General features: G+C 47.8%; 1 protein-coding gene across 2 annotated transcripts; it reads right to left on the bottom strand.

The window, feature by feature from the left end:
• Positions 1 to 26,572: 26,572 nt before the first annotated feature.
• LOC138498094 (zinc finger protein 84-like) lies at positions 26,573 to 61,837 on the bottom strand. 2 transcript variants are annotated; one of them, XM_069621943.1, is made up of 3 exons: positions 61,617 to 61,837; positions 57,629 to 57,689; positions 26,573 to 31,925 (listed from the first exon to the last, which is right to left on the bottom strand). In XM_069621943.1, exon 3 carries the CDS (start codon positions 31,541 to 31,543, stop codon positions 30,122 to 30,124), a length of 1,422 nt encoding a protein of 473 aa, XP_069478044.1. In that variant the 5' UTR covers positions 31,544 to 31,925; positions 57,629 to 57,689; positions 61,617 to 61,837; the 3' UTR covers positions 26,573 to 30,121. The 2 variants fall into 2 exon arrangements, with proteins under 2 accessions (XP_069478044.1, XP_069478043.1); XM_069621942.1 differs by having other exon boundaries at positions 61,718 to 61,837.
• Positions 61,838 to 72,089: the final 10,252 nt, after the last annotated feature.

The following is a 72,089-nucleotide window of genomic DNA, read 5'->3' as shown; positions in this document are numbered from 1 at the left end:
GGGGCCGTGGAGGGTGTGTACAGGGAACACCTGGGAGGGCCCACACTGCCAAATCACGTGTAGGACTCCCCGGCACCCCCGAAATACACGTACCCTGCTCAATCGCGTGTAAAACTTCCCGCGCACCCCTGAAATACACGCACACGCTATTTTTCACACAGCGGGTGTCCGTGTTTGTCGCATACCCCTTTGCACGTCATTTGTCCTAGAGGGCCACAGTATGGGACATTCATCAGAGCTGTATATACATGCTTTTTGTTAGCGCACATTTTGGCACACATTTTTTCCATGCACAGGGACGCTACCGCCTGCCTTCTTGTGGCGGACGTGTTTGGGCCTGTGCGCCTCTTTGCCTGTGTGCTGGTTTGCCCTATTCCATTCCATGAATACCTGTTGTAGGCGAGCTTGTGGGCGTTCCGCGCACTTGCCTCCTGTACTTCCCCCGTGACGCCCACATTTTCACGCGTTGTTCCCCATTCCGAGTGTTACGCCCAGTGTTCCGCCTACTTTTCTTATGTGCGCCGCGCTATGTGCGCTTTCGCTGTGGCCATAGCGCACGCCGTTAGATGACCTGTGCGCCGGCATGCGCCGCGCACTTTTTCATCGCACATCACACATTTTACTAGCGCAGGGACTTCCATGAATTGATGTGCACTGGTTTCCCTGCGATTTTCGCACTTGCACTGCGATTTTCGCACTTGCACTGCGAATCGCACGTTTTCGCACGCTTGCGCCAAAATTTTCAGCGCACATTAATTCCATGAATCGGCCTGTAAGTCTGTTTATTAAAAGCGGCAAGTGGGGCGCAGGGGACACATGGGATTGAAGTACATTAAAAACACAAATATAAATCTAGTGGGGGAAGGTACGGTCGAACCTACGATGCCTTGTGAATATTCAGAACGTGCAAGTGCAGGAAGGAAGAGGGCAGTGGAGTAGGTGCTGGGTTGTCAATGCTCGTGGGTGTCTGTATGGAGGTAATGCAGACTCCCGTGCAAAAAACAAATGAGGAATCACAATTCCATGCAAAAAGCATTGGTTATGTGATTAATCTGATGGTATCATCACTCCTTTACCAGGGATGACCTCCTCCCATGAGGCCAGGGGACGGCTGTCGCTACCTGACCCTGGGGGCGGTTATATGAGGGAGGATCACATGGGGGGAAGATGGCCACCAGGAGAGGGTTATGGTGTCATCGGGCGAGACATGGTATCCCCTTTCCTTTCTGAAGATACACCTCCAATTCCCCATAGCCTATTGTAACATCTTCCCTCTTTCCCCCATGGAGAGTAGTACAAATCTTGTTACACCCCGAAGGCCAACTCTCAAAATCTAAAACTACAAAACATTTTTTCCAACTCCACCTACTCTTCTTCCAAACCTAGTTTGCCTTTAAAACCCATTGCAAACATTCAAACAGTGTATTCAGGAAGGCACCACTATTAGCACAACACTGGGATGAGGAAGAGGAGCGGAGTAATGCAGAGCACAGGTATCCACAAGCACAGGCAGCGCTCTAGTGGCAGCAAGCGCACACCTGTGTCCCGTAAGGAAGGCATGGCATCAAAGTAAGGCAGCCACATGTGATCACAGTTCAAGGGTGTTTATTAAACTGTAAAAATTAGACAGGGGTACTCAGGGGCAATGCGCTCGTCTTGAAAGCAAGACAACGCGGAGCAACACAGGTTAAATCCCCGGGTCTGCGCTTACAAACCTCTGGGTATTGAGAAAGTTATAAATAACCAATTACAAAGATAGATTTAGATTTAGATTAGGCATTTAAAATGGGAGCAAGCTACAACCATCAAACAATAATAATACAGTCCTAGTGGAGTCTAGTTAAATAAAAAGAGCCTATACTAAAAAAAAAAAAAAATAACTATTGCCAATCCTTACCACTATGCTAAAGTCAGGATGCTAAGGCTGGGGGTCTCCCATTCCCATTTTTTTAGCACAGGTCAAGGCGGGACTCTTGAGCACAGCACACTTTAGGCTTTCTCCGACACAAGCTTACAGTTCCTTTCCACAATATCAGGGCCTTCTATACCCAAGTCTCGCTCATGCAAAGTCTCTTGCTTCAGAGAGCCTGATAGTTATAGACACAAAACAAAAGTTCCTTCTGTTCTTCACGTCGGGCGATTATTCTTCACCCTTGGATCCCCTTCAGCTGGGTTCCGATCCTTTTCTCAACGTTAGCCTCCCTCAATCGGGCTCAGACGATCAACTCACTGTGGACATCCCTCAGTCGGGATCATTCTTGTCATCACAATGTTCACGGGTATCTTACTATTTACCCCAATTCACAGGCATCCCTCAGTCAGGTTCACGTTTGGCAATTATAACAGTTCACTTCGTTTTCATAACGACCTCGTTTTCATAACGTGTAAAAGACTTTTGACTATACGAGGGATTTGGCTTGACCCTCGTATGACCACTTTGACACTTCATGCTGGCCCACCCCCAGGCCACCAACCAAAAAGTTCTTCGTTCAATACTTTCTCTTTCTTTCAGGAGAGGGTTACCAGCTTGAGTTTTTCAAATGAGCACCCAAATGGCATTGGATCTATTGTTGGTACCAATTTACTCACAAGAGACCTCTGTCTATTATCTTCTTTCTTCACATACAATGTTGCCACTGCAACCTTGAGCCGAACACAGTCTGGTCTACCAGCTTCTTCCGCCTCACCAGCTGTGCTGAACTCGTTGGTGTTCCCTTCGCCGCTGGAGTCAAGGACAGTACCACGATGGCAACCAATTCTCCCCGCCCTGTCAGGGTCGGACTGGGACAAGAAATAGGCCCGGTCACCCAAAAAAAAGTGGCCCACCCCTCGCCTCAAGAAAGTGGCCCACCCCTCGCCTCACAACCCTTGACCTCTGATGGCATCACCAGAAGTGATGTCATTTGACCCCACCCCAAAGTGACATCCCAGGAAGCAATGAAACACAACCTTTCACCCCTTGACAAAACAGGAAGTGACATCAAATTGCATTGTCCCTAAGTACACTAAATTACTTTGATGTTATTGTATAGCACTTACGCTCTTTTTTATAGGACAAATAAGCATACAATATAACCCAACTCATTTACTGACCTAAGAAGGATGAAAGGCTTTTTGAAAAGAAAAAAAAAAAGTGGAAAAAACAAATATTTTCTTTTCAAATTTTTTTTCTTCCAAACCAGCCCAGGCATGGCCAGAAACCGGCCCCCACTCCCCAGGGACGATTTCGCCCTGTCAATCAGTGAGGGGTTGTGGGGGTTCCACGTACTGCAGACATCTGACACACCACTCACCAGCTGAGATTCACAGTCTGATCTTTCCTTTCACTGAGGCTTCGCAGGTCCGGGCTGGCAAGGGAAATTCCCTCCTGATCGTCCTTTCAGATCTCTCAGCCTTTCTCCTCCGTTTTAACTGCCGTCCCAGAATGGCTGCTTCCTTGTGCATTTGGCCGTGCTCAAGTGTGCTTCGCCTTTTATCCCAGTGGGGAAGGGAAAGGGCAGTCAGGTGTGTGTAGTTATCAGCAATTGCCCGACTCTGACGGACCCTTGTGTTGGGACATGTCAGGTAAACAGCTCTGGTGTTAGTCCGTTGTCTTTCACAGTGTGAGAAAGTGTTTGTTAGGGAGAATTCTCATAAACGTGCTAATTTCCCTTACCTTTTGAGACCCCCCGCCCCAGCAGCGTTGCTGGATTTTGACTTGATTTTTTACCTGAAAAGAGTTTGAGCCTTTTTCCCACTCTTTCATGTATTTTGATGTGTGCTTTAATTTTGTGTTCGTTGAATATGGAGTTTTAGACAACTCCATAGACATCATTGTTTCTTCTGTCACACAGCACCCTCAGTGCAGTGGCACAGGGATGTATTTCAGACTTCCCAAAAGGTTTAAATACCTTCTCTGGGACAGACTACTGTCTCCCAGAGAATGTAAAGTTAAATTGACATTACTAGTCTTTTTAAATTGCTAGACCCAGCACACTCTGCCTTACAGCAGAGTGCTGGAGGGAATACCTAGTATTCCCTATGTCTAGAAAACTAATGTAGCACTCAAATGCTACCCTTTCCTCTCAGAGTGGCTGGTAGCAGTGGTATTACCATAATTTCCCCGACCGCGACCCGTTTAAACGCTCCAGTAGCTGAAATCCACCAGAGCAATGTTTTTCAAGATGGTGCATGAGCCCCCTCTGTAAAAACAGGTTCTGATCGACTTTTTTCACCATTTCTTTTTGGAAAGGTCCTTCTTGTGTTTGTCTCTGCAAGCCAAACCAGGTTCGTGTGCATTTGACGGGACGTACTGAAGACCGCCTCTGGCGCCTGAGTGTCTGGGGTGGACAGGAAGTGAGGGAGATGCCCAAAACTCCCTGCGCTTAGTCTCCTAGGAGACCTGAATGCACTCTGGCGTGATTGGCTGGCTGACTGTCCGGCAAGGACAGCCACCCTGCTGGGTGAGTGATAGCTAGGCTGGAAATAATGGGAGCAAACTGTTTAAAAGCAGGTCTCTGGGACTTGGAAGGCAGAGTCGACCACTGGAATGAAAGAACCAAAGCCAAGCTGAAGGAAGACGACTGCTGCAACTCCTGGACCGTTGGTTTGCCTGGTGAAGCCCTGCTGCAGGTCTAAATAGCCTGAAACTCCCTCGACAGAGAAGCCCCTTCAAGGACAACTTCTTCCCTTGAGCTAGTGGGAACAACCAACTCGCAAGCCACCTGGACACCGTCTCTATACTGGTCAAATTTTCTTCAGAGTGCTGTAGAAAGCCGGATAGCCAGTGAGAAGGAAATCAGCTTGTGGACTTTAAGGCACTTCCACCTTAAACCGACGAATTGCCAAACTTGTGGATTCTATCCCCGTGCAGGGCAGAAGCCTCCCAACGTCCTCCCTCTTGTCCCCATGACTGAGGTACAGGAACAGCGAGATCTGCAGGAACAACAGCCTATGCTACAGCTTCTTCATTGCAAAGGTACTGTGGAAACGCAGTTGAGAAATCCTCTCTGCCGCGGTGAAAGTTCGTGAAACTTTCCCAACTTTGGAGTCTAATCCGCTCCTAATCCAACATCTAACTCTTTTTCGTGCAAACTACTTCCGAGAACTTTGGCAAAGACTTAACCGTTTACTACCAGAACTGTGCTTTCCTATCCAAGATTTTGGTCCATTGACTTTGGCCCAGGCCTATTGAATTGAACTTCCTCTAATAGTGAACTGAAATTATTTGCCCTACCTAAGAAACTATTTGTGCTTTATTCTCTTAACTTGTACCTTTTACTTCTATTTTGAAAGTTACTGAAGTGCCATTTTGCTCTCACATCTAGGGAGCCTAACTTGTTCAGAAACATATTGGTCTAGCAGTGGCAGGCCTCCAGATAAGGTGGGTATTAGGCCTTTTACGCATGAAAATCTTGTAAATACGACAGCTTTATTATTTTCCTGGGTACATTTACACACAGGTTTAGAGCAGAGGGCAGTGTAAAAGTCAGGTTACTTGACAAAAACCAGGCGGCTTCTTTTGATGTTTATCTACATGGATATAATTGCAAGCCACCTCTGAAACAGAATGTATTTCTCTGAAGCCTTTCAAAAAAAATAAACTGCACACTGTGATAAAAGGAATGGTTTCTTTCCATTCAGCTTCAGAAGCACTGTGCATATTTTCCTAGAATTTTAGGATTATATAACTTATAAGATGAAAAACTAAGTTGCAATTGAGAATTCATATTTTTTTAACAAGTTATGCTTTTTTTCCAGTGAAAGCAAACCAGTATTGCACAATTGTATTTTTCAAAGTTCCGGTGCTGTGTGCATAATCATGCAGAGGCAGATCATTTTTACACTTATAATTTACACTCTAATTATAAAAACAGTGTGTAAAATGAGGACTATGCACAGTCTAGTTTACATCCATTCAACCTTGCAGTCAATGGGGTACATTACTATAAATGGTCAGTGGCAGCAGAGTCTTTGCTCAAGGGTGAGTGATTGTCATTACACTGATCACAGGCGTTCTAGCCTCTCAAATCTTCAAGACTAGAATTAAAACATCCAAAACCTGACTCTCAAGGAAGTGCAAGCTGTTCATAAACAAACAAATGAAAGTTACATTGGTAATTGAAATAGCAACTCAGCAAAACCGGTCCCTGTGATAATCCAGATAGGTATTTTTTATGTAGCGCTTCATGAATGGCTCGTCATACATCTAGGTACTGTGATTATTATGCCTCAGTCGATATTCAGTTAACCAACCTCTGAAGGATGTTAGCCAATAAGATAGCTCAGTCGGTTGAGCACTTGTTGCTGCAATCTGTGCATGATCTGTAGGTTGCAGGTTCGAACCCCACCAAGTCCAACTCAGTCTTTCTTCCTTTCGAGGTTGATTAAGGAGTATGGTTTGGTCGTAATTGTGATAAATATGTTCTATGCACATCGCTTTGCAAAAAGAGCTATATAAATAAACATTTGACCACTAGATTAGATATTGAATTTAGCATGGAGTCCTTGCCTCTCTGCACTGTTGTATCATAACACTGGCATACCATTAGGTAGTAATAGCTCCAGGAAATTAGGACTTTCATTAAACATCAAAAGACAATTCTGCTATCGAATCTCAATACAATTCATGTTTGCTTTACTATATACTTGGCTAGGTTTTTGTGATTTCAACATTTAAATATATACAGGATAGATCAAATGGCTAGAAATAATGAAAGGTGTATTCTGTCACAATGCAGAAAGCTGCCGCATAGTAATGATTTCCATACAGTTTTTGCACACGTCGGCTGGATGCTGCATACATTTTACTCTCTTGCAAAGGAGAAAAGTCATTTGTACTCTCTTAAAATCACATTTACTCTCAAAGTTTAAAAATAGAGAGTAAAATGCTCCCACCTCTAAAATCTTATCTGGTGCACCGAGTACTGGAGTGTAGTGTGATATTGAACTGCTTATTCTAGTGTAATATTTTCGAAATGATTGTGTAAATAAATGGTGTTTTACCAAGAAACCTTAAGTAAGTGTTTGTTTGAACCACTGTGATTGAAAGTCCTTTGTGTTAACATCTTGTACTGCTCACATCCCTCTTGAGATAAGCCTGGCTGCTCAGCCCTGCTACCACAAACTGTGTAGTACAGACTTATACCAAAGGTGAGATTGTGCTTACACCTGTAGTCTTAATTGTGTGTAGTGTTCCCAAAGGGTACTGCATGTAATTCTGCCTAAGTGTTCATGTTGGAAAAGGGGGAGGGGGTGGATCTTCTACATATCCTACAGGGTAGGATGGGGAAAAGGTGTTGTAAGGCAGGGGATACCGCATCACACCTTTCAGTGTCCCACTTCCACTCCCCGAAGACCCCCCCCATCGCATCCAGATGATCCTCCCGCACTGGTCCACCCCCAGGAACTGGATCCAATAGCAACGGCCCTGCACTTGGCACTAGCTGCTGCAATCTCTCTGTGTGCCCATAATTCAATAGTTTAGCCTATGTTGTCCAAGGGCCCCAGGCCCTCTTCCAGTGCATCTCCCTCTGCTTCTCCACCCCGCTCCCACTTACTGATTCGGATAACGCCCGCCCACCCCATCCGTGATTGGCTCATTCTGCCCACACTGTAGGCCTAGTGAATCGCGTGCACCGTAGGCCCACATTTAGTTCCTGTGCTCCGGTGAGTGTTTCTTAGCTGCTGCAATCTCTCTGTGTGCCCATATTCAATAGTTTAGCCCATGTTGTCCAAGGCCCCAGGCCCTCTTCCAGTGCATCACCCTCTGCTTCCCCACCCCGCTCCCACTTCCTGATTCAGATCCCGCCCACCTCCCAGCCTGCCCACGATTGGCTGATCCCACTGGTCTTAACTGATCCTCCCAGGGCAGCCCTCTGCCCGTGCAGCCCCCATCGGCTAAGGACCAGAGGCAAAGGACGGATCCTACAGAGATGGCTCCAGGTCGTATCCGCAGGAGAAGCAAGAAGCCAACAATAAGTAAGTGTGGCAAGGGTGGGGACAGAATCAATTACTTCTCGCCATACTACCCTACCACTCAACCCTGGAAGTTAAACTGTTGTAAACTCTTCCATCTGTGGTGTAGTTGCATTTAGAAAGTCCACCTAATAGCATATCTGTGGTGTAGTTGCATTTAGAAAATCTGCCTAATAGCATATCTGTGGTGTAGTTGCATTTAGAAAGTCCACCTAATAGCATATCTGTGGTGTAGTTGCATTTAGAAAATCTGCCTAATAGCATATCTGTGGTGTAGTTGCATTTAGAAAGTGTGCCGAATAGCATATCTGTGGTCTAGTTTCCCTTTAGAAAGTCCACCTAATAGCATATCTGTGGTGTAGTTGCATTTAGAAAATCTGCCTAATAGCATATCTGTGCTATAATTGCATTTAGAAAATCTGCCCAATAGTATATCTGTGGTGTAGTTGCATTTAGAAAGTCCACCTAATAGCATATCTGTGGTGTAGTTGCATTTAGAAAATCTGCCCAATAGCATATCTGTGGTGTAGTTGCATTTAGAAAGTCCACCTAATAGCATATCTGTGGTCTAGTTTCCATTTAGAAAGTCCACCTAATAGCATATCTGTGGTGTAGTTGCATTCAGAAAGTGTGCCTAATAGCAGATCTGTGGTCTAGTTTCCATTTAGAAAGTCCGCCTAATAGCATACCTGTGGTGTAGTTTCCATTTAGAAAATCTGCCTAATAGCAGATCTGTGGTGTAGTTGCATTTAGAAAATCTGCCTAATAGCATACCTGTGGTGTAGTTTCCATTTAGAAAATCTGCCTAATAGCAGATCTGTGGTGTAGTTGCATTTAGAAAATCTGCCTAATAGCATATCTGTGCTATAATAGCATTTAGAAAGTGTGCCGAATAGCATATCTGCAGTGTAATAGCATTTAGAAAGTGTGCCTAATACCGTATCTGTGGTCTAGTTTCCATTTAGAAAGTCCACCTAATAGCATATCTGTGGTCTAGTTGCAATTAGAAAGTCCACCTAATAGCATATCTGTGATGTAATTTGCATTAGAGAGTGCCGAATAGCATATCTGTGGTCTAGTTCCCATTTAGAAAGTGTGCCGAATAGCATATCTGTGGTGTAGTTGCATTTAGAAAGTCCACCTAATAGCATATCTGTGGTCTAGTTTGCATTTAGAAAATCTGCCTAATAGCATATCTGTGGTCTAGTTGCAAGTAGAAAGTCTGCCTAATAGCATATCGTAGTCTAGTTGCACGTAGAAAGTCTGCCTAATAATCTGTGGTCTAGTTTGCATTTAGAAAATCTGCCTAATAGCATATCTGTGGTATAGTTGCAATTAGAAAGTGTGCCGAATAGCATATCTGTGGTCTAGTTTCCATTTAGAAAGTCCATCTAATAGCACATCTGTGTTTTAGTTGCACTCAGGAAATCTGCCTAATAGCATATCTGTGGTCTAGTCTGCATTTAGAAAGTCCACCTAATAGCATATCTGTGCTATAGTTGCATTTAGAAAGTGTGCCGTTTAGCATATCTGTGGTGTAGTTTAGAAAGTGTGCCTAATAGCAAATCTGTAGTGTAATAGCATTTAGAAAGTGTGCCTAATACCATACCTGTGGTCTGGTTGCATTTTTGAAGTCTGCTAATAGCATATCTGTGGTTTAGTTGCACTCAGAAAATCTGTCTAATAGCACATCTGTGGTTTAGTTGCTTCTGAAAGTCTAAATAGAAACTGTGACATAGTTGAATTTACAAACTGTGAATAATCTGACCCTGTAGTATAGTTGAATTTAGAAACTGTGAATACTCTCACCCTGTGGTATAGTTGAATTTAGAAACTGTGAATACTCTCACCCGGTGGTATAGTTGAATTTAGAAACTGTGAATACTCTCACCCGGTGGTATAGTTGAACTTAGAAAGGCGATGGTACAGCCATAGTACAGTTAATCATAGAGAGTGTGTACAATTAACATCCAGTGGTATAGTTGAAGTGGGAAGGTGTGAATAAAATCATCCAACGCCAACTATAACACAGTACAAACTAATCCAAACCACGAGTCCACCCAACCCACCTAGGTCCGCCGAAAATGATCCCCTCGCGCCCGCCTCCCTGCCCGCCCGCCCTCCCATCTCCACCTTCCCCAAACCATCCTGCACTCCACCACATCCCTTACCCATCCCCTATCCAAACACCAAGCCAGAGGGGCACGATGGCGAGCCAACCATCCTAAGACCACTGCTCCTCCCATCCCCTCCACCCACCCGCCCGCCTGCCTACTATCATCATCATACCAGATCCCCCGACTAACGGGCCAGCTAGCCTCCCAAGCAGACCCAGCCCGCAACCATCGACCCCTCATCAACTCCCACCATCAACCCCCTCCGACACCACTCCTTCCCCCTCCCTAAAAATTGCACGCCTCGCCCTGGCAAGAACAGTAGCCGCTTCCCTTTCCCCCTCCGACCCCCCTACCCTCTCTCACACACCAGCCGCAACAAAAACACTGAAGAGAAAAGGTACTTGGTCACCCTCAATCTCTCAGTACTCCTCACCACTCCTGTCTCGACCCATCCCCTCATCCTCCCAATCTCAATCATCACCACCCCCCCCCGCCTCAACCTATCTGAAACCCCTCTCCCTCAAATTCTCACCGACCACAACTGACACTCCTAACCCGTCACACCAGTTCCAACCCCCCCCCCCAACTCGACTGCCCGCCTACTCTTCCCATCAACCACCCCCCCCTCCATCGTCCACCCCCACCACTGCATCTCCCACATCATCTTCCTGCACCGATTTAAATTGCATCCTTTTTAATGCCCGATCTGTAGCAAAAAAACAGACACAGCATCTTTGACCTCCTCGCCTCTGACAAACCGGACATGGTCTTTATCACAGAAACCTGGTTCTTTGACGACTTCGTCCCTATCGCCAATGAAGCCTCCTCCCCCCCCCCCCCCAGACTACTCCCTCATCCCACTGAACCGCCCATCTAGAGGAGGAGGAGGAGGAATAGCAATCGCCTTCAAGTCTCACTTCTACCCCTCAATCATCAACAAACAGCCATCCATTCCTTCCTGCGAATCACTTCTCGTAAAACTATCCCTCCCCCCCCTTCGTTTTCCCACAGCTTCCTAATCATCTGCAGACCCCCCTGGCTACGATAGACAATTCTCAAACAACCTCTGCAACTCTATCGCCACCCTCCAACTAAACCATCCCAACCTCACCCTTCTAGGAGATTTCAACATATGGCTCGACATCCCCACCAACCCTATGACCCCACTCTCTGGTCGACGGCCTAGACGCGATTAACCTCCGTACCCACATAAACGGGCCGACTCACTATAAAGGACACACTTGATGCCATCGTCAGCTCCCACAACCTGATACATCTAAAACCCCCCCCCCCCCCCCCACCCCGATCCTGGTCATTGTTTCTTTCGCCATTCGCTCACCCAACCCGCTCCCCTTACCCAAACCAGAATGCTGGAAGAAACTAAAAATCCTTCCCGACCTAGCCGATGCTCTCCTTCAGTCTCCTCCCCCTACCCGCCTACCCAATGAACACCTAACCGACACCTTTGAGTCATGGCTCAACACCTCACTAATCCCACTCACCCCTTCTTGCAAACCATCAGCTCGCCATGGCCTTTTTACCAGATGGTTCACACCAGAACTGAAGACCACTAAACAACTATACAAGTCGCTAGAACGCACATAGCGGAAAGGAAAACAGCCCTGAGTAGATCCATCTTGGCCAAGCACCATCGCCACTTCAAGGCCGAAATCCAGAAAGCTAAAAAAGCCCATTACAAATCCTAAACTGTAAAAACCCCAGCAAAGAACTTCACAAAATCATCGCCAAATTCACCAAACCATCATGTACCACCACCCCTCCCAATCACTGTGCGACTCACTCTCTCTACACTTTTACACCACAGCTCTCGAAAGAACAAACTCTCTAGCCAACTAACTAGCTCTTTCTCGCCCACCACGCATTCCACCCACCCGACCTGCCATCCCACCGCCTGCGACCGCTACCCAACCGACCTTCGACTCCTTAACTCCAATATCAACTGACCAATTTCTCAAACTTCTCTCTGCCCGCAAACCATCCGGCTCCCCGCTGGACCCCTGCCCGGCCACAACCCTCAAAGAGATTTTCGCATCTACCTGTGCAGGAGAACACGCAAGAACCATCATAAACGACCCTCTCCTCGGGAATTTTTCCCCCAACGTGTTCAAAACTGTTCATGTCAAGCCTCTTCTAAAAAAAAAACTCCCTCGACCCTCTGGAGCTCAAAAACTACCGCCCCATCTTAAACACCAGGTTCCTTGCCAAACTCATTGACCAAACTGCCTACTCCCAACTAATTGACTTTGTTGAAGCCAACAATCTCCTAGACCATGCTCAATCGGGCTTCAGAGCCCGACACGGAACCAAAACCACCCCAACCTCAATCTGGGATGACCTTAAAAACTCTGCCGATTCTGCGGGATGCGATGCGCTAATACTTCTTGACCTATCCGCCGCCTTCGACACAATCAATCACTCAATCCTCCTTGACCGCCTCCACTCCCTGGGAATCCGTGGAAACGCTCTCAAATGGATAGCATCCTTCCTCGACAATAGGAACCAAATAACCCTACTCTCCACCTATGCTTCCCACGCCCGACCAGTCAACACTGGAGTTCCACAAGGAGCATGCCTATCAGCCCTCCTGTTTAACCTCTATGTCCACCCTCCCACGGATAATCCGCTCACATAACATCCTGTGCTACAACTACGCCGATGACACAAAACTAATCCTAAAACTCCTGAATTCAAAACCCAACTGCCAACCCAACCTCGCTTCATGCCTGCTCGACATAGATCACTGGATGACCACAAACCACCTCTTGCTAAACCCCTCCAAAACTGAAATCATGATATGTGGCAACACCAAACTTCTCCCGCACCCATTACCCTGGCCATCTGCTATGGGCAACTCCCCGACACCCTCAAATTCAGTAAAAAAAAAAAAAACCTTGGTTGCACCCTAGACTCAGACCTAACCCTCTTGCTCCAAGTCAACAACGTCTCCAAGTCCTGCCACTACCACCTTAAAACTCTTAGGCGCATTTTTCCATACCTCTCCTTTGCCAACAGACTATCCGCAGTCCAATCAATTGTTATGCTACGATTGGACTATGCTAACCCCCTCTACCTCGGAATCCACGCATACCAACTGACTAAACTACAAAGAGCTCAAAACACAGCAGCCAAACTACTACTAGCACTTGGCCCAAGAGACCACATCTCCCCAGCCCTCAAAATTCTGCACTGGCTTCCGGTTGCCTGAAGGGTGACCTTCAAAATCTTATGCATCTCTCACCGAGCAATGCATAAAACCGGACCTCAATATCTTCAAGACAAACTAAAACCCTACCATCCTCCACGCACTCTAAGATCAAGCTCTGCCGGCCTCCTAGTCATACCATAAACCAACTCAGTCAGGTTAGGTGGATCATCATTCTCAGCCCTGGCCCCCACTCTGTGGAACGCACTTCCACCCCACATCTGACTCACCGAGGACCTCATGTCTTTTCCGCAAATTACTGAAACCATGGCTCTTCCTCTAAAATTGACTCTCAACTCAAACTGGATAACAGCAATCAATGACCTTAGCCCAAAGCTGCTTTATCATAAATAACAATCCAGCATCACGATCCTAACAAGAAAACGAATAACCGCTAATGTAAATTAAAATGGATAAACTGAATAGAACGAGTGAAGTGGATGAAAGTAGTGAAGTGGATGAAAGTAGTGAAGTGGATGAAAGCAGTGAAGTGGATGAAAGCAGTGAAGTGGATGAAATAGACGAGAACAAAGTGGATGAGAGGAATAAAGTGGACGAGAAGATGGAAAGGATGAATACATGACACGGATGGAGTGCACAGAATAGATAGAGTGCATCGAACGGATAGATGGCAGGAGCAGTGCTGCCCCCACGCCAGGTGAGGCCAGGGAATTTCTACATGGCAGGACCGCCATTCACCACCTTTCCCCCCCCTGCGCGACGAGCAGATTCAAAGTCTGCACTATTCTTCCCTAATCAAGGAAAGCTGCCCGATTAGTGCTCCGTGCAGCACTGTGCCGTGGATGCTGCACTAAGGCGTTTATTTTGTACTGGCCGCCATTAGCCTCCTCGAGGCTACTACCTAGTCAAAGATGGCGGCCCCCCAGCATTCGCCAGGTCACACAGCCTACCTCAGTGTGAACCCGGCCTGATTGGCTCCCTTCCCGCATTTCAGCCAATCCCATCGCCGGCAGGCATCAAGCCGGCACACCCACTAAGGCCACACACAAAGGTTGCCTGTCCAGAGGCGTCCTAGGCCTGGGCCCGGCACCCTGGCTAAATTTCGGTAAGCCTATCCCTATCCTAGAGCGCACCATCTCTGTCCCTTGCATTTATGCCACATGCGCAATGGTCGGTATCGCCGCTCGCCCATATTCTATGCCCGCTGCATACACCACAACTATCGCTTGAACTCGCTGGATGATTCAGCCTGCACACGCCGACGCCGATCCACACCGCAGAGGCGGCCACCTACCTGCCACAGTAAGACTATTTTCAACATAGACTACTCTTTACACTCAATCAATACCTGACAGGATCGTTGCATTTCCTGATATTGTGCACAATGCCCGTTTAATGCCTCCTACTAGCCGCAATAGTGCTGGACATACACCATCTGCCTAGCCCTCATGGGTTCAGCTAACTATCACTTTGCAGTATATAGAGTTGTCTCCATGGCCCAACTGCATTACGCAATTCTAGGTGTCCGACAGTGTATGCGTTTCTGAAACTCTGCTCCATGGCCCTAATGCAATATTCGATCACAGGTCACTACAAACCACTATACAACTGGGTAGTGCCCAATGGTCACTAGAGACTACTGAACTATTGTGTTGTGCCCAATGGTCACTAGAGACCACTGAACTATTGTGTTCTGCCCTATGGTCACTAGAGACCACTGAACTATTGTGCTGTGGCCTATAGTCGCTAGAGACCACTGAACTATTGTGCTGTGGCCTATGGTCACTAGAGACCACTGAACTATTGTGTTCTGCCCTATGGTCGCTAGAGACCACTGAACTATTGGGCTGTGCCCTATGGTCACTAGAGACCACTGAACTATTGGGCTGTGCCCTATGGTCACTAGAGACCACTGAACTATTGTGCTGTGGCCTATAGTCGCTAGAGACCACTGAACTATTGTGCTGTGGCCTATGGTCACTAGAGACCACTGAACTATTGTGTTCTGCCCTATGGTCGCTAGAGACCACTGAACTATTGGGCTGTGCCCTATGGTCACTAGAGACCACTGAACTATTGGGCTGTGCCCTATGGTCACTAGAGACCACTGAACTATTGTGTTCTGCCCTATGGTCGCTAGAGACCACTGAACTATTGTGTTGTGCCCTATGGTCGCTAGAGACCACTGAACTATTGTGCTGTGGCCTATGGTCGCTAGAGACCACTGAACTATTGTGCTGTGGCCTATGGTCACTAGAGACCACTGATCTACTATGTTGTGCCTCATGGTCGTTAGTGACCACTGAACTACTGTGTTGTGCCTCATGGTCGATAGTGACCACTGAACTATTGTGCTAGCTAACCTATATGGCATCCCAGCTCTCTCCGTCCTATCCCAATATGTACACCACCCACACACCATACATCCTCTTAGGTTTAGTCTACATCTTACTTACTAGTAGTATTGCTTACCTCGTGCCCCCAGGGCAACCCAACAGCCATATCATGGAGCTTAGGCACTCCACCACACACACTACTCCCCCCCCCCCCCCCCCAAAATGCCAGAGATCTTACTCGGGCAGCACAGACTCAGAACACGTACATTCCCCTTAGCATTCCCCTCCACACCCATGCAGGTAACGCCTAGTATCGCGCACCCATGCTAAGACCTTCTGCCCGCCAAACACCATTACCCACAAGCCCCTGAACAAGGCTCCGACACTCGCTCCTCCTAGACCTCACATGACCAATAAGCCCACTCATACTACCAAAAAGCTCATTCCAACTACCGACCTCAAGCCACCACAATCAATAAAGCTCCAACACTTGAGATGCGCCCTATTAAATGTTCGCTCACTCAACGCCCACGCATTAGAAGACAATGATATTATTACCCGCCAAGACCTAGATATGTTAGCCCTAACAGAAACTTGCTAGCACTCTGCATCTGGCCCTACTATCAGCCTAGCTGTACCGCCAGGATACTCAATCATAAGACAGGACCGATCAGCTAAAACGGGAGGTGGGGGTCGCACTAATTTTTAAAGATTCCCTAGCCTTAAGACAGACTCCCACCACCGGGGAAGACACTACCGACATCCTCTCAGCCAAACTCACCCTCTCTCCTAAAGATACAGTAAACATTCATGTCAAATACAGACCTCCAGGCCCTGTCAATAACTTCACAGGCGTAGTCAACCACCTCCTTGGAAAAAACATCAAACTAACCTCCAAAATATTGCTTCTAGGAGACCTAAACCTTGGATACAATGATAAACTTGACAAAGGAGCTACCTCTCTCGCTAGAAACCTCACAGACCTAGGATTCACACAGATAGTTACTGCCCGACCCATAATAAAGGCCGTATCTTAGATTGGGTGGTAGATCACAACTGTGGCTCCACCATCAACTCCAACACAGCCCTCCCATGGTCTGATCACAACTGCCTTCAATTCTGCATCCCCATATCCTCATACTCCAAACCACTTATACCCACACCAGCCAAACTAGCCAGAAGTGCCAAAAAACTTACAGCAGACAATATACGTCCTTTTCTCAACAACCCGTGCCTAGCACCCTCTTTCTCCTCTGACCCCAACATTCTAGCAGAGATCTTCAAAGATACACTCACCCATGCCATCAACACCGCAGCTCCTCTTGAAAGCAAAAGAGGAAAAATAAAAATCGGTTCACTCCAACTCATGGTTCAGAGGACCTATTAAACCTACGCCAATGCAAGCGCCAAGCCCTCAAAACTTGGCAGGCCAATCCCTGTGATGCCACCAAAGTAGACTTTCTTCATATTTCTAAAAAATACAAAAGTGCTATATTTCAGGCTAAGTCTGAAACATACAATAAGCGTATCCTGGAAGCCAACTCCCACTCAAAAGAGCTTTTCACCATCTTTAAAGAGCTCACCGTCCCCCCAATCTGCACAGATGAGATTGTTAAGGACGAAGCCTGGTGCAATAGCATTCAAACAGCGATGTTAAATAAAATAGACCACCTTCAAAATAAAATAGCAGAACATTTCAAGGCTCTGCACCACCAACAACAGACCCCCGCCGCCAATACCGCTAACGACCAACACGCCTCCAAATTTAATTTTTCTCCAATCACTGAAGCAGATGCTCTCCAAATCCTCAAACAGCTCAAACCATCTCAATGCAAAGGCGATATATGCCCCCCCCAACATCATTAAAGAGTGTGCAGCACCCCTCACACCGATCAACACAGCATTTATCAACGCCTCATTCAAGACGGGCATAGTCCTTGACAGTCTTAAAGAAGCCTGGGTGCGTCCACTTAAAGAAACCAACTCTGGATCCTGCCCAACCAAACAACTACCGACCCATCACAACGGTCCCATTTCTTCTGAAAATCCTAGATAAAGCGGCACATAGCAGATACAGTCCTACCTGGAAAACAACTCTGTCCTAGGTAAAAGGCAGTCCGGATTTCGCAAAGGTCACGGCACTGAAACCGCTCTACTAGATCTGAAGAACCAAATCACCATAATACTAGACAAAGGCAAACCAGCCCTTCTGCTCCTCCTAGACCTTTCGGCGGCATTTGATTTAGTCGATCATGCCATCCTCACAAACCATCTCACCCAGGCCGCAAATTTCTCCAAACAAGCCACAAACTGGATCACCTCCTTCCTCGAAGGAAGAGTAATGAAAGTGTTCTCCAATATAGCTAATGCAGAGCCTACCACCATCAGGTATGGAGTCCCTCAAGGCTCATGCACGGCACCTACACTTTATAACCTGTTTACCAAACCTCTCTTTGATAAGCTGGATGCATTTGGGATCACATACACAAATTACGCCGATGATACCCAAGTACTCCTCCCGCTCACAGGACTCTACCATCAGGACGCAGCCACCCTCCAGAACATATACGCCACCATCCAAGCCTGGATGGCCACAACAAACGGCCTATGTCTTAACGGATGCAAGACCAAAATTCTCATCCTTGGTCAAAAATCCACCCTCACGAACCTCGACCCACTCTACACCAACTTCTCCATAGACAACTGCATTATCCCAGTTCTACCTTCTGTAAAAACACTAGGAGTCCACATTGACGCCACACTCTCTATGGACAAACAAGTCAATTCCATTGTCTCTGCCTCCGCTTTGAGCACTAAGCTCATTAATGCCATCAAACCTTTCCTAACCAAAGATAATTGCCTTTCTATTGCCAGAGCCACCATTGAGCCAAACTAGATTATTGTAATGTGCTACTGGCTGGCACCTCCAACTCCAAACAACACAGAATAATGCTCTAAGAGCAGCTCTCAATATACCTAAAAGGGACCACATTGCACAAGCCAGAAAGGCAGCACACTGGCTACCTGTCAAAGATCACATTACATTCAAAATACTTACCACTGCGCACAAATGTATCAACCTATCTGCACCCTCATACCTGTCTGACACTCTAGTCAGATCTCTCTCCGCCAGACCAACTAGGCAATGCCACTCCAACCAGCTTAGGGTCCCACACATCATATGAGCTAGAGCAGGTGGAATAAGTTTCCCTTACATTGCCCCAAAGCTATGGAATGCTCTACCCAGCACGCTCAGAGCAGAAACCTCTCTCACTGCCTTCCGAAAACAGCTGCAAACCAGCTGAAAACCACCTTGTTTAACTAATTGCTCTTCCTTCAGTTTGTCACGCTCTCCTCATCCTATCCTCTCCTCCCTTCCTCTCCTGTAGCTACTTCTCTTGCAACTAAGTAATGACTTCAATGTATGCACAACAAATCATATCTGTAACAAGCGCCACGATGCCCCATGGGCTGCATGTGCCCTAAACAAATGCGAATAAATAAATGGTATGAGAGTGCATGGAATGAATGGAACGAATGGAATAGATGAATCAAGTGCATGGGACGGATGGAGCGCATGGGACAGATGGCGTGGGTGGAGCGGAAGAAGAGTGCAGAGCGGATGAAGAGTGTAGGAAAAAAAAATTGCTGTGTGTGGAAAGGATAAAGTGGGTAGAAGGATGAAATGTGTGGAAAGGAAGAAGTGGGTAGAATGGATGAAGTACGATGAAGTGGGTAGAATGGATGAAGTGGGTGGAACAGATCAGAAGGCATGCATGAACTGATTGAACAGATGGAATGGACATTGTGCAAGAACGGTTGGAGTGCATGGAGCATGAAGGCGCTCGATCTCAAGCACCTACTGAAAACCACCATGCTTACTCTCTTCTATACACCACCACTCAACTAGAACACAGCGATACTATGACACATTCGGTATAGCTGTTCTCATACCAACACCTGCCACATACTCCCCATCATCCTAACTAAACACAGCTGGTTGCACACCCGCCAGCCTAGGCGTTCTTCCCAGGCCTAACGCAACCAGAATATATATATATATATTTTCTCTCTCTCTCTCTAAACTTAAAACCAAGAAAGAGAAAAAACAGGTTCTAAAACCAGAGAAAGACTGAAAGAGCAGTTTTCTAAGCGGAGATATTCTCAAGTTTGTCAATGCATGCTGCAAGCATATAATAGACAAAGACCATATACAAGAAACCAATAATATTAGCCAAGGAGGCTAACAAGCAGAACCATCAAAGGTGGGAGAGTGGGCAGGAGTTCACATATGAAAAGCCCTGGCAGGAGAGTATACCAGGTATCCAAATCACACATGAAAAGGAAAACCAGTTTGAAGAGAACTTTGGTTGTTGACCCAAAGGAACGCCAACAGCTGAACGGTCTGACCAATCAGAAATCCCCTTTCCCGGGCAAGATTCTGCCCGCCACCATTATAAGTACTAGGTCCCTTTTCAGATGACAGCAGCCATTTTTGAACATATTTTCAATGGCTGCCATTATCTGAAAAAGGACCATCCAAAAAATAAAATGAGGGGGGAAAAAAAGTTATCCATAGCCTCGTTTAATGCCCCACAGCTCAGGCTGGTGGGCCATTAAACGTCATGTCCGCCTATATTTGTATCCCAAAAAAGTGATGAAGAATCCAGGGGAAGGAAAGAACCCTGTGGAGCAAGGATGCCCATACTGGAAAGACTTCCTTTTTGTGGGAGTTACACATTTTTCTTTTGAACATTTATAAAACACTCAAGGCCAAAGACATTATCCTTTTCACCGTAGAATTCATTTGTTTATAGTAGGAGGGTCAGAATAGTACTTTGGACACAGGATGGTTTTGTTTTGGACTTCTGACACCGACAGATCCTTAGTTTCGAGTTTAGCTAGAGAAACTCTGCTAATGCAGGGACAGCAGGGCTTTTTCCCAACCCAGATGGGGTTATAACAAAAGTCTTCAGCCAAAATCATGTCTAACTTGTGTCCCAGTATCATTCCCGACTCCTCAGTGATCACACTCTTATGCAAAAGAAAGATGGCAGGTCATGCTAGCAAAGGTTTATACAAAGACAGGAAATGTGGGTTGTATCAATCCATTGATTTGGGAACACATCTTAATTTACTCCATTTTTTTCTTTAATGCCATATCTCATTTAGCTGTGGGTTAAGGAATGGAAGGGCACACCCTGCAGATTTGAACAGCAGCACCTCCTTCTCTTTACCCCACCTCCTCCACCACCACCACTACCCACTCCCTCCATGGTCATGACAAGAAAGTTTAAAAAAAGTGGACAATAACATTAATTCCAGCAAAAAAACTGGAATAGAGGTGGTCACCCCACTAATTAAAACAAATGCATCGCCTCTTAAGAGATTCATAAAAGAGGCGGGGATCCAAGATGGCCGGCGGAGAGCGACACGCACTCTCATGAGCTCCCGGCCAGGCCCATAAAGAAGGGAAAAAAGCATTTTAATTGAGCCCTTAAGGCTATCAGAAATGAAGACACTGCATCAGAGACTTTGCTGTAGTAGGGGGAACCCATGGAGAGAGGAACAGCCAGCTAACCAGCCAGCAGCTGTGGCTCGACGGCCCGCACCGTGAGCCCTGCGAGTGGGTGGGAGAGAGCTGAGGAGGCAGCGTGAGTGCTGGAGCTGCAGTGGCAAACATGGAGCCGATTGAGAGGCACCGCGGGTGAGGGGGAAGCGAATGCAAGCCGCCCCCCCCCCCTGAGCTGAAACACCAGAGGAGCTCAGGCCGGCGGGGAGTAGCTGCAGCTGGCAGAGAACACCATGCAGCTTTGGAGCAGGAGTACCCGGAGCGGACACCCTCCCCCCGCCGGCGCACAGCTCTGCAAGCGGAAAGAGGTGAGAGCCGCATGCAGGGGGCAGACAGCTGGGGACACGAACTGCACTGCATTTTACAGGGGTTGGGGGGGGGGGGGATCAGGGGGGTGCTCAACCACCTTCTACACCATACACGGCACCCCATGCTGGGCGAGGCCCCCCCAGCATTTATAACAAAGCAGTAGGTGCACTGGTGGAGCGCAGAGGGTAGACCCCACGAGTGGGAAGGGAACAAAGCAAGCAGACCAGTTTAGGACTGGAGAGAGCGTGGCACCATCGGGGCTCCTCCTCCTCCAAGAACTTTCTGCCACAGCCTCATTACTGCAGGGAGGAGTTTTGGGGGGGGGGGGGGCACTGCCCCCAGAAGAAAAGGAGAGGATTTGGGAGCCAGGGGTGAGCCCCATTGTGAAAGAGACATATACTGGTACTGGCAGAGCATCGCTGTCAACCCATGAGCAGGGCTAAGAAAGTTACCAAAGCTAAAAGGGAGCTATACAGCGCAGAGGGAAAGCAGATGCCCAGGAGTGAAGGAAAGCAAACTCCAGCAGGAAAGGAAGAAGAATTCGAGGAGGGGCCAGCTGGAGAAGTGCTGGCAAAAGCTCTCTGGGGATGCAGAGGTTGGCGCCCTGAGCAGACAGCAAGGAGGGAAGCACTCCCCTGCTCCACGCAAGAAGAAATGGCCCTTAGCAAGGACGATCTACTAACCTGCCTGAAAGGGATGGAAGAGAGGCTCACCACATCCCATCAGGAAAAAATTGCCAATCTGAAGGAATGTATAAAGAGTTCATGGAGGATGGTCAGGGAAGGCATCAACTCCCTGGGAAACAGTAGATGTGAAGGAACAAGGCCTGTCAAAGTTGGATAATGAGGTACCGCAGAACTCAGAACTCCTGGAACAGATCGTGACGGCCACGCATAACTTGGAAATCCACACAGAAGACCTAAAAAATCGTTCCAGACGCTCTAACATCAGAATAAAAGGCCTGGCAGAGTCAACCTCCGATGCAGACCTGAAAACAGAAGTTCAGCAATGCTTTGCAGAACTCGTGGCAGTCGCCCTGGAGGAGATCCGAATCAATAGAATCCACAGAGTTGGCCCTAAGAGGAGCAGCGAGGGAACCAGACCCAGGGACGTGTTGGCAGCTTTAGCCTCATACGAAGTTAAGGAGAAGGTTCTCCAGACAACCACGGGTCAATCCAGGATAACGATCAATGGCTCCCTTGCAGGTGAGCCCATTTCAGGACCTGGCCGCCACCACGCTTCAGAAAAGAAGGGCGATGGGCACGGTAACAAGCTTCTCGTAGGGGAGCCACATAAGCTGAGTTCGATACTACCAGAGGGGAAGGATCTGATAAAGGGCCCCAAGACGCAGGAGAAGAAACCAAATGAATAAAAACACTTAATCTGATCACATAACATTAGGGGATTGAACAACCCAGGAAAAAGGTGTCGCAACAAATAAAAAGGAGCGGACATAATAATGCTACAGGAAACACATTAAGGGGATGGCCATAAGCTATATATACACCAATTCTCCCAGCTCTACCATACGAACACGTGGAATAAGACGGTGGAGGTACTAGTGGGATTGAAGGATTCACTGGGGGGCAAAAGTGCTGAAAACTGTAGTGGACCGAATGGCAGATTTATATTCCTGCATGTCCTGATGGAGAGGAAAGTGCTTAAGATAGGCACCATGTACGCCCCTAACTCGGGCCAGGACATGTTCTTACTCCATGCCCTAGGGAAACTAGACCGATGGGGAGGTAATTCTCACAGGGGATTTCAACATAGCTTGGGAGCCGGAAGGGAATAGGAGCAGATGGGGCGCAAATAAAGGGCAGCACCCATCTAAAGCGGTAAGAGACCGATTGGCAGGTATGGCACTGAGAGACCTTTGGGGGGAGAAAAAGGGGCCTGAATGGAGGTACACTTGCTACTCCCATGTACACCGAACATTTTCCAGTATAGATTACGCATGGGGCTCCCCAGGAATTCTAGGAGCTCTGGTCGATATCAAGGTCGACCCGATTGCCCTATCCAATGACGCATCTATGCTGATCTTTCTTGGGGGACTCAAACCAAATAACCCATTATGGTCCTGGAGATGCCCAAACGAAATGCTCAGAATAGGGTACTACAGGAAGCAGTGACGGACACAATTACAGACTATTTAAGGCTAAACGACGCGCAGGGGATACCCCCGGGGACAGTTTGGGACGCCTTTAAGGCTGTACTACGGGGGGGTGGGGGGGATGGGGAGCGGATCTCTAGGTGCAGCTAGACAGAAAGAGAAGGACAGGTTGGAAAAGGACCTGGAGGTAGAATTGAGGGAGGCCCCGAACGATTTAGCAGAGGATAGGGACAGGGAGAAGGCCAGCAGAGTGAAAGAAGCACAGAGACCGCTTAACATGTTCAGGTCCATCAAAGCAGAGAGAGCCCTGTTGAACCTTAAGCAGCTCCACTATATCGGGGCTAACAAAGCAGATAGGATGCTTGCAAGGCTGTTAAAACAGAAGGGGCAGCGCCATTTAAGGGGGGGGGATAAAATCAGGTAGCCAGATGGATCCATAACCACTGTATCTGAGGAGATAGTACAAGCTTTCGCCACAAACTACAAACAACTCTACTCCTCGGAACACCTGAACTAAGCTAGGACAAAGACCTTCTTAGATAGGGTGAAGCTAACCAAAATAACAAAGGAGAGCAGGAGGTATCTGGACAGGGAAATCACAGAAGAGGAGGTAGAAAGGACAACAAAGAACCTCCCCACCCAATAAAGCACCAGGCCCAGACGGCTACTGGGAATTTCTATAAAACATACTGCAATGAGTTAAAAAACTTGGCTTCACAATCCATTCCGGGAGGGAGAAGGGGTGACCCACACGATGACCGAAGCAAAGGTAGTACTCTTCGAAAAACCAAACAAGGATCCCACTAACTGCGGATCCTACAGGCCCATAGCATTATTCAACAGACGTGAAAATGTACACAGGGATTCCAGCAGAAAGAGTTAAAGGAGTACTGCCTGGAGTCATTGGGCTAGATCAATCAGGCATTATCCCTGGGAGAACGTGGGACAATACGAGAAGGGCGAGCCACCTCAGAGAAGATAGAAAAGATCCGACTCCCAGCCACCCTGATCTCTCTCGACGCTGAAAAAGCGGTTGATCGGGTGGAGTGGCCCTACCTATTCCAAGCAATGGTAAGGATGGGTTTCGGCCCGGAATATATACGAATGGTGGAAGCAAATTATAGAAACCCCTCGATAAGGCTGGCAGTGAACACACAATTGTCCGATACTTTAAGAGTAGAGTGAGGAACCAGACAGGGATGCCCCAGAATTCAGTCCCCTTACGATAGGGGAGAAGCTGTGTGGCCTCGTAGGGCTGGAGCACCAGGACTCCCCAAAGCCACAGACGAGAGCCCTGATGACATTGCTTATGTTAGGTTATTTGGCATTTATATAGTGCTCTATATATCATTGGTATGACCTCAAAGCGCTGGTAGGTTGAACGCCCTCAGGGACTGCAGTCCAGGTCAGTAGAGCAAGTAGAGAGATATAGTGTTGTAGGGTGCGTGGGTGCACCAGTTGTGTGCAGCTGGTGTAATTGTCTGATAGTAGCTGCATTAGTTGAGGTGGTGGAGATATCAGTTGAATGTGTGCAGTCTGGTGGGTGGACATCCAGACCGGGTTCTGACAGAGTTAGGCCTGTAGGAGGCTTATATGAGCCGCCAGGCCAGTTTGTCATGGGATATAGCTGCGTTTTATTAGAGTGATGAGGTGTTCGTGGGGCAGTGTTCGTATGTGAGCAGGTAGGACAAATTTATCGAGGGGTATAGCTGTACTCTAATTGAGTGATGGTGTAGAGAGTAAGCGTAGTGATATGATGGTTCATGCGTAAAGCGCCTAAGCATAATGCGCTTCGAAGCAAGTGGTGGGGTACGGACAGTAGGGACATGCCAGGAACGGTACACGAGGGCTGGGTACACATCACGGGGAGCCGTGGTAGGGACAAACAGCAAGCATGCATGGGCCCAGGGTACAGAGGGACATTACGGGGCCAGAGGTCTGGGTATACTAAGACAGGAGGGACAGGCAGTCACTACATGGGACACAAGAGGGGCATGGGTGTACAGAGATATCATAGGGGACCAGGAGGATGGGCATATTGTGTCACCGCAGGGAGGCAGGGCTGTGCACATAGTTGGGTCCAGAGGGATACATAGCGACTGGAAGGATGGATTTACAGAAACAGGGCGGGGTGGCCAAGAAGGCAGGGTACTGTGGGCATAGAGCAACGTCACGGGGACTCGAGGCAGTGGGATACTACAGAGGGAATTATAGCAATATCACGGGAGCAGGAGGGCAGGGGATCACAGCGACACATCGGTGGAGGGCTACGGGTGGGGTCAGGGGGATATATAGCGACATCATGGGGAACGGAAAGGCAGGGTGCACAGCGACACACAGGCACAGTGGGATCATGGGGACTAGGGGGCAGGCGATGCAGAGTGATATATAGCACAAAGGGGTGCACAGAGACAGAGGGCTGGGCTCACAGTGACAGGACGGAAGGGCTAGAGGGATACATAACGACATGGGGAAATGGGGTTGCACAGTGACACACGGGCGCAGTGGGGCATACAGCGACATGACGGGGACTAGTGGGGAGGGTAATACAGAGGGATACATAGCGGCCTAGGAGGTCATTGCAAAACAGTGGATGCAAAAGGACCCACCCTCGCAGATTAGCTGGCTACGGAAAGTTTGGGACGTTCTGGCCCTAGAATGGGTCACATATGATTCAAGGGGACTCAGGAAAATTTCATAAAGACTGGGAGAAGTGCTCTCCTTTTTGAAAAGCGATTACGTACAACAGTGGTGCCCACAGTACATTCAGGTCTTGGACATACATTGATAAGGCAGAGGTGACGGGAGCCACCCATCATCGATAGCGATACAGACCAATCTATATCATACTCTAGTACATCTGCGCTCCACGAAAAGGGGGGGGGGGGGAGAAACAGACTCAGAGGGGTGGGGGGATTTTTAGAATTGAAATGGTTAAAATGCCAATAAAAAGATACCTTATAAAAAAAAAAGATTCAACACAAATGGAGTTACTAACAATTTATATTTGATGTTAACACAGTGACATATTGGCTGAAGCTCAATATTCATTTCATCAGCATTTCACTCAGTGTATGAATCCCGGTGGGAGACTTTTACATTAGACATGTCAGTTTATCCAAGACCAGCTTTACTTTGTAAACATTTATGTCCACTATTCCTTCTTGGAATTTAGAGAACAGCTGTGATATACACCCACAAATCTCATTTCAAACAGAAGGGCACCATTTCATTCCCAAATTTGCATGACTTATCGTCTCACACCACAGCAGATTTTTCTATTCCACCTGCTCTTTCTACTCTATTCACAAAATGTCACTTTTCTAAAATACACGTCCACATAATTTAATGGAACACTTGACATCTTCTCTGGGCCCTTCACATGAAACCAATTTTTTGTAAGATAGTGCTTTAATAGTGGGCATGCACCCTCTGTTGTGTAATTGCACCTCCACATGTCGAGCCCAGGCTAGGGAACCATCTACAAATCCTAAATGCTGCAATAGAGCTAGTCAATAGTGTAATACACTAGAGGGGATCCTGAGGAGAAAGGGAAAATGTAGTGCTGTAGAACATGCTACACAAAGAGGAAACACTGCAGCATTCAGCGAGGATGGCACTCCTGGTGAGGCATGCATTTCTTGGAAACGTACTTTGAGTAATATTGGAGATTCCAGTTTTATGGATGTCATTCTTCATGTTTTCCCTTTGCAAAATAGTCTTTGCACATGCGTTGAGCCAAGCTTAGTCTAATTGCCATATGAGAATATAGACTTATTCCATTTTTAGTATTCAGGAGGGATCCAGATCATTTAAAGTTGAGGTATTTTAATCCCTATGTGTTGATGTTGAAAGGGTGTACATATGTAATTCCCATTAGAGGCATTTCTAATGGATTCCTACCTGTCACTGATTCCTCATCTAGAATATCCAGATCCTAGCACAGCTGTTCCTGCCATCAGGTGGCTCAGCACGGCTCTCTGTCAGGTCCGTCTAAATCCTCTATGTGCTTTGCACCAGAAACGACATTGAGGCCAGTATAAGTAGTGGAGCCATGCCCCATGACCTCAGTTCCTTTTTTCTACGCATTCACACTCAACGCCACACCATGACTCCACAGTGTGAGTGAGCTCCAGGCTTTGTTTCACCTCCCCATTTGTTTCATTCCAAAGAGAAGGTGACTGAGAGCGAGACCATCATTTCAGCCAGAGGTGGTCTTGGACTTCCATCTCTTAGATCCATCTTCCTGTGTTCTTCCCTTCAACTAACCCTTTCAAGGCAGAGGAAAGATTTCATTGATTGGACCCAATACGGGTCCTTAATTTCTACTTGAGAGGCTAGGAAGTAATTTGTTCTTTTAACTTAATTGCAACTTTGTAATTCACACTTCTTTATGACTAGCAATTCATGTAAAATAAAAGACATTACTTTCTCTACATATCAAGCAAAAATCCCTGTAGACCACCATCCACTAATACTGCCTGGCTGGCATCACTGGGCTGAACATATTCCTGAACCTGAGTGGGAGAAAGCAGGAAAGTTGGCACCCATTTGTCCATTGCTTCCAATTTTACAGTTGGGCGCTTGGCCACTTTTTTTTTTTTAAAGGGAGCGTTTGCCAGTTCTTGGGGAGTAAATGGTTAATATACTGCTCATCTGGAGGGTTGGCATTTTTTTATTAAGAAAATCTTTCCCTATGGCCCTTATTCACCAAAAGGTTTATGGGTTCTAACAGCAAATAGACATTAACGCATAGGACAACCTAGAAAAATTAAGGAAAGACAGAACAGACGGGTCTTCAGCAAGCATCTGAAAGCCATTTGGCCTCTGGTGGCGTGCAATCTTAGACCAAGGGCATTCGAGATACAGGGTGCAAAAATAAAAAGTACACCACCTCCTCATCTACAGGAATGGATTTAAAAAAGGTACAGGGAGGACAGGGGTGGAAGGATCCAACGAAGAAAGGAGGGACTTTTGCCATAAAAAGGCATAGACAAAGCACCTTACACCCAAGCTCAGGCGGTCACAAGAAGCCAGTGCAGATTGTAATGAAACAAGCAGGTGCCACCTGACATTAGTCACACATGCCAAGTAGCACAGAACAAATGGCATTGCCATAGTCAAATCAGGAAATAATTAGGGTTATAACAACTGACAGAGTATGAAGGTTGACAAGCATCTATACAAGGGCTGGCTGCCTTGCTGAGATGATGCTACGCTATGCTGAGATCCGGTCAGAGAGAGCAGGGGGTGCATGCCTTAAGATGCCCCTTTGAGTCATGATTGGGATAGTATTGCAATGGGGTTTGATAATGTACTCAAATGTTGCTATGCATTTGAACATTATGATGATATACATTGAAATGTATTGCTTGAAATATAGTGATTTGCCATTGTATAGGTTTGACAAGCCTATACAAGCTATTACTTTAGGTTTAAACTTTGCGATTTGCTTTTAGAAATGCAATGCCACTTTATACATATTGATTTCAGTGATAGAGCAGGTCTATTTGGACTCGATTTTCCTAAAGCAGAAGGGATAAGGCTGGACAGGACGTTGTGTCTTTGTCAATGGAAAGGCGATTTAAAACCCCAGGTGGAATTGGACAGGGCTTTAAAAGCTTGACATGTATTTGAATATCCATGATTCAAGAAATGATGCAGATTTGATTACAGAAGATACTTGATGCTTACCAGACAAACAAATGCGTTTGAATTCTATGTGAACCTGGAGAGTTGGAATATTGCGTTATTCTAGATAGACAGTATGAAGTATTTGTATAAGTGATGTGTAAATAAATACTTTGAGGAGGGCGCTAGACCTTAGCTATGCCGAGAGCTGAGGGGAGACCTCCACTTAAGGTCAAAGCCCTTATTAGCAGCCGGGGTCCCAAGGGAAACCCCATATATCCTATAAGGATCTATAGTTCTTGATTAAACCATTGAGTCTAAGCTTTTCCAAAATGCTGGTGTCCATTAATTTGCATGATGTCTTTAGGCAAAGTGTTGCATGGGATGGTTACCTCAATGCAGAAGGTGCAGTCTCCCTTCTGAATATTCCAGAAGGGATGCTAAACAGCAGTGATTCAACAATCATAATCAGCCATCATTCCTGTCCCAAAGGAAACCGAGAACAGCTGTGGAGGCAGGTTCTTCACAGTATTAGTTAACAGCCATGCCAAACTCAGTAGCATTGTGGAAGCATCTCCTTCTCTCAGAAGCACCTTCTATTGCAGAAGAGATGTCACCACCTACATGTCCTGTCTCATGTGCACTGAAGTATTCGCCACATTCACTACGCTGAAATAGACCCAGACATGCATGTTTTGTCTGGTGCCAAATAAGGTGACTGTTCCGACTGAAGCATTTTCCACATTCAGTGCACCGATCAGGTTTCGTACGTATTCTCCAGTGGTGAATACGATCACAATCCCAAAAGAAGCTCTTCCTACATTCACTACACTTAAGAGGTTTCTCACCTGTATGTAAGGACTGATGGTAAATATGACCTGCCTTATGACTAAACCAGTTCCCTCACTCAACGCAGTCATGCAGTTTTTCACCTGTATGTGTTCTTTGGTGGCTAATAAGACCTCCCCTTCCAGCAAACCCTTTCCCACATTCAATGCACTCATAAGGTTTCTCTCCTGCATGTGTTCTCCAGTGGCTAATAAGACCTCCCCTTCCAGCAAACCCTTTCCCACATTCAATGCACTCATAAGGTTTCTCACCTGTATGGATTCTCTGGTGATTAATAAGATAATCCTTCTGAGTAAACCCTTTCCCACATTCAGTGCACTCATACGGTTTCTCACCTGTATGTGTTCTCTGGTGGTTAATAAGAGGTCCTTTCTCAGCAAACCCTTTCCCACATTCAATGCACTCATAAGGTTTCTCACCTGTATGGATTCTCTGGTGATTAATAAGATAATCCTTCCGAGCAAACCCTTTCCCACATTCAGTGCACTCATACGGTTTCTCACCTGTATGTGTTCTCTGGTGGCTAATAAGACCTCCGCTTCCAGCAAACCCTTTCCCACATTCAGTGCACTCATAAGGTTTCTCACCTGTATGGATTCTCTGGTGATTAATAAGATAATCCTTCTGAGTAAACCCTTTCCCACATTCAGTGCACTCATACGGTTTCTCACCTGTATGTGTTCTCTGGTGGTTAATAAGAGGTCCTTTCGCAGCAAACCCTTTCCCACATTCAATGCACTCATAAGGTTTCTCACCTGTATGGATTCTCTGGTGATTAATAAGATAATCCTTCCGAGCAAACCCTTTCCCACATTCAGTGCACTCATACGGTTTCTCACCTGTTTGTGTTCTCTGATGGTTAATAAGAGGTCCTTTCTCAGCAAACCCTTTCCCACATTCAATGCACTCATAAGGTTTCTCTCCTGCATGTGTTCTCCGGTGGCTAATAAGACCTCCCCTTCCAGCAAACCCTTTCCCACATTCAATGCACTCATACGGTTTCTCACCTGTATGTGTTCTCTGGTGGTTAATAAGAGGTCCTTTCTCAGCAAACCCTTTCCCACATTCAATGCACTCATAAGGTTTCTCACCTGTATGGATTCTCTGGTGATTAATAAGATAATCCTTCCGAGCAAACCCTTTCCCACATTCAGTGCACTCATAAGGTTTTTCACCTGTATGTGTTCTCTGGTGATTAATAAGATAATCCTCCCGAGCAAACCCTTTCCCACATTCAGTGCACTCATAAGGTTTCTCACCTGTATGTGTTCTCTGGTGGCTAATAAGACCTCCCCTTTTAGCAAACCCTTTCCCACATTCAATGCACTCATAAGGTTTCTCACCTTTATTCATTTGCTGGTGGCTGATAACTGTATCATGCAAACGGACACCATTATCAAAATCAGTGCACTGATAAGGTTTTTCACCTATGTCCTCATGTGGGCAATGTTCTTGAGGTGGTAATTGTTCCCACATGTTGTGTACGTGTAAAGTGTCTTGCCAGTTTATTTTGTCAGGTGCCTTGACACTCAATTAACCTTTTCCCAAACTCAGAGCACAAATGAGAAATACTTTTCTTACTGCACATAACATTTGGTCATTTTAGTGCTAGATATACCTCTCCCCCAGGATTTACAGGATGAACACGCTTGGTTACTTGATGCTACCACAAAGTGGTTGTATGGATGGTAGCCATCATGTATAAACAGGCTTCGCAATCTCAGTTCCTGAATACTCTGAAAGGCATCTGGACCCCAAACGTGCACTCTTCTAAAATGCTGGAAATTGCATATTCTAACAATGAAGCTTTTCACTGCGATAGTCATCACTGTTGTTGCATTTCTGGGGCATCAGTCACCTATTAACATAAAAGGAGATGCACATTATTAGTTTCAACACGTTCACAATCACAGGCAGCACATGTAGACTCTACTCAGTAGTAGTGTTGTTAACTCCTCACATATTAACTTATTTGACTTTAAAGTGCCATCTATTGGGGAAAGGAGCCCCAATAGGTGGCAGAGAAGTGGTGCTCCAATGGGAACATTTAGTGGAAGAGGTAACATGCAGAAGGAATAATGCGATTTAGATGTCAAAACACTAGGAAAAACACAGGCTGGGTGAACAAACAAAATCGGGGACATGTATATATGTTCTACCAATATATTTAGTGACTAAATTAGCACGTGGAAGCTCCCTATTTCCATACACATAAGATAAAAGGCAGGCATTTGCCACCAATCGGACGCATGCTTGACCAGTCCGTTGTGTAGTCACTGATGACTTGTAAATTGGCCCAAATATGAATAATATAACCAACAGCACCATCGAGGAAACAGACAGAATTGTCATTTAGGAAAGCGCCAATCTCCTCCCATGGTGAGAATGGCACAGGCCACTATATTCAAACATTGACTTTAAACCTAGATAAGCTTATTTTTTCTGTCAATCCTGGAGATGAGGGTTGGATTTGGAGTTTGAGACCAAAAGAACTAAGTGTATGAGACTCCAGGAACTCCACAATATCACCCCATTTGTCTTCCTATTGTATTCGACACGCTCCCCGGCTTCTCAGAGTAGAAGTCGGGGACCTGTTATCACAGTCCGGGTATGACCTCATGGCAGTCACTGAGTCCTGGCTCAGTGACTGCATATCAAATGAGGCTAACCTGGCTGTGCCCCCAGGTTATGTTCTACTGAGGGAAGAACACAAGGATGCCAAAGGTGGTGGGGTTAGTACCCCTCAATCTGAGGGACACCTTTCAACATCATCTCTGCTCACATGAGCCCCTTGATGAATGTGAATCACTGGTAGCTAATCACGTTAACAGTTATTCTCATTTATCGTCCTCCTCGTAACCTGCCCATGTTCAAGGAACAACTCTTACATCTGCACAACAGTGCCACTAGCAATAAGGCCTTTGTGGTCCTGTTGGGTGACGTTAACCTTTGGGCTAATGGCCCCTCTGATGAAGTCACTCAATCACTGCGGGTTACCCTTTTCTGCTACTGGCTATACTCAGCAAATTACCGGGTCTACTCATGTAGGAGGTCATACCCTTGTTTGGGTCTTGTTGCATGAAGTCTGAGCCTCCAGCCCAATTTGCACTTTATGCCCTTGGTCTGATCACTCCCTACTTAACTTCACCATTACATTGCCCATTGTGTCTTTAAGAGTCGATATTACAATTAGGCTCTCCACTACAACCAGATCATTCAAAAAGCTCACTCCCGAAAGACTATCTCGGGGGCTCATGGACAGACTAGGCAATATGTCAGATTTTGAGAACTCCCCTGATGTTTCAGCACATTTGAAAAACACAATTATTAAGGACCTCACCCCTATGAGCACCAGACTCATCAAACCTGAAACATTGTCAAAGCATTGGTTTAACAACGAAATTCTCACTTTCAGGCACCGTAGACGTGCAGCAGAACGTTCCTGGCGGAAACAACCCTCCCCAGCTTTGCTAGCTGCCAACAAATGCGCAGTAAAAAAAAGTGTAAAACTGCTGTTAATCTAGCTAAATATGCCTTCTATAACAATCGCATTCTTCAAGCCAAATCCAGCTCCAAGGAGCTCTTTTCTATTCTACGGAATTGAATTCTAATACACAGACAACAGGTCAGACACCTCATTTGGTGTCAAACTATCCACAATGCTTTTTCAGCAAAAAGCGCCTTACATCTGGAGGCTAGTGCCTTGTCACTTAATAATGTTACTGTCACCTCTCCACCATCAGCCTCTGTCTCTTCGCCCATTGTTATGTCTGAACAATTCTTTCCCCCACTGCCATTCAGCAAATCCCCAAGCAGTCCCTTTATAGTTCGTCTGAAGGGTCAACCTCTCCACCTTTGCAGGGGCCAGCTGATTATACCCGACAAAAAAGCCCTCTCTCTTTCGCCCCTTGCACTGTATCAGAGGTGAGCAAGATCATTCTCAACACAAAGCCCACTTCATGTAAGGGCGACGCATGCTCCTCTAGGTTGTTGGTCTCAAGACTTAGTCCCTGGGTGACCCAACTGATTAATCAGTCTTCATCGAGGGTCAAATACCTACCAACCTAAAGGAAGTTTGGATTACTCCTCTGATCAAGAAAGCTAATCTTGACCCTCTTCTTTCAAAGCACTACCGGCCAATAACCCATGTTCCTTTTTTACATAAGGTTATGGATCGTGTAGCCTACCTTCAGTTATAAAAATGTATTGACGACAACGCCATTTTGGAACCTTGCCAATCAGGTTATCAAACGAGTCATGGCACAGAAGCAGCCATGCTCGATTTAAAATCAAATCTGGTGTCTATTATCGATCGCGACCAACCAGCGCTTCTGAGGTTATCTTTCTGCCGCGTTCGATTTAGTCAACCACAGGCTTTTGGCATCTAGGCTGCAATCCCTTGTTGGCTGTACCAAGCTAACCACGTAATGGCTAGCCTCCTTTCTAGGCCCCCGAAATGCTCGTGTTATTCAAAACTTCTAGTCAATTCCTGCTCTGCCGACACGTGGTGTTCCCTAAGGATCCCCTCCATCTCCCACCCTCTTTAATATCTATATCCTGCTGCTGGATCACCTGGGTGTCCTGTATACCAACTAAGGTGATGACACCCAGGTCATCTTCAAACTTTCAGGTTCTTATTCCACTGATTCTAAGGCTATTTCTGCCATCTACTACATCATCCATTTTTGGATGAGTCAGAATTCCATGGCGTTGAACGCCGACAAGACAGAGATCCTTATTGCTGGTTCCAGTCACATGCTAAAGAATCTTCCAGAGGACTATGCATCATTATTCATTGCCAATGTGTCCATCCCAGTGGTTCAAAGCGTAAAGACGCTCAGCGTAACCGCTCAGCGCAACTATTGACACTGAACTCTATGCGCTCACATGTGGCTAAAACTCAAGCCACATGTGGCTGGATTAATAAGCAACTTTGCTCAATGCGTCCCTTTCTATCCGTCAACATGTCTCTCCTTGTAAATTCAAGGTTTGACTATTATAATAGTCTTTTGGTAGGCACATCCTCATCTCGCCGCCCTGCAGATTACCAAAAACGGCACTGTTAGAGCTGTGCTTGGCTTGCCAAGGCGGCACTCCATCACCGAAGCCCGGAAATAAATTGCACTGGCTTCCTATCAGGCAAAGGGTCTCCTTTAAGATACTTACACTTAAATGCCACTGCACCCAGCTACCTTGCACCACGCATTCAACGACATCCCAGGACGTTCGCTCAGGTCAATCAAGCAGGTCAGGCTCCGTCAGCCTCGCTTTCGCCTAGCTAAATTCGGAAAAACTAACTTCAATGTCATTGCTCCAGTCCTTAGCTCTCTACTGAAGTCCTCCACTTTGCTGGTCGACTTCAAAAAGAATCTCAAGAATTAGCTTTTCACTGCCCCTTAGTTGCGCCTCTTTACTCGTATCCGAATTAGCCTGGTCTGTTTTGTGTACGCTGGGGGCGGTGATACATTCTAGTGGAGACTCGACCTGGGGCACCACCTCCAAGGACAAGGGTGGAAGCATTGGAGTCCAATAGGGTGCAGCACCAGGGCAACATGCCCTGCTTTGGAGTGCCAGACTGTGGGCTACTTAGCCCCCCCCCCCCCCCTCACTCCCACTGTGGGTCTGAGGGGGTTCCCTGCAAAGCTGATTGTAGCAGAATATCACTGATTGACAACCAGGGACCCCACTCGCTGTGCAGACGCCATTCCACCAGGCGCTGCACAGGTGAGTGAGGCCCAGCCCAAGACCCTCCTGGGTCCCCAAATCTCTATGATTAAGAGGCCCGGTGCGCCTCCTGGCACAGGCGCCCACGTGTTTCTCTGTCCCTGTTCCACTTCCCATTCCTCCCCTTCCTCCTCCCGCCTCCAAGCCCACCCCCGGCTCTCGACTGGCCTAGAGGCCGTGTTTTTGAACAACCAGGGACCCCACTCGCCGTGCAGACGGCATTCCACCAGGCGCTGCACAGGTGAGTGAGGCCCAGCCCAAGACCCTCCTGGGTCCCCAAATCTCTATGATTAAGAGGCCCGGTGTGCCTCCTGGCACCGGCACCCACGTGTTTCTCTGTCCCCGTTCCACTTCCCATTCCTCCCCTCCCTCCTCCCAGACCACCTCCTCACCCGATTGGCTCACTCTATACTACTAAAGTCATGCCCCCGAGGGCAGCCCTCTGCCCGGCAGCCCCCGCGGCTAAGGGCCCCAAGGTCAAGGGCGGCTCCAACAGAGGCGGCTCCAACAGAGGCGGCTCCACAAAGTGTCTGCAGGTGTCAGCAGGGGAAGCCAATGAAGCCACCAGACACCGACAAAACTGTAAGTGCTGGCATGGGTGGGGAGTAGAGCAATTACTCTACTCCAGAAAGCTCCTGCCACTCTAACTTACCTTTCAACGGCCTACAGCATAATGTTAACCAGTACAATACCCCAAGAGAACCACAAAGATTAGTCTGCACCAAATCTAGACAGAAATGTGACTGTTGGCATATGCCACACTTAGATGGAATTTCAGAAATGTGACTGTTAGCATATGCCATACTTAGATAGAATTGTGAATATTAGCATGTCCACACTTAGAATCGTGAACATTGGACTGCGTCGCGTCTGGATAGAGTTGTGAATGCTAGCATGTCCACACTTGGATAGATTTGTGAATATTGGCATGTCCACACCTGGCTGGAATTGTGAATGTTGGCATGTCCACGCTTGGATGTAATGGGAACATTAGCCTGTGTCGCATCTAGATAGGTTTTGATTGAAGGATAGCATGCCCGCGCCTAGATGAAACTCGATTGTTAGCATGTGCCATGCTTAGAACTGTGAACACCAGCCTGCGCCACTCCTAGACAACATTATGAATGTTGGCATGCCCACACCTAGATAGAACTGTCACCACTAGCCTGTGCCGCTTCTAGATAGGACTGTGATCACTTAGAGAAAACTGTGAATATTAGCATGCTAAAGGTCAGGTAACCCACTAACCAATATAGCCTCAAACTCTGCATAATTATCTCACTCAAAACTCACACAACCATCTCTCGCACCACAAGCCGCACGCACTTCACAACACTGCAACAACACATAAGCCGGAGCAACAGCACACACGGACTGACACAGATCCAATACCTGCACCAAAGCTCAGTATCTGGTGTATACCGAGCTGAAGCTGCCAACAGAACACCACTCCTCTCACTATCCTACTCCTTCACCTTACTAACCCATCCCACCTTATCATTTACAGATCCGCCTGGGGACCAATTCCGTTGGTGACGGTGCGCAGTACAAATACATTTATCTGCCCTGGCTGCGAGCTGCAAGTAAAGACTGCCCTGGCTGCGAGCTGCAAGTAAAGACTGCCCTGGCTGCGAGCTGCAAGTAAAGACTGCCCTGGCTGCGAGCTGCAAGTAAAGACTGCCCTGGCTGCGAGCTGCAAGTAAAGACTGCTTCCCTGAGCAACGAACCTGGTAGGAGAAGAACACCAGTGGCAGAGTAGGTGAAAAATATATTAATATATACATGGGATTTTACTCACCATAATTGTATTTCTGATGTTTGTTATCTGCTTCGATTCAAATGCTTTGCATAGGCCGACATCTAGTGGAAGCTGCAGAGTAATGAACATGAAGTTTTTCGAAGTTCAAAAAGGGACGTCGACAGGGCTTGACTAATAGTAGCCCTAGTGTGACGTACGCTGTACCCATGATCTCCCACGCGTCGATGTCCCTCAGATTATTTGTTTCTGACAAGAGGGAGTCATTATGAAGTGTAAGCAGAACCATGAGGTGTGAAAGATCCATGCTCCTTTCCCCCCCAAGCACCTTCTACTCCAAGAGGGGAGGAAGGGCAGGCACATGTGAATCTAAGCAGATGCACGATTACCGTGAGTAATGTATCCCTTCTGAAGCTTGTAGATCTGCTTCGAATCACATGCTTTGCATAGATTAGCGAACGCGACTTGTAGAAGGAGGTGGGTTATTAGAAGGTAGCGCTCCAAAGAGATGTTTCAGCACCGCTTGTCCCACCTGTGTGTCACCCCTAAAATGTGTGTCCAGACAGTGTTGGGTGAAGGTGTGTACTGAACTCCAAGTGGCATCCTTGCAAATGGCATTTAGAGGCACGTTTGCTATGAAGGCCAAAGTTGCCCCGGTGCCTCGAGTTGTGTGCTCTGGGCTTAAAGGGCAATGTTCTCTTGGCAAGAGAGTAACAGAGTTGGATGCAGTTGACAATCCATTTAGAAATTGCCGCTTCAGAGACAGGGTGCCCTTCTCTTCCAGTGTCTACTGATACAAAGAACTGATCTTCTTCCTGTTCGACTTTGTCTTTTGAAGGTATAACATGACAGCTCTGCGTGCATCCAGTGTACGTAGACTTTTTTTCTGCTGCGTTTGTTGGGTTTTGGAAAAACGCAGGAAGCTCCATTGTTTGATGGCCATGGAATTATAACATGAGTGAGAAGCGAGTGTGTGCTCGTAGCACTACCTTGTCTTTGTGTAGGACTACGAAAGGATCTTGTACTGGCAAAGCTTTTAGTTCGCTAACCCTTCCGATAGATTAACCGCTATGAGGAAGGTTGTATGTATGGTGCTTATGGCTGGATTTGTGCATAGGCTCGAAGCCCCCCCACCATGAGCCTTGTTACGGAGAATTCTCAGAAATGTGCTAATTCCCCTTCTACATTAGAGACCCCCAGGCCTTTTTGCTGGACTTTAGGACTTAATTTCTAACCCAGAGAGAGCGAGACCTTTTTCCCCCCACTCTCTCATGTATTTTTCTGTAATTGAGTCTGACAAACTCCATAGGCATCATCTTTACATTGTGACACAGCACCTTCAGTGCAGTGGCACAGGGAGTAGATTTCCCAAAGTTTTAAATACCTTCTCTTGGCGAAACTGTTTCCAAGAGCAGTGAAGTGAAATTGACTTTACATTTGTAACTTTCTAGACCCAGCACACACTATCTTACAATAGGGTGCTGGAGGGGTTACTTAGTATCCCCTTGGTCTAGTTTCTCATGTAACAATTTTATGTTACCCTTTCCGCGGTTAATAGCTGGTGGCAGCGGTTTACTTTTTCCTACCATTGTGTGTTTCTACCGCTAGCTGCAGCAAAGCACCCACGGGTGCTAATTTTGTCAAAATGGCCCTGGTCTTTTTTTGTCATTTCTTGTTGGAAAGGCCCTTCTTGAGATTTACTATGCGCACCAAACCAGGTTTGGTCACTTTGTTCATTTTGTCTTTGGCAGGATTCACGGCTCCAGCGAGTCTAGCAGAGCAGGAAGCAAGGGAGGTGCCCGAAACACACTGTGCTTAGTCTCCTTGGTTACAGGAATGCACCCAAGGGTGATTGGCTGGAGGGCTGTCCTTGGAGGACAGCCACCCTGCTGTGATTGACAGCTAGGCTGCGAATGATGGGAGAAACCTGCATAAAAGGCGGGGCTTTTTGCTTGGAAGGCAGAGTCGACCACTGGACAAAGGAATCCGAAGAAGAACTTGGACGAGACGCCTGCTGCAACTCCTGAACCGTTGGTTTGCCCGGTGAAACCATGCTGCAGTGCTGAAGCTCCCGACCTGCAAAGGACCACTTCTCCCCTTGGGTTAGTGGGACCGACCCCAAAACGAGCTCATCTGGAAATCCTCTCGGAGCTGGCTGATATAGCATAAATTGAATTTTATGTATATTAGATATTTTACATTTTCTTTTAATTGCTAAAAATACTGAAAAGTTGATTAATTTCAGCTAAATCAATAAAAATGTTTATAATAATTACATTTTAAAAAATAGAGCGAATGTTTAAGTCGGACCTGAGCTCCTGGAAGATCCTCCGGAATCCAAGGAACAAGGACTGACCAAGCCTGAGCCACCTCAACAGAGTGCTGGACCCCAGATCCTAGGAAGGTCCATAGTGGCAGCCGAGAACCACGGTGGTGCTATTTGCGAGAGCCGCGGGGAGCTGAAACCGCGAAGTGCTGCTGATCTGAAGTTTGCCCATTGCTGCCGCTGACCTTCAATTCCTAGTACAGGAGTCCCCAGATGTCCTCCCTCTTGTCCCCATGACTGAGGCCAGGAACAACAGGATCTGCAGACCTACAAAGGAACAGAAGCCAGCTGGAACCAATTTCTTCTAACCAAAAGGTACTTTAAAACTAAGGGGACTTACCTCTTGTCATGTAGCCTTGCTAGTTCTCAGTTGCTTTTGCAGAGTTGCTTGCAGCTTTGCCCCTCACAAGCCTCCCAGCTTGCGGCCCTACAGTGATTCTATTTTTGTACAAAGACTTCCTAAAACATTGTGCAAGACTTTTTTTACTTACCTGCAAAAAGTGCTTCAGCTCACCGAGACTTTTGCTCAATTAACATTGGCTGGCCTGGCTCCCTGAAAGACTCCGACGTTGTGCTAAATCTTTACTTTGCATGGGGGTGGGGGGGGGTGGGGGGGGTTCAAAAGTACTTACCTGCTTCAGAATATTTGTGTAATCTGTGTTTTATTCCCAAACCCTTTTCTTTGACACCAAACTCAGCATTGTTCTAAATGTACCAGTGATATATTAATGTCCAGTGTCCTAGTTATTTAAGTCACCTCATGGTGTAGGAACAATCTGTGCGTCATCCCAAATGGGTACTGGCTGATTTAGAGAAACTAAGAGTGTGTATTTTGAAGTGTATTTTTGTGGCTAGGCTAGGCCATTTCCTCCACAGAAATCCTCAAATTGTTTCTTGGCGCCTACCAGTTTAAGAGAGGACTGCATCACTGCGAACATTAAGACTGGGAGGTTATCACAAGCCAAATCCCATTGATGAAAATGCAAAAGAGCTTGGGACCGAGCACACAACCCTGGCGGTCTCCCTTCTCAATGCAAGTGGGTTGCGTTGTGCTCCCATCAGTGCCCCAGCGCACCCCAGCCGTGTTGCCTGAATAAAGTATTTGAATGGCCGCAAACAAATGCAATGGGATGTCTAAACTACGTAAAACTTCCCACAGGCGGTTCCCTGGCACAGTATCAAAAGAAGGACTACAAAGATGGCACACGCATTAATTTTCCTTAATACAGCGTACTTGTCACATATTAAGCGCAACCTCAAGCTTTGATCCACAGTGCTTAGAGCACTGCAGAAACCTGCCCGACGGTCACCAAAAAGATTATAATCACTAATCCAGGCTTCCGTGTGGCTCAATACTTGATTAGCATATATTGTGCCTCCCTGAGTCGAGCAGATATGGGAGGGTAGATCCCTCGAGCCCACAAACAAAAAAACACACACAATATCTGCCTGTGTCCAAGAGACAGAAACATTAGTTTGTACAACAGAGTTAAACAGCCTAGTCAAATATGGAACCCATATGAAAGCTTCGGACACAGAAAAAAGCCAATAGGGATAGGGTCCAGCTTTGAGATTTAGAGAAAAACTTTTCCTCATCAGGTATGCATGGACCTTCTGTACAGTTAGATGTGCAGTACTCTCTAAAGTAGTCATGGGTTCTAAAAGAGGAAGAAATGTCCCCATAAACCAATGGCGGGACCCGTGGTAGATGAACATTAATCCACTTGATATTACACCGGGCAGATCCACTAAAGCCAGCGGAACACTCATGCCAGTAGAATCAGTCAATTTCAATACCCAGAACAGCTCTTAGGACTAAAACCAGCGGATGATGGTCACTCTCGCTTCTCTTGTGTATGTAAGCTACATTTGCCAAGATCTAGCCTATTTTACTGCGCGAGTGGATGTTATCAAATGTCTTAATGGCCAGCATACCCCCAGGAAAACAGCCATTACAGACGCCAAGGTTAACCCCCTCCGACCCCCCCACCCCTCCATCAGCAAAATTGCAGCCTCCTCCACCAGCCTATATTACCTTTTGGGTTGGACTGAATTTAAAGCATTTATACCCCAATGGCGATCCTCCTCCTCCATTATCTCCACCATACCATCTAAAACCTCGTATTGCAGACGAAAATCCCCCTGTAAAATAGTTTAAGGAATTCTCTGGATTAGACCTTCAGGCATCAATTCTCTCTGCAGCACTGCAGAGAAGTTCAATACCTAGGCCATGTGACTCCACAATATATAGGTTTAGAAGGATATTAGACCCATCACAGAATTTAAGAAGCAGTTCCGTAAAGTCTGTACACCCTGAATCCCTTGCACATGAGACATTTAGCATGTCACCAAACCACCAACAGAGCGGTCATGCTGGCCCCGGGTGCGGGAAATCCCATACGCGGCATACCCCTGGAGGTGGGGGGGGGGGGGAAGTAAAACCAAGCCATTTGTATTCCACCAAATATTTGTTAACATTAGCAATATTCCAAGATTTGGCGGCACCCTGTGCCAGTGCTGTACGCTAGATCCAATGGGTGACTCAACTTCATCCTTCTGACGCAGGATATCCTGTTTAACCATCAGCCTTAGGCAACACAGGGCTGGGGTGCCCGCCCCCTCAGTCTGCACGGTACTGGGGGGCCCCCTTCCCCGCGTAACCAGCAGATCCCCCAGCTGTTAACAGAGTCCCTCCATTCTGAGCCCCAGCGTACCGGCACCATCCATCCCCCTCTGGTGCATTCCAGCAGCCTAGCAAGGCACAAAGATCCACTATCAAAGACAGGCTCAGTCTTGTGGCCTCACATCGTTTAAGTTGGGTGGAACCTCTAGATTTGGCATATCACAATGGCCATATATTCGTACAATAATATTCACAAATATCTGGAAGCCCACTAGTAGGGCACTATGTGAGCCTGTGGTTCGTGCAGGAGAACCCCTGAGAGTTTTCGGGATTGTATTTAGTAGGCCCTGCGCCAGGGGTCCTTTTTTGACACAGAACTCCATAAAAGTCGAAATAATATTGAGACTGTCCTAATTGAAATTTAGACTAACTGGAAACAGCTGTCCTGTAACGCTCACCTGGTTCCCACGGAGGCGCGGCGTCGAAGGCGCAGAACTCTGAAGATGGACAGGAAGGGCCCCTCTATTCTGGCTTCCCTGGCTCGTTGGATACCCTCCTGTGCGTGAAAAGGGAGTATTACCAACTGTGGAACAATGCTCAAGCCTCCCACTCCCTTCCAACCCTCCACGATACCTCCTCCACGATTCCCCGTGAAGCCTCACCTTAGGGTTTGGAAGGATGAGCTCTCCATCCTGCTTCTGATGCAGGGGCGCGTTGAAACCCAGTTACTTCACTGGATTGAGGATTGATGGGAGTTCAGGTAAGCTTGACTGTTCAGGTAAGGCGCTGTAAAAGTTCTGTTCAAAAGTTCAAGCTTAATAATAATGTTCGTTGTCTAATTGCAGCAAGCGCTAATGCTTATGTCTTTTTCCCCATAGGGGCCGGGGTCCGGAGATGCCAGGAAGCGGCAGGACCCGAAATGCAGTGGGAATAATCCAACAGGTAAGACTTAAAAGGAAACTGAGCTTTCCTTATTCCTTTTCTCCCTCTCACCTTTGTTCTCGTCTTTTTTCCTCTAGGCGCCGGGGCGTAGCTGAATCCGGAAGATCGCTGCTGAAGATGGAAGCGCCTTGCAAAGATGAGTAAAATGCAGCGCTGCAGCGATCGAAACGAAATGCCTTTAAAATGATGTCTTCCTTTTCAGGGCCGTTGGAGAAATGACTCCGGGATGCAGATTTAGCAGGTAAGGGCTTTTCTTCTCCTATTCTCTTCCTTTCTCCCCTTGCAGGTGTTCCAGGGTGCTGGCAGGCGTGGCTGAAGTCAGGATGCAGGAGCTGACACGGTGAGCGTTCAGCTGCTAGGTGCAGAACAACGCGAAGCATGTGTGGCTGTTCGGGTGGGGTTTAAATAGCCTTGGAAGAAGTTCCTGGTATGTATCCTTCCACCAATCAGGTATGTATCCTTCCCCGACCACACCCGGGTGGTGAAGTAGTCCTACAGGTTAAGTAGTCCCATTCAGGCCTCAAGAGGGCCTGGATGAAGCAGCAAGGTCTGCATCAGGTAAGTGTGCACCCAAGCACTTAAACACATATCCTCTTCTATGAGCCTGGCGCCTAAGGCGCCAGGACTGGGGTCCGCTATGAGCCTGGCGCCTAAGGCGCCAGGACTGAGTCCAAAGGGCCCCGACTTGGGCCCGCTGAGACTTCCCTGGGGAAAATGATGTCTGCCTCTGGGGTTGCTGGGCCCGGCCTGGCTCCTTAGAGGTAGGCATCATGACATGCCCGCCTGTATCCCATTCATCCATATCACAGTTTGTCCCACCCAATGCAACTCTTGCTCTCCTGCCTCCCTCACTCAGTTGCTCTTTCGGCAGCGAGAATTTGATTGAAATTTCAAGATCATGCTGTTGTAGGGCTCTCTGCTCCATCAATAAAACATCTTGCATCATCCTGGGGTCAGCTAGTTGGACATCAAATCCCTGCCTGGCAACCATTCGCATACAACTATGTTGCTCCCAATTATGGAAAGACATCCCTTTTAAACTATAGATTACGGAGGAAACAGCATGTACTGGCAGCATGTAGGGAAAAGGGATCATTATACAGGTCTGTCCCGGAAGGATGTAGGGAAAAGGGATTATACAGGTCTGTCCCAGGAGGATGTAGGGAAAAGGGATTATACAGGTCTGTCCCAGGAGGATGTAGGGAAAAGGGATCATTATACAGGTCTGTCCTGGGAGGATGTAGGGAAAAGGGATCATTATACAGGTCTGTCCTGGGAGGATGTAGGGAAAAGGGATCATTATACAGGTCTGTCCTGGGAGGATGTAGGGAAAAGGGATCATTATACAGGTCTGTCCTGGGAGGATGTAGGGAAAAGGGATCATTATACAGGTCTGTCCTGGAAGGATGTAGGGAAAAGGGATCATTATACAGGTCTGTTCTGGAGAATGTAGGGAAAAGGGATTATACAGGTCTGTCCTGGGAGGTGTAGGGGAGGACGGGTCAATAGGACCCCCCCCCCTCCTATTCTCGCACCCCTGTGAGGCCCATGACTCGGCAGTAGCCCTCCATGCACCTGGGCCTGGGAGCAGGGACGGCTGTCTGTTGACGCATAGGGCCACACGGCCACCTAATGTGGCATAGAATAGACGCCATTTTGTAATGAACCAAACTCCATTTTGCAAAGTAAGCTGCCGTGCCCGGTTCGCGGAGAAACCCACACGTCCCCAGGCCTGCAGCTTGACGTCCACTTGGCCGTACACAGAAAGGCATGCGCTGCGCTTAGCCCCCACCTCATGAAAGATCCGCTGAAGGCTCGTTCTCACGAGCAACCAGACACGAACAGTGTCAGAATAAACACTATCATTTACCTTCCTCAGTACATCATTGCCCTAGAAGTGACCTGATCTGTAGTAAGAATGTGGAAAATAACAGGAACCAGGCCACACAGCCCATGCCCCGACCCTACCCCCGGGGGCCCTGAAAATATATGGTGCCCATAACTTCTCTGTATAACCCCTGCCCAGACCCCCCACAGTGAATAGGCACCATGTGCTCAAGGGATCTAGCAACAAGATGTGACTAAGTCCCCCTTATGCTAACTAATGATTGCTGCTAATGTACAAAGGAGAAACGGAGAACAATACATGCAGTGCTCCAGATAAGATTTTGAGGTGGGAGTATTTTACTCCGTTTTTAAACTTTGAGAGTAAAAGTGATTTTAAGAGAGTAAAAATGACTTTTCTCCTTTGCAAGAGAGTAAAATGAATGCGACATCCAGCGACGCATGCGCAAACTGTATGGAAATCCTTACCATACGGCAGCTTTCTGCATTGTGACAGAATACACCTTTTATTATTTCTCTAAGGTCTGGCCATTTGATCTCCTGTATATATTTAAATGTTGAAATCACAAAAACCTAGCCGGCTTCAGAGAAATACATTCTGTTTCAGAGGTGGCTTGCAATTACATCCATGTAGATAAAAATCAAAAGAAGTCTTCTGGTTTCTGTCAAGTAACCCGACCTTTGCACTGCCCTCTGCTCTAAACCTGTGTGTAAATGTACGCAAGAAAATAAAAAAGCTGTCGTATTTGCAAGATTTTCATGCATAAAAAGGCCTAGTACGCACCTTATCTGGAGGCCTGAATACATGTCTTGATGTAAATATAATGAGATGCATTTAAAAGCACACGATAAGCACATACGCAGTGCAAATAAGACTCATGAACTAATGTATTGCTTCAATGCTCCTGGACGCATAAACCAACCTAACACTACCTCATGCTATGGTCTGCTTACATGAAAGCGTACAGTTAAGCAACGGCATATGTTGTGAATGAATGGCTGTATATGTATAAATGTAGTACCCAGCTCTTAATGGGAGAATTGTAGAATAATGTTTTATGGGAAACTGAATTGTGTACGGTAACCTTGTATTAATAAATGCCAGTATAATAATGACATGATGTGCGACCCAAATAAGCTAAGGACAGCCACAGCCACAAGGCCATATCCCCCTCCTCCCACCCAGGCCCACTAGTGTTCATGTAGTCCAAGCCCTGCACCCTCATATCTTAACTGGACCCGCTCCAAGCATTCCACTTCCCCCATGCCAAGCCGCCGCCACAGCTAAAGTCTGAATGAATTATGTACTACCTGGTCCTAAATCCCACCGCCTTTGAGGAGCCAGCGATGCGCCCCTAATGACCCAATAACACTTCAGTTCACCCCAAGTTACAAGGCCACAGAGACAGTTATTCACCCCTTACACTAACAAACAGTAAAGAACTCCCTCCCCACCCCACGGACTAGAATGACAAGGGCGACCTATCCCGAGCCCCCCTCAAGGGGCACCTGGACCTGGGTGGATTGGGCCCTTAGATCTGTGGCTGATGTATCGACAATGCCTTGCACTTCAGGATGTCTCCCTGTCTCTCACTTGATTTTTGATTAACGCATTGTAGGATTTACAGGACAACTGAAATGACAATGTATGTGCATGTGTGCCGCCAGGGCAAAGAGGTTAGGGCAGTTGTCAATCATCATCACAGGCCCGCCCGACGGAACAGCTCCACCCAGATGAGCCCAGCTGACCCATCCACCCCACGTTGGCAACATGCAGATGTCCACCAATCCTGGAGCAGCTCCACTACACATCCTATAGGATCTAGTCGACGCCATCCATTCCCAATCTTCATATGGCCCCTAAAGCTAGTTTAGATTGATAACCTAGTGTGTAATAAATAGGTCTGCCTTTGCTATTGTCAGGCAGAGCGCTCTCGGAGTTTGCAGAGTCCTTGGCATGCCCTAATTTTGACTTATATAAAAGCCATTTACTTTCACCCGCACTTGGTCCTTAGTCTTATTCCCACTGGGGTGTGTTCTTATTGCCTACGGGGGGGGGGGGGGCGGGGGGGGGGGGGGGAGACGCTTCCAAACAGTGGTGACCCCTTAACGTGATTTGATTTTTCAAATCGTCCCCTTTGAAACGAGATGGCCCGGCCGAAGGTGGAAGACTCACGACGCGCCCCGCTCAACAGAGCTGCCCGCCTACGGCAACAGCTATGACTAGACGTGCGCACGTGGTAGGGCGAAAGGGTACGGGTCCCATTTTAAAAAAAAAATAAAAACGTTTAAAAGTACCTCTCGCCGGAGCCGGCCATTGAGTGTTGGCGGCGCCGCGTGGACGGACAAAGCCCGGAGGGTCTCGGATCAACACGGACACGTGAGTATTAAGTGCGAGTGACTACGTAAAAGGAAGAGGCAAAAACAGGGGGAGTCAGGTGATACGAGGTGAGGTGGGAACAACTCTGGGGGGGGACAAACTCTACTATTCCTTTTCTTTGCATATGGCCATTAGGAATGAAACGGTGAAATAAAAAGGAAAATAAAGACAGGAACCTACCCCCGAAGGAGGGGGGGGGGGGTTAGAAGGCGGCGCCGCGTAGTGCATTTGCATGTTTCGTTTGTATTTTGTCTGCTATATGTAAATACGTCATACTGTTTTTGTGTTGAATTGAGAAAATGTATGTTATGAATTAGCGTTGATAAGTGTAAAACCTAGAGGTCTCTGTGTGTGGTCATTTTAAGTGTGACCCGGTAAGACCACAGAAAGAGGTTATGATGTATACGAAATTTGTGTAATCGAGTGCGCGTATCATCAGAACCCAGAACACTGTCACAGTACACCTACACACAGAGTGAGACCACCTTTGATAGTGAGAGATAACATAGTAGGGTACACAATAAGAAAAACCATGGGGGCGGAAACACCCCTGGCCCATATATGTAAGAATTTACCAGGATATGCTGAGCGAATAACGAAATATCATGACCAGTGGGTCACTGAACTAAAAGGAGAAGGGTTGCCCCAGGTCTGGCCACAAGGAGGATCATTTGACTAGAGTGTCCTGGACATGGTAGCTACCTGTATATTCATAAAATACAAAGGGAAGCAGTTTCACAACCGAAGAGAGATCTTAGATCTCTGGAGATTGTTCGAAGATGTGCCCCCACCCAAAAAGAAAGAGGCAGCCCAGATACTGCCACCCCCTGCCATATTATCTGCAGAAAAACCTGGGGGGGGGGCGAAGGGAAGAAAGAAAGAGGGGCAGCTAGAATTAGTACAATTGTACCCACTCTTGAACAAACCAGAAGCCGCAGAAGGGTACAGCAACCCCACATATGTACCCCCTGCTGCCCCAACAGCCACACTGCGCCTGACAGCCCCACCACCATACGAATGCCCCAGCACCAGTGGGCAGGTAAGTACCCCCGCAGTAAACATCACAAAACTAACGGAAGATTTAGATTTACGACTAATATTAGCACGAGATGAGCTATCCCGAATACAGAATATATGCGAGCAAAATAGGGCGGGTACGCAAGGATGGAAGGCACGGCACCAACACAAGCACTGGACAGGTCCTCTGAAGAAGGGTGGAAAAAGGGGGAGATATTGTTCCGGATACAGGAAGAACCAACCAGAATCATAGAGCTGGAAACACATGGCGGTGGGGGAAGTACAGAGGAAGAGGGAATGAATACTGACAGAGGGGAAGCCCTGTGGTGCGATATAGAGGAAGACGAGCAAGAAATGGGGAGGATGGGAGCAGCCATAGGAGGGAGCTTCGAGGGGGTTCGATGAGACACCATTAGGAAGGGCAATGGAACAGGAAGGTTAAGAAGCAGAACGGGAAGGATTGCACTATTGGGAAAGAAAGGATCGAAGGTGAGTACTGGAAGAGGGAATAGTGGGACACTGCAACTACCATTGATACACAGGGGGGGAGGGAGACCCAATTACATTCCCTGGGCACAGATGGACAAGGCAGATCTGGTGAAATCATTACCCCCCCACTGTCTAAGTGGATCTACGCCTTTGGGAAACATACTGCTGGGGTGCCCCTAGCAGTAGGTGATGTTAAAAGCTTGTTAGTATCAGCAGTGGGAGACCAAGCAGAGATTATGGGTAAAAGCTGGCTTTCCAGGGATCACACTTGACAATGATCGACACGACGGAGGCTCATTCAATGCTGTGCGTGCGAGAGTGTGGGATGCTCTGCGTGACACTTTTCCAGATACACCAGACTTGCAGTCAGTGATGCAGTGCACAAGGATGCGATGGAATTCATTCTTCGGGTGCAGGAGATGTGAAGAGCGGAAACGGGTACGGGCTGGGACCAATCAACGTCTGTTTTATTTTCTAATAAAGCGGGGTCTCCCTAAAGATGTGCAGAAAGCCCTGGACAAAATAGCAGGGATTGAGGCCAAAGGCTGGCCTGAGAGTCAAAGCATAATCGTACACCATTGCAAAAGAATTAAGGAGAGGGAGATAGCACAGAGGAGGTTGGCAGACGAGGCAAAGTTAGTACAAACAAAACTGGTGAAGATCGCTGCAGCAGTGGCCGCACTCCCCCAAGAAAGGGAGGTCAACAAGGAGATGGGGCTGGTAGCAATACAGGGGAGGATGGCTGCAAATTGGGTAGACAACGGGCAGAGGCAGTGGAATGGGCAAGACGACTACGGACCACAGTGGCAGACGTGGGCTCCACGCGGAGGACGAGTTGGGTACCGGGGCCGCAGAGGGGGTGGTCCAGGGTATGGGGGAAATGGCGGGAACGGAGGACAAGGAAACTGTTGGAACTGTGGGAGGTGGGCATACTTCTCACGTGAGTGCAGGAGCCGGCCCTGCCCAGCTTACCAAGATGATCAGCCCTATGGGCACCCACACCCAGGGAGCCCTTATGGGTTACCACGGGGAGGGGGAGAAGAGCAGCAAGAGCAAAGAGGCCCAGCGCAGCATAGGGAACAACAGCGTATGACTCAACAGCAAACAAAATAGTGAACACCTACAATACACCCATGGCAATCCTTTCGTAACAGCAAACGGAGCACCCCCACCATATGTGGGAGTGGCAGTGGTGTCTGGCAATGTTTTCAGTCCGGGGGAAACACGAGACACCCAGCATAGGACAGCCCACAGAAAGCATGTGCGTGTCCCGTACTATCGACAGCCTACAATGCAGCAGAGGAACCATTGATAGGGGCAGAGATAGAAAATAAACAATTTATCTTTATGGTGGATTCGGGAGCCGAGAAGTCATGCTTGCGTGAAGGCCGGTTTCCGCTATCTAATCGTAAATTGGAGACGCAGGGGTTCTCTGGGGCAGTGGTTGAAGTTCCTTACACAGAAGATTTAGATGTAACAGTGGGGGGAAAAACAGTCAGAGCACCTCTACTGTATTACGAACAATCGCCAGTTAACCTGCTAGGGAGGGACCTCCTCAGTAAGCTTAATATGACCATATCCTCCACAAAAAGTGGAATAGTCTGTTCAACACCCGGTATCTGTCCCCTGCGCGTGATGTTGGTGGTGCATGCGAGAGCCACGGCACCCGAGATACACGGTATACCCAGACATGTTCATCCAGGGGCTAAAGACACTGGCCCGAGTGATACCAGAGCTAAAAAGGCAAGAATGGAGGGTACCTGCAGAGTTTATCTTTCGCCCTATAGCACGGCCAGAGATAATGCCAGGAACAGTAATGTCCCTAGATATACATGCAGTACAAGTATCAGCAAAACGAATAGCAGTAATTGCAATGGACATACATGGTTGTCAGTGGCGCACGGTGCTGTGCATCAACACCAACATTGCACTCCGAGATCTGCCTGACAAAGAGATCTTTACTGACTCAGACAATGATGGGGAAATAATAATGGAAATAGCAATTCCCTGCGACATTCTAATACAAGAAAGACAAGTACCAGTACAGCTAATGGTAGTAGTGGGAGCACCACCTTCATTCCTCAATGAGGACATGAAATTAGTACCCAACAAACTTTGGACAACAGGCCCCCATGATGTAGGCCTATTGCATGGAGTCCCTCCAGTGAAAATGACCCTCAAACCAGGAGCAATATTACCCAGAGTAAAACAATATCCCGTCACACGAAGCAGAAGAAGGAATAAAAGATACCATCAATGCACTACTAGCACAGGGAATCATAGTACCCTCAAATTCACCATGTAACACTCGTATTTACCAAATTAAAAAAGCAAAGGGAGGGGGCTGGAGAATGATCCAGGATTTACGCCCACTCAATGACGTAATACAGAAATTCCCATTAGTCCCTAACCCTGCATCCATCCTGTGCAGTATACCAAAAGATGCAACCCACTTCACTGTGGTGGACTTGAAAAATGCCTTCTTTTCCATACCCCTTGCAGAAGAGTGTAGATACCCGACAGTATTTACCCTGGGAGGGAGGAGGTACGAACACGTAGGCTGCCCCAGGGATACTGCGAAAGCCCCAGCATATTCAATCGTATATTACATGAAGATTTAGGAAACATGACAGCAGACTGCACTATTATTCAGTATGTCGACGACCTGCTGATCTGTGGGAAAAATGAGGAAGAGTGTAGAAAGGATTCTCTTGCTCTCTTGACGTTGTTGGCCCAAAAGGGGTATAAGGAGGACAAAGAAAAGTTGAAATACTGTCAGAGAGGTGTTGTATCTGGGGCAACTGATTTCAAAAGATGGCAAGAGAATCATACCCAACAGGATGGCAGCCATCTCAGCAGTAAGAGAGCCAAAGACAGTAAAAGACATGCAGAAATTCTTGGGTATGTGTAACTACTGTAGAGCATGGATACTGGACTATGCAGCATATACAAAGCCTTTGTTGCAAGCACTAAAGGAAGCGCAAAGGGATAATATGGACAGAGTGGTCATTGGAAGTGGCAGATGCATTCACATCACTTAAAGAATTGATTTCTAGCGCGGCAGTACTCGCTAACCCAGATTACGAGCACGAGTTTTACTTATTCTCACATTGTAAAGGAACCCTTATGACAGCAGTATTGACACAGAAAACGTCACTTGGACACAAGCCCCTAGCATACTACAGTGGCACACTAGACGCAGTAATGCAAGGGCACTTCGCCTGCGAGCAATCTCTCGCAGTCGCCGCATTCGCCATTGAGAAAAGTGCAAATAGTGATGGGATGCTCCGTTACACTATTTGTAGAACATATACTTGAAAGATCAAAAAGAACACTCACCACCCAAAGAGCAACTGCATACGAAATTATTTTATGAAGTGCCAACATACACATTGTGAGATGCAAGGTGGTTAACCCAGCAAGATTCACCACAGAACCCTGCACACTAGCAGACACGACTGTGCAACATATCAGGGAGAGGAGAGCGAGACAACAGTTGTGAAAAAAAATGCATTAGATGAGGGAGAGATAATCTTCATAGATGGATCCGCTTCCATAAATCAGGACACAGGAGAAAAACATGTAGGGATAGCAGTCGTGCGATTGGAAGAGGATGAGTACGAAGTACTAGTGCAGCAGCGCCTGCCTGCGCATTTCTCAGCGCAAGCAGCAGAACTGATAGCCCTCATTGAGGCACTCAAAATATCCAGAGGATGTGCACTAACAATTTACACAGATTCCGCATACATGACAACTGTTCATGGAGGGTTGGCTCGATGGGGGCGGAAGGGGTTCAGCAGAGCCGACGGCTCACCAGTACAGCATGCCGAACTATTGAAGGAACTCATCGAAGCATTGAAGGGTCCCACTATGGTAGCTATAGTAAAATGCCAAGCCCATACTGCAAACACAGACTTTATCTCATTGGGGAACGCGGCAGCGGATGCTGCCGCCAAGGAAGCTTCATATTTGATCAAGGAAAGGACAGGTGAGTACTTGATGCGGCAACAGGTAGAGGAGTGCCCAAATGGCTACAATGCCATGCCAGTGTCGCAAATAGAAGGGGCAAACGTGAATGAGAAAAAAAAAAAAAAAAAAAAAAAAAAAAAAAAAAAAAAAAGGAGGGTGCAGCCAATCAGCAACAGACTTATTGTGGCGACAGGCGAGTACAGGAAAGGTTGTGATGCCAGTCAATTACTAGAAATTGACTTTCAGCAGCTACACTTCCCAGCGCACAACACCAAACATATCGCCGCAGAAATACAGGAACACTGGTTTATCCCAGGGTTGCAAGAGCAAATTACAAAACTAGCAATGGAGTGCACAACATGCCAGATACACAATTCTGGTATGACACTAAGAACAATACGAGGTACAATACCAAAGCCAACAGGGCCATTCAGAGAATTACACATGGATTACGCTGAAATGGGAGAAAGGTGTAATGGGGCTTGCTACATGAGCGTGGTGGTATGCCCATTCTCCCGGTGGGTGGAGGCAGGACCGTGTGCCAGGACAGATGCCAAGGGCGCTGCAAAGTTCCTGGTACAAGAAGTGTTTCCATGCTGGGGAATTTGTGAAGTAATTCGCTCAGATAACGGCACCCATTTTGTGAATGACCTCTTTAAAGAAGTGCCCGCAAAGTAATGGAGTTGTGGAAAAGATGAACGGACTACTAAAAGGGAGACTCTCAAAACTATGTTTCTCATTAAAAAGAAACTGGGTGCACTGCCTTCCCCTGGCCTTGTTTGAACTAAGGAATCAGCCTAGCAAGGAGCACCACCTGTCACCCCATGAGATTGTGACAGGAAGACGTATGCACACAGCTAACTCACCACTCCGCAGGAATTCAGATGCACATAGAAGCGCAACGGTACTAGGAGAAGAGTTCAATGAATATCTGACGAAATTGACTAAAGCAGCCAGAATGATAGCGAGACAGCTTGCGCCACCATTCACCCTCAAGGAAAATAAGGGGATAGAAGGGGGAAAAGGAAGTGAAACTGGCCAACTAGACCCAGGAGACATGGTCTTCGTGAGGAGTTTCGTGCGTCGGTGGAATGCGCCAAGATTTCATGGCCCATATGAAGTAATATTTTGCACGCCTACTGCAGTTAAAGTGAAGGGCTTGAGATACTGGATCCATCTGACAGACGTACGAAAAGCCTATGATAGTGTAAGAGGAAGAATCTGAAGAAATACAAAACACAACAGACAAATGAAACCAGAAACACGTGAAACCAGAAACACGTGAAAAGGTACAGTGATAGATTAGAAGCAAAGTAAAGAGGTATAGCAACACAAAGCACACACAGACAAAAGGGATCAAAAGAAAAATCATGCAATTACAACAGATGTGTTGAAATGTAAATACTGATGGAACTATAAATGTGAATATATTGGAAGATGCTCTCTCTCTCTCACTGTCCCATGTACTATCATTCGCACAGCGCCTCTCTAGCGCCTCATATCTAGTACGACTATCATTTCCGCCAACCCTTTCCCCTACCTCTCTTCTACCATCTTCTTGCTCCACGTTGCCTAATATGCCTCTATCAGCCTATCAACTTGTTACTCATATCAAAAATCAAAACGAAAAATATGTATGCAAGTGTTGATGATTAATGCGCCCTTATGTTTAACTAATACAGGACAAACCATGGCAACGAACAGGCGGCCTACAACGAACAATGTTAGGGAAATGAATGCTAGAGGCATAACATTTAGTATACGTAGATATTTGTATGAGTGTGGATTAACCGCGTGTGCAATAATATTTTTTACAATGTTTGGACTGATAATATATTGGACAATTGCATTTATCCAGATCAGGCTTACCTGATCTGGGACGGGTTCCAGCTCATATGGGGTTATGACACACCCTGATAAAGCACAGCGCGTAAATGCCACTGAACACATTAATCACACACCCACCGCGTCAGCACAATGCCACAGAATTCAGTGTCTATGAGCTAAATGACTGCAACCCCTCTGCAATGTCATGGTTATATAACACTCTGGCCACCCGGCCCACAGTAACGAGCAAACCACCCGGCACTTCAGAAAGTGCAACTGAGAGAAAGAAAATGAGGAGATGGCCAATAATTTTATGACCTTATATGAAGAATGGGAAAAGGAGGGGGGTGGGGGGGAGAAATACAGAGGAGGCAATGCATGCAGCAAGGCATGCAAAGAAATACCTTCTTTGGGGGGACGCTTCCAAACAGAGGCTTTGTTAATCGTTATGACAGTATCAGAGCTGACAGTTTCTGGCAGCACTGCATGAAAACCGAGAAGGCGGCACTGCATATTGCTTTACACTGTGTATGGAAGCTGATAATTTATTAAGAAAACAGAATGACTTATCGTTTTGCTCAGAATTAGCCTGAATCAATGGAGAGAATAAAAATGTTAAGGTCAAAATGTTATTTTAGGTGCTCAAGTAGGAGCCATTAGGAATATTGCGGAAAGTTATGCTACATCATTAGTGATTAATTGCTATTTAGATTTGATGGAAATTAATGTATACATTAGTGATTTGTAGTTATGATGAATTGTATTACATATATGTTTTGTAATCGTTGTTATGTGTAAAGTGTAATATGAACTGATCACATGAATACATTATTTCATAATAAGGGTACAATTGTTTGTTGCTTCTTTTAAAAGCAGTTTTTGTATTTGTATTTAATTCACTGAGCGCTTTCGCCAAATCACTTTACAAAAATTCGAATTACAATAAAAACGAAGTGCAATGACAAAATCAATGATCATGGCTGATTAGAGGAAAGAGAAAGAAGGAGTTTGTAATTGGGAACGAAAAATCAGATAGGTGACCTGAACTGCACGGATAGAATGAGGTAGAGGATGCACGGATAGAATGTGGAAGAGCGTTCCAATGGTTAGGTGCAAGAAGAAAAGACGGCATCGAGAAGCACAAGGTGGCTGAGAAACGACAGGACAATGAGAGGACAGAAAACGGGCGGCCATTTTAAGCAAAGCTCCCAAGATAGCAACACATTTTCCAAAATACAAATATGGATTTCACCTCCTTGGAACGAGTAGGTTTACCTCTAATTTGCTGCCCCCATTCACATGCAATTGACTACAACATGATATTACAGTGAGGCGAGTGTGGGTATGAGCAAGAGAGTATTTCTGAAAACAAAATATATTGGTTCTAAATTATCTACGTTCCTCCCCCGCAGGTGGTACCATAACACCAATGTCAGGTTACTCTGGCCTAAAACCACAACTCTTAATGCTACACTCACAAAGGCTTTGATACATCAGTGATTGAGACCTTAACAGATGAGGTCCATCCCGCACCCCCCCCTGCCAGGATGGTCCAATATCAGTGTTTAAGATCCCTCACATAGCACGTCATGCAGAGCTTGTTACGTTTATGACTGAATCATGCTGCTGTTAGCAACAGTATCTGCAGGGTGCGAGCTGTGAGAACTTGATGAAGACCTAGGTCCAGTTGATGGAGCCACAACTTGGAGCTTCCCTCCCAAGGCAATTTGTGGGAGAGTGCTTCAAAGTGGGTCGTCATCAGGAATGCACACGGGATGCTAGCCAATAGGGGATCCCAACACCTAACAATCCCATTTGGTCATTTTATCCCATTACTGGCGAAAATAAGTCAATAAATAAGGGATACAGATATTTTCAGGAGCCAGCAATACTCGGATCACCTGACTTGCTAACCGTTCACGTACGTGTGCAAGTGGGCATGTCACTGTCCTCGACTCACCTTCCTTCACAAGCACACGGTCGTCCTTTTCAGACACCTCATGTTGTGACCACCTCTAACGGGTGGGCAGGCAAGGGGAGTGTGCCTAGAAACAAAACACCCACCAGAGTGCAGATATGATGTTCCATTTCATTCAGCCCCTGCCGATTAAGGCTTTACCATCAACCCCTTGCTCCCCAGGTGATCTGCAAAGAGGACAACCGACACTAGGTGTAGCTACCAATGTGACCATTTAATTCACTTTTACAACTCCACTCCTCCACCCACTATAGCAAAGTGCTAAGATCCACCATACAGATTCAATAGCGAATTACCAACAATAGCACGGCACAGAGGAAAGGATTTACATAACGTGTGTATTTGTAGAGTGCACCCCGCTCCCCCACACACATTGGTGTATTTTGGGATTATAGACAGAAGGTAACAGATGTTCATTGTTACAAAACTCAGTGGCTCATTCTGTTAATCCTGGATGGATGAAGGCCTGGGTGGACCGGCAGAGATTCAAACCAGTGACTGAGATCACACACATGGATCCTTCTAGAGAATGCACTAGTCCACTGAGACACCAGGGGGAGGAATGGAGACAAGACAGAAGAGAAGGGGACATGAAGGGAGGGTCCAGGAACGCAGGGTGGGAGACCGGCTATCTCAGAAGCATAGAACAACCTGTGCAGAGAAACAAACTACAGCAGTTATTTACCTTTTGGTGCCTGTGCTTCTTACGTTTTGCAGAGTAGGATGACGCAATATTGTGTGTAGATCTAGAAATTGAAGACATTAGGTTATTAAATGCTAATAATGATATATAATTGAAACGTCCAAACGGGAGCTTCCGTTCTCTCCCCGCCCAGGAATGCATCCTCCATCACATACACAGAAGACAGGATTAACCCGCCCAGGAATGCATCCTCCATCACATACACAGAAGACAGGATTAACTGGAGGTTTACGAGACAACGTAAATAAACACTTGGCCAAAACAGAGGATCACGTTCTCACTCAAAGGAGGAGGACTGAATAGTCGCCGGTCACTCACCTACAGAAAATGATTCCCCAATGATTCCTTAAAAGACATTTCACATTAAACGTAGCATTTGAGGTCCCAGGGAGATAAAAAGGAGCCGATCCACCCTGGACAGTTACTAGTCCAGTTGGTGCCCAGGGTGAAACATTACAACTCACCCCCCCGCGCTCAGCACGCGTGCCACTCTCAAACTACACCCCACAGTTAAGTAACTCCTACCCAATATCAATAAATCACTGCTATACACATGAAAGATATTACATTGCGAGTCAAGAACTTTGCAAAAACGCAAAATGCTAGTGTGGGAGTTTTTTCAGTCAAAGTGTGCCACTTTGATGAGTTGCTTGAATAAAATATCCTTTAAATTGCATTACATTTTATCAAATCCACCACCCCCCCACCCCACAATTGGGTACTATTCAAAGCCTGTCGCAAAAGGAATGAATTGCCATTTGCAACTATGGGCCACTTTATTGATCTTGATCATTTATTTGTATTGCGCTGGTACACAAGTGTTTCAGAGCACAGCAAGGGAGAACAAAAACGACGATCTTACTAGGCCCACTGATATTGAGAACGCGCACGTGCATGGGAGAGGGAAGGGGGAGAAGTGGAAAGTGCTGAGCAAAGGAAAAACAAAAAAGATTAATAAATAAATAATAAAAAGCAACAAACACTGTAGTCCGAGCAAATTTCATACCCCAGTCCGACCCTGGTAGCTGCCAAAAGTGAGTCACGGAGCCTGGGATGTATTCCCAGGGAAGGTGCGGATGGTGGGGAGCACTGTGTGTAGAAAAGTTATCATGAATCATGATAGTTAGCAGGAGAGGCCGGGGCAGTAGCCCGGCCAGGCCCCATTCAAGTCTCCCGGGGAACCTCACAGGTGGGTGGGTACAGACGCCCACAGCACAGTCCCATGTAGAGCTGCAGAACCCTATCAAAGGACAATGCAATGTATGTCGTATGATAGGAAGCCGGAGAGGCCAGATCCAGGCACCAGTCAGGCTTCCGGGGACCCCAAAAACACATGCTCCGGCACCTCACCCCCCCTAAACCGAATAGCCACCATCGTAGAAGTTACACCTCCAAATCCCCCAACTCCTGCAAGGAACTTACAATATCCTTGTCATCCACACAGAGAGGAACCCCATAAATCACTCCCTTACACACCGCACCGCCCTGTTCCGACACAGAAACAGGATGCCTCCCAAGACAACCCAAATCGAATGCCTTATTCCTGGTCACCTCACCCACACCTTTAACCAACAAACGCCCCTCCCCCCTCCACTGATTACCTGGAAAGACTGCACAGCACCAATCCCTTTCCGGACCCACTCTGACACCACAAAAGGGCTAACCCCACTAAGATGCTGATCGCACCCAGTCACCCTTGCCACTTCTGCCCCCTCCAGTCCCAAGGGACCCCTTTGTCAGATACAGTGCCAGCAGCCCCTAGGGTACCCTTGCCTCCCAATGCATCACCCTCCCAGGCGCAGGCCTTACGCCATCTTGCACCCCCACCCCCAGCAACCCCATGCAGACCCCAGGGTACCCTTGCCTCACAATGCATCACCCTCCCAGGCGCAGGCCTTACGCCATCTTGCACCCCCACAGCCTGCAGCCACCTTCTCCAGGTATGTTGGGAGGTGGCGCTGTGATCACTTCGCAGCTAATATATCAGCACAGGCTACTGAGAACGCTAGGGAATACCCCGCGGAGGCCGGAGTCCTATTGACAACCCACCAGAAATGATCACACCAGTTGCTTAAGTGGCAAAATAAAACCGAGTGGGCACGGAAGAAGACCTGCACCTGTTATGATAGCACGGACATAACACTAAGGCTCCATATAGCAGCCTGGGGCAGCTCACATGAAGCTGGACAATAAACTATGAACTGCAGCACTGTACAGTGGGGAACGGGCACCGTTCATGATCTTGCATAATTCTAAACACGCACGTGGAGAGCGGATATTGCCTTGCATTGATTGCAGTATCGGTCACAGACTCGGAGGGGGCGGAATCTGTATAATGGAAAGCCACGAGCAGGGAAGACCCGATGTATTTGTTGCAGGCAATGTCACTGCACCGTGGTTGACAGAGCTGAGTCCATAACCAATCCCAAGTGGCAATAAATCGGGGCAGTAGCCCGGCCAGGCCCCATTCAAGTCTCCCGGGGAACCTCACAGGTGGGTGGGTACAGACGCCCACAGCACAGTCCCATGTAGAGCTGCAGAACCCTATCAAAGGACAATGCAATGTATGTCGTATGATAGGAAGCCGGAGAGGCCAGATCCAGGCACCAGTCAGGCTTCCGGGGACCCCAAAAACACATGCTCCGGCACCTCACCCCCCCTAAACCGAATAGCCACCATCGTAGAAGTTACACCTCCAAATCCCCCAACTCCTGCAAGGAACTTACAATATCCTTGTCATCCACACAGAGAGGAACCCCATGAATCACTCCCTTACACACCGCACCGCCCTGTTCCGACACAGAAACAGGATGCCTCCCAAGACAACCCAAATCGAATGCCTTATTCCTGGTCACCTCACCCACACCTTTAACCAACAAACGCCCCTCCCCCCTCCACTGATTACCTGGAAAGACTGCACAGCACCAATCCCTTTCCGGACCCACTCTGACACCACAAAAGGGCTAACCCCACTAAGATGCTGATCGCACCCAGTCACCCTTGCCACTTCTGCCCCCTCCAGTCCCAAGGGACCCCTTTGTCAGATACAGTGCCAGCAACCCCTAGGGTACCCTTGCCTCCCAATGCATCACCCTCCCAGGCGCAGGCCTTACGCCATCTTGCACCCCCACCCCCAGCAACCCCATGCAGACCCCAGGGTACCCTTGCCTCACAATGCATCACCCTCCCAGGCGCAGGCCTTACGCCATCTTGCACCCCCACAGCCTGCAGCCACCTTCTCCAGGTATGTTGGGAGGTGGCGCTGTGACCACTTCGCAGCTAATATATCAGCACAGGCTACTGAGAACGCTAGGGAATACCCCGCGGAGGCCGGAGTCCTATTGACAACCCACCAGAAATGATCACACCAGTTGCTTAAGTGGCAAAATAAAACCGAGTGGGCACGGAAGAAGACCTGCACCTGTTATGATAGCACGGACATAACACTAAGGCTCCATATAGCAGCCTGGGGCAGCTCACATGAAGCTGGACAATAAACTATGAACTGCAGCACTGTACAGTGGGGAACGGGCACCGTTCATGATCTTGCATAATTCTAAACACGCACATGGAGAGCGGATATTGCCTTGCATTGATTGCAGTATCGGTCACAGACTCGGAGGGGGCGGAATCTGTATAATGGAAAGCCACGAGCAGGGAAGACCCGATGTATTTGTTGCAGGCAATGTCACTGCACCGTGGTTGACAGAGCTGAGTCCATAACCAATCCCAAGTGGCAATAAATCTGATAATCCACTCTCAGTGAAAGACACAAGAACAGCCCACAAGCGCCCACCAGGGGAAATGATCCAGGAGAGGGCACAGCCCACGGACCCGCAGATCCACACCCACAATAAATACTACAACTGAGAAATTCCCGTCAAAAGGATGCAAGGGGCCCTATGGACGTGTACAACGCCACAATGTAAGATGGCGGGCACAACCACAGGGAGAGCGAGCACAGACTTACCAATACCCAACTAGCCACTCTAACCTCCCCGGCGTCGAACACACCCGGCCCGGTGCCTGTTCAGAAACGGCCGCCACTCCCGTAGCCCCCCAGCGCCTCACCCTTCCACCTCGCAGTGCTCCCTCCGAGTCCCCCGAGAGAGAGAAGCCGGAACCTTCGACCAAGTTCCTGTTAGAGGAACGAACCGCTTCACTCATTGCTCCGGAAAACGCACCATGATGACGTATGATGTCACGTGAGCAAGAGTGGGCGGGCCGTTGCTATGGCCAGTTTCTTGGATGGGAACCAGCCACCACCGTAGGATGTCACGTGAGGAAAAGTGGGCGGGCCGTTGCTATGGCCCGTTTCTCGATGGAAACCATCCACCGCCGTAGGATGTCACGTGGGGGAAGGCAAGGCAAGTAGGCAACTAGTATAGCACAAGCGCTGCGGAGAGGGAAGGCGAGGAGAGATGCCTCCATTACAAAGCACATTTCCTATAGTTGCTTCTTAATTGGTGCTTGAGTTTGGTTTATATTGGGGATTGGAAAGCCCAGTTGCGAAGGCGGTGCGTGGGTGGGTGGATGGAAGCGAGCAGCTGTTTCAGGAGCTCGCGGAAAGTGGAGAGAACCGGAGGAGGCTACCCAGGAGACAGTAGCCTTGCCGATAGATAGCAGGAACTTAGCCACGGCTTCCTGGGAACATTCAGGGAGGTTTTCAATGGAGCCGGAGCGTGATTAAGTGGAACGAGGCTTGGAACACACGTTTAGACACGAGAGTCGGCTGGGACACTGTGGAGGGACTCTAGCAGAGGCCCGTTCCTCTATCAGGAACTAGGGACGGCGGCTCTGCTGCAGAGGAGAGGAGACTTTCAGAGAAGGCGGACCCAGGCAGGGCGGAGCGGTGACTGGGTGGAGGGTGCTGGGTTCGAGGAGGAGGAGCGGTCTCTGGAGTCGGATGCAAGGAGTGAGAGTGCTCAGAGGGGGCGGTAAGAATGGGTAAGGGGAAAGGGAAGGTTGGAAAGAAAGGGGGGGTGGAGGAGGAGGAGACAAAGAGGGGGAAGGCATCTTCTGTGAAATTTACACCTGTGGAGGGGGGAAGGGGGGAAATGAGGGACAGCATCACAGCAGATCCCCTCAGAGGGATGATGAAGGGGGGCTGGTCCGGGACATCTCAGGGTCGGGGGTTCCAGAAAAATGCGTTTTGGAGGGGCTGGAAGCCTCAGTGAGCAGTATGTCTGAAGAGAAGATGCAGTCTGATAGTGTGTGGAAGGTAGTGTTGAAACCTGAAAATCGTGACAAGACGTTTCTGGGGGTGAATCTGACAGAGATTGCTAGATGGTTGAAGGCAGCAGTGGGAGATGTTTCCCGGGTACAAGTGGTGGCTGGGGGTCGATTGCTGGTGGAGGGGTCGGATGCTGTTAGCAAAGCAAAGATTCTGGAAATACATTGTCTGGGTAGGCATGCGGTAAGAGTGTTTGATCAAAGTGGAATGTCTTGTAAGGGAGTGCTGTATGGAGTGCCAGTGGTTATGAGTATGTCTGAGGTGGAGGAGCAACTATCAGGAGTGGGGGTGGTGGAGGCGTGGAGGTTGGGGAGGAGGGATGCACATGGGGATGTGGTGTCTACAACTGTGGCAGTGAGATTTGAGAGAACGGAGTGTCCGGAGGTGGTGGAGATGGCTTATCAGAGGTATCGTGTGAAAGCATATGTGGCAATGCCATTAAGGTGTTATAAATGTCAACGATTTGGACATGTGGCGAGAGCATGCAGGAATGAGAGACATTGTGGGAGGTGTGGTGGAGAGCATGATATAAAGGAATGTAAGGTGGGGACTCCGGAGAAATGTGTGAATTGTGGGGGGGAGCATTCTTCCCCGTTTAGGGGATGTGAGAGTTACAGGGTGGCGAGAGAAGTGGTACAGGTGAGGGTGGCGGAAGGTTTGTCTTATGCGCAGGCTGTTGCAAAGGTGAAACCAGTACGGGTAGTGAGTGAGGTGAGTGAGAAAAAGTTGGTGGTGGATGAGGTTGTGGGAAGAAAGAAAGTGCTGGGTGAAGTGAAAGGTGTAGAAATGGTGGTTGTTTCGAAAACTGAGTTTTTGTGTTTTATAGTGAATGTGCTGGATCTGGTTCAGGGGAATGCGTCCATCAGTTCATCAGATCTTACGAAAGGAGTAGTGGAAGCTGGGAGAAGGTTTTTGAATGTTGTAGATGTATCAGAAGAAGATGTGTTTAAGAAGGTTGCTAAAGTGCGGAAGTTGAGTGGGGTGCCGACATGAGGATTTTGCAGTGGAATGCGAGGAGTTTGGTGAGGAATGGACAGGAGTTGAAAGCCGTGTTGTGTGAGGAGTTGAATGTTGACGTGGTTTGTATTCAGGAGACGTGGTTGAGAGGAGATTTGTGATACCAGGTTTTGAGTTGTTTCGTAAGGATAGGTTGGAGGGGAGGGGGGGGGGTGGCTTTAGCAGTTCGAAAGGGGTTGATTGCAAGGGAGATTGTGGTGGATGGAGCAGTAGAGGCGATTGGGGTAGGGATTCGGGTAGGAGGTTCGGAAGTATTGGTGCTGAATTATTATAATCCGTGTGAGGTAGTGGAAGTGGGTGTGTTGACTGGAGTGATAAGAGGACATGTGGGACCGTGTGTTTTGTGTGGCGATTTTAACAGTGCCAACACGTTGTGGGGTAGTGATAGGACAGATATGAATGAAGAATTGTTGGAAGACATGGCGGATGAATTGAGTCTGGTATTGTTGAATGATGGATCGGGTACGAGGTTGGATGTGAGGACTGGGAAGCTGTCGTGCTTGGATCTGACCTGGGTGACTGCTGCAATTGCAGGAGAATGTGATTGGAAGGTGCGTGAGGATGGAGACATGGGGAGTGATCATTCTGCTATTTTGGTAACTGTGAGGGGTGAGGTAGGGGTCAGGTCACGTATGACTGGGAGTCGGTTGAATTTTAAGAAGGCTGATTGGGAGGTGTATAAGGGAGTGTGTCGGGATTTGATTGGTCCAAGGGGAAGAGAGGGGGGATTGGATGAATGGAATGAGCATCTGGTGCAGGGAATGAAAGCAGCGTCTGTGGCAGCAATTCCGGAGGTTGAGAAGGGGAAGGGTGGGAAGATTGAGGTTCCTTGGTGGTCAGTGGAATGTTCAAGAGCAGTGGCGGCACGAAAGAAGGCTAGAGCAAGAGCGGTGAGAACGGGAATGTTGGTGGATTTGGTGGCATATAAGAAGGCTAAGGCGGTGGTGCAGAGGGTGATTAGGGAAAGAAAGAGAGGATATTGGAGAGGCTATTGTGGGTCCCTGGGGAGTGATTCTGGTATGAGTGAGGTTTGGAAACAGTTCAAACGGATGTCCGGATTAATGAGGTCGCAGGGTGGTATGTCTGTGTTATTGAAAGGAGAAGAGGTGATTAGTGAGGATGGGGATAAGGCGAATTTGTTGGGGGAATACTTTGCGGGGGTTCACAGTTCAAGGAACTTCCCAGAAGAGGTGAGGATACGAATGGGTGCGGTAGAGGAGGAAACGCGAGAGGTGGTGGCGAATGTTGGACCTTGGGAGGAGCAATATGAGGTTTAATTTTCGATGGTAGAGTTGAATGGAGCGATTCGGAAGGGGAAGTGGTCTAGCCCTGGGGTGGATGGAATTATGTATGTATTTTTGGAGAAGTTGCCTGAGGAATGTAAGTTGGAGGTATTAGCGTTGTTCAATGAGATCTGGAAGAATGGAGTTTTGCCAAAGATGTGGAAAAGAGCGATTGTAGTGGCGATTTTGAAGAGTGGCAAGGTTCCTACAGAGTGTAAGTCATAGACCCATTGCGTTGACTGTTGTGTTGTGTAAGATTATGGAACGGATGGTGGTTGAGCGATTGGGGTTTTATTTGGAGTCGAATGGATGTTTGAGTGACTTTCAGAGTGGGTTCAGGAGGAATCGGTCGGTGGCTGATCCATTAGTGAGATTAGTGACTGGGGTGGAGGAGGCATTATGTGATGGAGAGTTGGTGGGAGCGTTCTTTTTGGATTTGGAGAAGGCGTATGATATGGTGTGGAAGGGAGGGTTGTTAGTGAGACTGTTGGAGATGGGTGTGAAGGGAAGAATGCTTCGGTGGATCAAGGCATTTTTGGCAGATAGGTCATTTCAGGTGAGAGTGAGGGGGGTGCTGTCTGAAATTTGGAAGATGGAGAATGGGACACCACAGGGGAGTGTGATTAGTGCGATGCTGTTTAATGCGATGGTGGATGGGTTGATTCGAGCTTTGGCGGGAATTGGGTGTCAGGTGGATTTCTTCGCGGATGATGGTGTGGTCTGGGTAAGAGGGCGGTGTTTGTTGTTGGTACAGAGACGGTTGCAAGCTGCGATTGTACGCATTGAGGAGTGGTGTGGGAAATGGGGTTTCTCGGTGTCTGTGGATAAGAGTGTGAGTATGGTGTTCTCAAGGAAAAGAGTGCAGCAGGAGTTGAATTTGGTTTTGAAAGGTGTGAGAGTGAAGAGCGTGGAAGAGTTTCGGTACTTGGGGGTGATTCTGGATAGAAAGTTGAATTGGAATGTGCAAGTGGATGGTGTGGTGGATAAGTGTAAACGCAGGCTGAATTTGTTGAGGGCGGTGACTGGGAAAGAATGGGGTGCGCAACAGAAGTGTTTACGAATGTTGTATAAGGGGTTGATTTTGAGTGTGATGGATTTTGGGTGTCAGGTGTCAGTGGGTTATATGTCGAGTCAGAAGTTGCGGTTAGATAGAGTCCAGGCGAGAGCATTGAGAGTGTGTTCGGGTGTGATGAGGTCCTCCCCAGTGAATGCGGTTCAGGTACTTGTGGGAGAGATGCCATTGGGGTTGAGGAGAGATGCGTTAAATATGAGATGGTGGGTGAAATGTAGTGCGAAGAGTGTGGCTCATCCGGTGCGTGAATGTTTGAAGTATAACTGGAGGTTTGACTATTACAGGGATCGGTGGAGGAGGAAGGGGGGCACTTTTGGGTTTCACATGTGGGAGAAAAGAGTGCAGTGGGGTGTGGGTGATTTGATGATTGTGACAGATACGGATTTGGAGAGAAGGCCGAGGTGGATGATGAGATCTCCAAAGGTGTGTTTGGAGTTAGCGAATGTGGTATCGAAGAAGAGAGGTATGCGGGGTGAGATCAAAGCTTTGGGTCAGGAGTATGTGGCAGGAAAGGAAGGATACAAGGTGTTTACGGATGGTTCAAAGGATCCTATGTCTGGGAGAGTGGGAATGGCGTATTATCTAGAAAGCATTGGGGAGTATAAAATAGGACGACTGACGAATGATGTGTCTATTTGTACGGCCGAGTTGGTGGCGATTGCATTGGTGATTGACAGGGTGTATGAGTTGGGGTATGAGAAAGTGGTGGTGTTCTCAGATTCATTGAGTGGGTTACAGGCGATTGTGGCAGGGGATGGTGATAGGAAGGATGTGATTTTGGACATTAGGATGAAGATTGATCGGTGTGTGTGCGGGGGTATGGATTTGGAGTTGGCGTGGGTACCCAGTCACAGTGGCATTTTGGGAAATGAGTTGGTGGATCTGGCGGCGGGTGAGGGTATGAGGAGGGGAGCGATTGATGTGAGGTTACCTTTGAGTGTGGATGAGGTGAAGGCTGTGATGATGAGACGGGTCCTGGATGAATGGCAGGAGAGGTGGGTGAATGGGGTGAAGGGCAGGTGGATGTTCGGTGTTCGTGGGAAAGTGTCGGTGAAGGTGGATGCAGGGAGTTCAGAATGGAGGAGGGGGGAGGGGGTGATGCTGAATCGGTTGAGGATAGGTCATGTGGGGCTGAACGACTGTCTATTTCGAATAGGGAAGCGTGAATCAAGGGACTGTGCGGTGTGTGGGGTACCTGAAACGGTGGGACATTTTTTGATTAGGTGTGAAAGACATGTTACGGAAAGAGAATTGATGAGGGTTTGGTTGAATGCGTTGGGAGTGGCTGAGCTGAGTGAGAGGATTATACTGGGAGGTGATGGGGAGAGAGGCAGGAGGAGGAGTAGTGTGTTGGATTTTGTGAGGCAGACAGGGAGATGGGAGGAGTTGTAAGCTTAAATGGAGCCAAATAATAATTAGTGGGTACGGTGCACATCATCCTATAGGATGGGGAAGCGCCTGCGTGGGTCCGCCCACGCTTCCGATAATTAAGAAGAAGAAGGATGTCAACTGAGGAAGAGTGGGCGGGCCGTTGCTATGGCCCATTTCTCGGATGGGGAATGGCCACTAATGCGAGGGTAGCGACTAGTTCCCATCCGAGAAAAGGACCATAGGAACGACCCGCCCACTCTTCTTCACGTGACCTCTGATGTCATCCGTGTGATTTCCGGAGCAGTGAAGCGCTTCCGGAGCACGTTTAGTGAGCGGCCCAGGGCTGAGCGGGTATTCTGAAAGCTCTGGCTGCTGGTGCAAGTGCAACCGGACTCGGCTTGCCTTTGCCTTGCAGCGGATGGGGTGGGCATTTTCCTTGAGACCCTGCCTGCCTTTGCCTCGCAGCGGATGGGGTGGGCATTTTCTTGGGACCCTGCCTGCCTTTGTCTTGCAGCGGATGGTGTGGGCATTTTCCTTGGGACCCTGCCTGCCTTTGCCTCGCAGCGGATGGGGTGGGCATTTTCCTTGGGACCCTGCCTGCCTTTGTCTCGCAGCGGATGGGGTGGGCATTTTCCTTGGGACCCTGCCTGCCTTTGCCTTGCAGCGGATGGGGTGGGCATTTTCCTTGGGACCCTGCCTGCCTTTGCCTTGCAGCAGATGGGGTGGGCATTTTCCTTGGGACCCTGCCTGCCTTTGTCTTGCAGCGGATGGGGTGGGCATTTTCCTTGGGACCCTGCCTGCCTTTGCCTTGCAGTGGATGGGGTGGGCATTTTTCTTGGGACCCTGCCTGCCTTTCGCAGCGGATGGGGTGGGCATTTTCCTTGGGACCCTGCCTGCCTTTCGCAGCGGATGGGGTGGGCATTTTCCTTGGGACCCTGCCTGCCTTTGTCTTGCAGCGGATGGGGTGGGCATTTTCTTGGGACCCTGCCTGCCTTTGTCTTGCAGCGGATGGGGTGGGCATTTTCCTTGGGACCCTGCCTGCCTTTGCCTCGCAGCGGATGGGGTGGGCATTTTCCTTGGGACCCTGCCTGCCTTTGCCTCGCAGCGGATGGGGTGGGCATTTTCTTGGGACCCTGCCTGCCTTTGCCTCGCAGCGGATGGGGTGGGCATTTTCCTTGGGACCCTGCCTGCCTTTGTCTTGCAGCGGATGGGGTGGGCATTTTCCTTGGGACCCTGCCTGCCTTTGCCTTGCAGCGGATGGGGTGGGCATTTTCCTTGGGACCCTGCCTGCCTTTGCCTTGCAGCAGATGGGGTGGGCATTTTCCTTGGGATCCTGCCTGCCTTTGTCTTGCAGCGGATGGGGTGGGCATTTTCCTTGGGACCCTGCCTGCCTTTGTCTTGCAGCGGATGGGGTGGGCATTTTCCTTGGGACCCTGCCTGCCTTTCGCAGCGGATGGGGTGGGCATTTTCCTTGGGACCCTGCCTGCCTTTGTCTTGCAGCGGATGGGGGGGGCATTTTCCTTGGGACCCTGCCTGCCTTTGCCTCGCAGCGGATGGGGTGGGCATTTTCCTTGGGACCATGCCTGCCTTTGCCTTGCAGCGGATGGGGTGGGCATTTTCCTTGGGACCCTGCCTGCCTTTGTCTTGCAGCGGATGGGGTGGGCATTTTCCTTGGGACCCTGCCTGCCTTTGCCTTGCAGCGGATGGGGTGGGCATTTTCCTTGGGACTCTGCCTGCCTTTGTCTTGCAGCGGATGGGGTGGGCATTTTTCTTGGGACCCTGCCTGCCTTTGCCTTGCAGCGGATGGGGTGGGCATTTTCCTTGGGACCCTGCCTGCCTTTGGTTTTCAGCGGTTGGGGTGGGCATTTTATTTTGGATACCGGGAACGTTTCTACGAGACCCTGGAGTGTCTGACTTCGTCTTGTCTGAGCGGCAAGGCTCTTGCTGCAGGAGCAGCAGCAATCCGTGTGCTCTTGGTGTCAAGAACAGCAGCAATCCGTGTGCTCTTGGCTGCAGGGGGGTGCAGTCAAAGTTTCGAAATACAATAGTTTCGAAACAAAAGGATCGAACAAAAAAAAATTTGAATGCATTTTTTTTATGTACCTTTTTTTTCCGTATAGTAAAATTAGTTTTTTTTTTTTTTTACCCCAAAAAAAAAACATGCATTCGAAAAAATATTTTTAGATCCTTATTTCGACACTATGCCTGTCGAAACTATCACTATGAACCGGCTGCAGGAACAGCAGCAATCCGTGTGCTCTTGGTCTCAAGCACAGCAGCAATCCATGTGGTCTTGGTCTCAAGAACAGCAGCAATCCATGTGCTCTTGGTCTCAAGAACAGCAGCAATCTGTGTGCTCTTGGTGGAAGAAGCAGCAGCGATCCATCTCTTGGCTGCAAGAACATCTGCCATCCGTGTGCTCTTGGTCTCAAGAACAGCAGCAATCTGTGTGCTCTTGGCGGAAGAAGCAGCAGCGATCCATCTCTTGGCTGCAAGAACATCTGCCATCCGTGTGCTCTTGGTCTCAAGAACAGCAGCAATCTGTGTGCTCTTGGTCTCAAGAACAGCAGCAATCCAACTACACTAGCCTTTCTATTGCGGATAACATCATCATTGTCCAAAAGAAAGTGAAGACCCTTGGAGTTGTTCTGGATGAAGAGCTATCCATGAAATCTCATGTCTCCAGCATAGGATCCAGCTGCGGACTAATTAACAAGCGAATAGGATACATCTGCCCATTTATCACTGAAAAAACTGTGCTCTTCTATCCTCAGCACTGATAAATTCTCGAGAAGACTATTGCAATAGTCTTCTATCTGGTACCAAAGCTACGAACGTCCAATCCTTACAGGTGGCCCAGAACAATGCTGTGCGCACTATATTCAATCAATCTCGCTGCACCCACATCACCACCTTTAGGAAGAAACTTCACTGGCTCCCAACATCGTATCACACACAAGGTGTTGACCACAACGCACAAATGCCTGAGCCTCAGCAACCCCACATATTTGTCTGATCGCATTAGCATTAAGTCTAATGAGAGGAACCTCCGCTCATCCACAGCGGTCGTCCTCAAACACCCCAGATTTAGGACAGCTAAGTTTGGTGGTACCACCCTTCTTTGGAACGCACTACCAGCTCGGATACGGCAGATCCAAAGCTACACTGTGTTCAAACAGGCCAAAAAAACTCACTTCTTTAACCTGGAATAACCTGCCTCTGGTCCCACGTTTCTTTCTGCCTTGTCCTTTGTCTGTCTTTGTTCTCTCTGTGCGCCCTGAGGCCCATGGGCATGTGGCGCGTTACAAAAATTTAAATAAATAAATGTGTGTCGAAGGGATGGAGTAATCGGGTGTGGGTATAGAGAGGGCGAATGGCGCCATCTGAGTGTGAGTCGGAGGTAGAAGTTATGTTATGTTAAAGGTACTTATATAGCACACCGTCACCAACGGAATTGGTCCCCAGGCGCTTTGGCGGATCTGTAAACAGGAAGTCTGGAGGAGGGGAGCAGGAGAGTGTGAGAAGTGATGTGCTGTTGGCAGCTTCAGCTCGGTATACACTGAGTGCTGGGCTTTGGTGCTAGAATCGGATCGGGCGAGACCGCGAGTGCTGTAGGTGATGTTTGTGTTGTTGATGCGGTGTGGTAAAGTGCGTGCGGATTGCTGGGAGAGAGATGGTTGTGTGGTTTAAGTATGCAGAATATTGAGGGTTGGGTTAGTGGGGTCAGTGTCCTGATTCAGGTACTTTCTGGTTCCGTTACAGTTGTATCCCTGTGGGTTGGGTTGATGCTGGTTCCTCATGGGCCGACTTGCTTTGTTGGTGCTGCGCTTACCCCTCTGTATCATAGTGAGTATTGTTTGGATTGATAGGTGCGTCTGAACCTTTCTTCTGGTGTGGGACTGGGTTGGTAATGGCTCTATTCTCTTGTTATCTGGTGTGACATTGGTCAGTTGAGGTTTTGAATGGTTCAGGGTCGGAGTGGTGTTGATGTGGTGTTCTGGTGCTTCCGTCTTGGTGACCCTGTGTATTCAGTCGTGCGTCTTGTCTTGACTGTCTTTCCGTTGGTTCATTGGTTTCTGTGGGGTGAACATCCTTGGGGATGTTGTTAGTTGTAGTTTTTGTGTGATGTGGCGTTGTGCTTCCCGCTGTGTGGTAGGTGGACAGTGTGTAATGATGAAACATTCTGTTTCTCACCCACCGGGTTGGGGCTCGTGGTGTAGTGCTTCCTTTCCCTCTCTGCCTATTGTCCTTAGGTCTGTTGGGAATGGCTATGGTTTAAGGTCCTGGTCCTCTTGATGATTCGTCCTAGTGTTTCTTTCTTTGTCTTGCTATGTATACGGTCTTTGGTCGTATTGCAGCTGTCTCCTGGTTAGTCGTTTAGTATGTTGTGGGATATTTTCCTGAGGGTTTTTCCCCATTGATGGCTTGGTGTGTATCCGGGTCTCTCTACGTTCATAGATGTTTTAG

The sequence above is a fragment of the Ambystoma mexicanum genome, chromosome 5q (genome assembly GCF_040938575.1).
Source record: "Ambystoma mexicanum isolate Mex_15411 chromosome 5q, UKY_AmexF1_1, whole genome shotgun sequence".
Lineage (NCBI taxonomy): Eukaryota > Metazoa > Chordata > Amphibia > Caudata > Ambystomatidae > Ambystoma > Ambystoma mexicanum.
The sequence above is the reverse complement of the archived record's forward strand: the minus strand, read 5'-3'. Positions and strand labels throughout refer to the sequence as shown.

Bases quoted from the DNA above. Each gene is read 5' to 3' on its own strand.
- LOC138498094 (XM_069621943.1), bottom strand. From the start codon at position 31,543: ATGTGGGAACAATTACCACCTCAAGAACATTGCCCACATGAGGACATA.